Source organism: Pholis gunnellus, assembly GCF_910591455.1.
Source record: "Pholis gunnellus genome assembly, chromosome: 1".
Lineage (NCBI taxonomy): Eukaryota > Metazoa > Chordata > Actinopteri > Perciformes > Pholidae > Pholis > Pholis gunnellus.
The window spans coordinates 22,953,578-23,005,294 of NC_136528.1; the positions used below are offsets into that span (position 1 = coordinate 22,953,578).

At 38.1% G+C, this 51,717-nt stretch overlaps 2 protein-coding genes across 2 annotated transcripts; both read left to right on the forward strand.

The window, feature by feature from the left end:
• Positions 1–7,502: 7,502 nt before the first annotated feature.
• spi1b (Spi-1 proto-oncogene b) lies at positions 7,503–16,548 on the forward strand. Its single transcript, XM_079161934.1, has 5 exons — positions 7,503–7,853; positions 8,300–8,390; positions 9,612–9,808; positions 12,965–13,115; positions 15,559–16,548. Exons 1-5 carry the CDS (start codon positions 7,812–7,814, stop codon positions 15,867–15,869), a joined length of 792 nt encoding a protein of 263 aa, XP_079018060.1. The 5' UTR covers positions 7,503–7,811; the 3' UTR covers positions 15,870–16,548.
• A 1,829-nt stretch (positions 16,549–18,377) lies between these two features.
• Positions 18,378–50,629, forward strand: mybpc3 (myosin binding protein C3; the record flags this gene model as incomplete). The annotated part of the gene is made up of 31 exons (XM_079185364.1): positions 18,378–18,402; positions 23,014–23,270; positions 25,111–25,252; positions 25,792–25,869; positions 26,246–26,394; positions 26,928–27,045; positions 27,136–27,184; positions 27,870–27,908; positions 30,807–30,866; positions 31,691–31,717; positions 32,781–32,944; positions 33,057–33,210; positions 33,538–33,662; positions 33,757–33,862; positions 34,226–34,392; positions 35,874–36,039; positions 36,128–36,234; positions 36,343–36,372; positions 36,457–36,596; positions 38,724–38,883; positions 39,044–39,148; positions 39,250–39,438; positions 43,604–43,738; positions 44,363–44,530; positions 44,702–44,790; positions 45,571–45,766; positions 45,884–46,023; positions 47,384–47,543; positions 47,656–47,792; positions 48,333–48,519; positions 50,462–50,629. The coding sequence occupies 31 exons, from the start codon at positions 18,378–18,380 to the stop codon at positions 50,488–50,490; spliced, it is 3,798 nt and encodes a 1,265-aa protein (XP_079041490.1). The 3' UTR covers positions 50,491–50,629.
• Positions 50,630–51,717: the final 1,088 nt, after the last annotated feature.

Here is a 51,717-nt window from a genome sequence, read left to right on the forward strand (position 1 = left end):
ATGTAAAGATGTGACCGAATGCACTGAACTCAGCAGCGTCAGGAGTTCACACTAGATTCACTGCCTTAAAAACTTGGTTTGTGGGAAATGTTTGTCACCTTCTTGTTTTAATAAGGAAGAAGAAGAAGGAGAAGAAGAAGAAGCTCATGGTACCAAACTAAATTGGTAGAATTAAGGAAGTTTTTAGTTCCCCTGCTAATTCAGAGATATATAGAAAGCCTGCATTTTTCAACCACCTTTGGCAATTTGCTTCCAGTAGTTCAACAACTCCCCTGTGGACACCATTACTGCTCATCACTGGATGTTGTACAGACGGCGACGGTAAGACGGTTGTTGAGTGAGCTTGTGGGCGTTTCCTGACTTTCCTTATACAAGCACACTGACACGAGATGGTGTTTTAGTGTTACTTTGTGTATTGTAGGTATACAGTCTTGAGTTTTTCTGCCGATAAATCTGGTTTACAGTTTACTTACAGTATTTACTTTATCTCTAGTAATGTATTTGTTTGTTTGCTTTTGTTTTTAACTTGTAAGAATTCATGCAAGTCTTAAATTAGATTAGTTTATTACTAATAGTCTGCTTAACTCAACCATAGATATAAACAGATAGATAGAGATTCTGCTGGTATAAATTTGGTCCTCAGATTTTATATCTTTAAGGTTTGACCTGATGTAAAGGAATTTAAATCTTTACATTTTTTTCCCTGTGCAAGGCTGAAACATATTGTGTTTACTTAAAATGCACAGACAACAATAAATGTTTCAGTTATCTTTTGGTTGGTTACTGGTTGCTATACACAATTAACAAAGTAAGTTATTATCTGTATCTATGCATCTAATATTTTGTTACTTTTCGGATAAAAAAAAAACCTTTCCTTTTTAACTGAATTACTCAACTAGCTCAGAAGAAATGGTGAGCGAAGACGATTACGAAATTTCCATACTGCCACAGGAGTTACAGAGTGTGGACATCAACCTGCAGTCACTCTGGTCAAACTGATGTTCTGCAGAGGAGGAGTGCAACACATCCTGTTGCGACGTAGCCTGTATCCTGTTTTCCACAGTCAGTGGTCATGCGCGTCATTCCCCTCTGCGAGGCTGTGCTGGCACAATCTCGTGACCCTGCACTGTGAATCTTATGATACTGAATCGAGGGAGACTCCACATGTCTGAGAAAAACCCTGAATGTCAGCAGAAAAATATGTATAACAGCACAATAAATGTTGAGAAATGACTCTGGCTTTGGTCTGTCTTGCTAACAGTTAATAAGGAAGACCACAGTAAATAACCAACGTTTTCCATTTTATAATCCCTATGTTTTTGAAGTGTTAAGTAGCAGTGTGAGCAGTGCTTCCTTCTGAATTTGTGTAGCCTCTCAAAATAAGTGCATACAAAGATACTGATGAGAACATTGACACCTCCACATAGCAGGCCCACAGACTCGAGGGGCCACAGTACGTGACTGTGTATAGTAAGAGGTGACAATGTAACAGTTTGCGTGCCTGTGAGGGCTTCAGCCATCAAAGATAGTATCTTGTGACTGCTTTCTGACAGAAAACTGTGAAGTGCTTAGTTACACCCTGTGGTGGTACCAAACCAGAAAGCAGCACTCGGTCAGTGCTACTGCAGGCACACATGTATGGAACTTCACAGTGTGTCACACTTCAAAGCAAATATAATAACGCTGCCAACTTTATTTTAAACTGTATATCTAGTCAGACGTGTTGTTTATGAGAGTGGTCCATTCTGTAACTGCTGGTGGACACAATAACATGAACACCTGCTCAGCGTAAGGCAATCCATTGTCTTAGCACTTTATAGTTTTTCCGGCCATAGATAGTGTTTTTTATATTGGCTTGTTGTTTTGCATCGGTTAGCTTAGCTTAGCACAAAGATTGGAAATAGGGGAAACAGCTAGCCTGGATCTTTTCAAGATGTGTCTACCAACACCTTTAAAGCTCACTAACACGTTTTACATTATGTGCGCCAGGCCAAGAAATCATCTCACACTTAAACCACAACATGCTGTTTTTACAGTTTGATTATTTTACAAATGATGAACGACTTAGATATGACACGTTAGTAAATTAGCTTATAGCTGCTGGTTGACAGATTCTGTTAACTTTAAACAGAGCCAGGCAAGCTGTTTCTATTCTTTGTGCTAAGCTAACCTAATTATCTGCTGGCTGTAGCTTCATATTTATTGTAGAGAGATGAAAGTGGCATCGATCTCCTCATCTAGATCTGGGAAAGACCGACATTAGCTAGATTGCTGACTTTATGATTCTTGTGCTACATTATGCAGTACCTGACACTTGTTGCAATAGTTGCCACTGATCAGCAAACGTTTGCTTTTAGTAAAAGTATATATTATTAGCAAAATGTAGTAAAATTATCATAAAAGTAGTACTCAATGTAGAAAAGTGGCCCTGACTGATGCATGTGTAAGTAGCATTATAGTATTGTAGTAGTAGTCGAGGTAGAGCTAATTTGAAGTATTTCATATATTTCTGGGTTTAATCTATTTAATCACAATGCTTTGTATTTTATAAGCTCATCATGAGCCTTGTATGTTTTATGTCACGTCGTAGTCTGTTTAGAAACCTGTTACTATAAGTGAAGACTAAATCTCAATTTAAAAGTCTAAATATTTCACCTGAATTGTTGTGGAATGGAAGTATACAGAGGCATTACATGGAAATACCCAAATAAAGTACAAGTACCTAAACCTTACAGTATTTGAGTAAATGTACTAAGTTACATTCCACCACTGCTTAGTGCTTACATTATATCATGAGGCTTTTCTGTCAGCATAACACAGTTGAAAAGAAACAGAATTAGCTAAAACAGCATTTTATGAGTCACATGTTTTCAGGTCTATTGTTTTGAATTTCACAATGTTTAGCGAGCGTACTCATGTTACTGTGTCCACCACTGTATTATGAGTACACATGGGAAGCTGGATCCCTGTTACCTTGGTTTAAGGAGTCTGAACACCTGTACACCTGTAATATTATATGCAATCTAATGGATCTGCATATGTGAAGATTATACTGTTCCGTTTTTTCTGCCAGAAAGGTGTAAATTCAACTATGTGTATTACTGTGTAGTTATATTTAGTGGTCTTGGTCTTGTATGTTTGTAAATGGTATGGGCAAAACATTAGATACACCTCTTATAAAGAAGTCCAGATCAACATCAAACTACAACCTCTGTGATAAACATATAGTTAAATGAATACCTCTCTGACAGTAGCAATCAAAACTGAACAGTAGCATCTTTGTAAAGGTAGAAGCTATGGCTGACTTGTTGTATTGGAATGCATTAGATGTTATAGGAGTACTTAAAGCGCTCACTGAGTGTATGTTGGCAATACAGTTGATGTCACTACAGTTATACAGTCACTGTAAAATACTATGCACATGACCAATGGAAACATTTTGGAAAATAATGCACTGCACGCGATCTGTCTGTTTTTACGGTCTTTTTATGATGTTGTAATCTACTTGCAGAAAGTGAAAGAGACCAGTAAAAGACTTGACTAAACACACTCTGGCCTTAACATGAATCAATTACTTTTAACTACACAAGACAGTTTGTGACAGTACTTTCTAATTGATTTTTGGAAGTTTTGTGGAAATTATTTGGATGTAATAAAGCCCAAAGTATTATCTGCCTTCTTCTGTTTCCTTCAGTTTCTAATGTTTTACACAATAGCGTCAAATGTGTCACACAAATTCAGTTGTCAATTATGTCAGTATATGGTTTATGACACTAACATTCTTTAACAATGTCTCTTTATCTTCTTCTTGTAACCATCCAGTGCAACATTTAAAGGCTCTTTCGTACAGAGGATGACAACAAGGCAACCGACCGTATGGAGGTCTGGATAATCCTGACCATATATCACGTCAATGGATTCATTTAAAGGCAACCTTCAAGGAACTGAATCTGAAAGACAAGTTCCCAGTTCCTCATTTAATAATCTGTCACTGCATGTCCGGTATTCTGCATGTACCTCATCTCTCAGGCCACAAGGAAGACAAACAGACTGCAACTTGTTCATATCTGTGTATAAAACCAGACTTCACGGAATCAAAGAAGAGGACAAAACCAGAAATACCATTTTAAAAATAGTTATTTCAGATTTAAATGTCAATGTCTATAGCTCGGAGATAAATCTAACGCTAAATTACATCTGAACTGAACATCACTTGAATTAAATACAATTTAATTACACGCTAGCAGATGCAGCAGTGATTAAATCAATATTTTATTTTAACTTTAATCAATACCTTTACTGACCCACGCTGGGTAAAGAAAGGCATTTTCTCAACTGAATCATTTGAACCTTTTAAGCTGTTTTGAAATATTTATTGCATTTCTCAATTAACGTACTGCACACAAGCATATTATACAAAAGCAGCTCCTCAGTCCTACTGCCTAACAATCAAACCTGGACAACACAATTAGTGAAAAGTGAAAATCAGATCCAGTCTTGTTAAATAATAACTTCATTTATTTCTAATTTTGTTCAGTTTTCACAAAGTCCTTGTCTTGAAGACAGGTGCGTTGGATCAAAAAGCCTGACTGTGAAGGAACCCAAAAATCCAGCACACACTGGTGCCGATGCTGTTTACCTGTATAAATGTTACCTGATAAATGTTCATAACCTCTTCACTAAAATGAGTACAGGTGATCAACAGTGTATATGTTTCTTTTTTGTTTTGTCCTTTTCCAGATCAATCCGCACTTAAAGTAACGTGGATACATCTGAACAAAAAACAGTTGACATAACTCTTTGACTCACCGGATGGCTTTGCTTTGCTCTTTTACATAACGTGTTTCATATAAAATGATCAGTAGAACTGTACTTCAGCACAGTTTTGATGTACCTGTACTTAACTTTAGTGATTTGGTTCTGTGCAACTTTATATTTCTCCACCATTTTTAGCTCCACTACATACGATACAGTACTACAATAGATCTACTAAAACTTCAGTTTTAGATTTGAATCAATGTTAACACATAACTTATTATTCTAAACTTGACTTAGTATTTAACGTAATTAAGGTGGATTTTACTCAGTGAAACTTTAACAAAATTTAGGTTGAACGTAGAATGTGTTTTAAACGAGACATTTTCTTTCACGACATGAACAAAAAGTCACCAGAAAAAGAATTATCCTTTGGCTTTACTGAAAATAGTTGTGATGGAAATAGTGCGTGGCGTGCTACAGCTCACTCTGTGTATTAATACTCTCGGAAAATGCTACTGTAGGCTATATGTCATCAGTTTTGCTCAGCCAGCTGTGATTAAAATGGGGCCTTTTCGAGGTTGACCACAGTCTGTGGTTTTAACAGCTCCTCAAACAGAGACTCTGGCCATTATGGTCTTCCATCAGACAACAAGGAAAATACAACCGACAAGAAGACAGAAATATATCGAAAGCAACTATTTTACAGTTTTGTCAAGCAGCATGTAAGATTGAATGTGCATCAGAAGATTAATGTTGTCGATAGATCTGCACGCAGTACAACTATTGTGAATATTATGTCCGACGATAATCACTATATTTTGCAGCTTCTGATAAGTCCTTTCTGTGTGATTAATGTACCTGACTATGTTGCATAAAGTACAAAAGCAGTTTTCGAAACACGATTTGACCATGTTTTTAATGCGTAGTTGAGCTCTTCGTGCTCATGGGAATAAACACACTGACCTCGGTGAGAAGATAAACATAACCTCAGTATTTTAATCTCACAGAAAGTAATATTTTCAGCGCATTGCCTTATCACAATGCTGCAGTCTTCCTCTTAAACAGGCAGCGCTAACAATATACACACAGATTTGTGCTGCACTGTAACTGTTCTCATTAACTGTTATCTCTGCATCTGGAAAATATGCAGTATCTTTAGTTTTTACAGTTGTCAAAACCAACATATTTCATTTTTATTTTGCCTTAAGGCCTCATGAACATTTAAACCAAATGAGGGAAGACACCGCAGGCAAAAACATTGTTTTTCAATCACTGGTCAATTTAGAGCTTTTGTGCTATTTTTATTCCAAAACATGTCTTTTTACAGACTAGTGGAAAGAAAACATAAAAAATATTCAATTAGGTGTTTAATTAACGACACTTGCATCTATAGATTTCTCTGAAATTCACCAAAAGCAACCATTAGATAATGCCTCATTTGCATATTTAAACCTACAGTTTCAGAAAACCAATTCACCTGGACTTACTCACCTTAAACCTGATATAATGCATAACAATGCATTACTGAACCCAACAAACAGACTTATGCAGTTTCTTATTTGCAGAGGGACTCAATTCCCACCCAGGAGTTGTTACAGTATCTCCTCTGTGATAATGATAATCTCCATTTAGCTCCATTGTGGTTACAACAGAGATACTGCACCTTCATCTTATCTTCCAGCTGTGTGTGTGTGTGTGTGTGTGTGTGTGTGTTTCAAAATTCTTCCTCAACAAACTCCTGTTTACATCACCAAACAGCATGTTTCAGTCATTTCTCTACAGTGTAAGCTTTCAGTCCGTCAGTTTCAGGTCTGCAGTCAGAACCCGGACGTGTGACTGTTAGTGTGACACTCAAAACTAAAAATAATATCCATTATTATATATATATGATGTATATATATATATTATGTATATATAATATATATATATATATCCAGTACAACTTGTTGTTGAGCTGTAAATGCTAGCATATCTTTTAAACAAATGTTTGTTTGTTTTATATGATTTTCTAGAATCATCTTAAGCTTGATGGTGGTTTTTATTGGAGCTGTTTGTACGTAAACTGAAAGCTACTGCAAATCAGATACAATGTCATTGTATGCTTAAACATACATGTCTAATAAAGCTTATATTGATTGATTCCACTTTAAGGTACAGTACATCATATAGTCATAGTAAGTTATACATTAGTAAACATAATAAGTTTGTATAATCTTGAATTTGGTAACACTTTACTTGAAACCCCCAATTTAGCATTTGTGAGCCAGAAATAGTTGTTCACAAATATAAGGACATTTTTGTGTTCATTAATGTACAGTATTTGTCAAAATATATGATAACTTCCTCCAATGAAGACATATTTATATTACATATATTATCATTATCTGTATCAGCAAAAATATCAATAAGCACTTAAAGATGTCCTTATATCTGCTTAGAACTATAGTATGCAATAAACCGTTTATTAAAAGCTTATATGCTGCTTATAAATGACCTGAAGGGCAACAACCACTATTTGTTACAGTATGACTCTACTGCTGTTGAGACCAAAGCATGCCATAATTAGAATTAAAACAAACAAAGTCAAGCGAACTTAAAATGTTAAGAGACTCACTGTCAGAAGAAACTGACAGTGAGGACAACACTTGATGATGATTGGCTGCTAAGGGAGGGGACAGTATGTAGACCCTGATAAATGTGAAGTTTCATGGTCTCCCCTGACAAATCATCAATGGCCAGGAACCTTCAACAGACACACATATTGCTCCCACCCACACAAATTTTGCAGAAGTCAAAAGTTCCTTTTTCAATTTAGAGTCAAACAGCGGGCCTTGTTTATTTCATTTTATTTGACTCCAGCTGAAGGCCTCCGAGAGTAGCTCAGGCTATAACTGTATGCTATACAATAAGAGAGAGGGAGAGACATTTTTTGGTTTTCGTTGAGAGGAAATTTTGAAACATTGTGCAATGGTGCCGCAAAGGTTTTGAAAGGTTGTGAGAGCTTTTTATCCCGCAAAGCATCTGAGACTCGATCCGTTGGAGAAGAGGTCTCCATGTTGCATCCATACAGAATGGAGAGCTACCTCATCCCGCCTGTAAGTATCATTTATTTATTTTTTATCATTATCTAAACTCTGAGGACACTTTAAAGCTCAGAGGAGTTCCTTGAGTAGTTTGTTTTTTTGAATGCAGCGTTAAACAGAAACACATTTGATAGTTAAGAGGATGGACAACAAGTGTTATTTCAAATTAAATGACTTATTGTGAGTCTACTTCAATTTGAATACAGCACACAAGTTGTAAGTCTTTTATACTACGGGCGACATGAAAATGAAACTCAAAACTTCTTGAGAGTTTCAGAACAGTTGTGGCAAGAAAAAAGTCATAATGATAACACAGCTATTACGAAAGCTTTATCTGACTTACAAATTACAAATGGTGTGTTTTAATATGTAATGTGTGTTATTTGCATCAACATCCAGTTAAAGATTTTACTTTCAGGAATTTTTGTGACTGAAAATGTTTTTATTTGCTCTCTCAGCACTCAGAAGAAATGTACGATCCTGAGATCTACAGACATCAAATTGCAGAATATTATAATCCATATGTCCTAGATGCAGATATCCAGGCAGGTGAGTTTTACTCCAACATGTGTTTTGTCTCATGTCACTTGTTCTATTAAATTACTGTGATGTTTAAATTAAAAACATTTAAAAATGCAAATAGATGATGATGGTGGTGGGGGGAAAGATCAAATGACATGAATCTCGTTTCAAATTTCAATTAAAGAAAAATATATAATAGTAATTTTATTCTGCTAATCTTCAAATTAATCACCATAACTTTATGTGGTAACACTGTCTTTTTCTGGTGCATTATACGTAAAACGCCTGCAGTGTGCAGCTGGAGCGTACCACATCAGGGTGTATGGAACACAGGAAACAGATGCCATTTCTTTCGGCCGCTACAACTTACAGACATAGAACAAACTTTCGCCCCATGGGGTTTTGTGGATACAAGAGAGGGGCTTTACTTTCTCTTGTAATCAACAGTTTTGCATATTGCACCAAAAAACATTCTAAATTGGGGTGGGAAAAACTTTTCCTGACCTTACAGCAAAAAACGCCCCCAATGAGAATGTGCCAGTTGTCATTGTGATAAAAATATCTCGTATTTATATTTATATCCAAAATACTTAGAAAATACAAATAAGAACACTATATATACAAAAGAGTAATCTGACAGTGTTACAGTGGATGTGTGATATGGCTTTATTATATGGCTTGATCCATTACTTTTAATAAGAGTATACAGTAGTATAATGGTAGTGGCAATAGTTTTCATAGTAAATACTGGTTCACTTAATGTTTGGCTCTCCTCTATGTTCATAGTTACACTTGAACTTGAAAGCTTTCAGTATCTTGTTTTGTTAAATCCATTCTGGGAAAAAACACAAAACATGAAAGAAAGTGCAAATTTCAAGTTAACGGCTGTGGCAACAAACAGGAAAGGGCTTCCTGCTGAATTTTCTATTATTCTCCTCATTTCTTTGGTTTATGCAAACTCAAGCACAGTGAGCAAGTAGCTCGTCATCAAGTCTAGTTGCTTTTGACTTTGTGGTTTTAGATATCTAATGACAAAGATTGATTTCCATAGACAGTCTGGCTTCTTTCATGAGTCATCTCAAACTGTTTAAACATGTATTTCCGCTTCACTTTAAAGGCATGTTTATGACTTTTATATGAAGCTGTGTGTTCCAGTTAACCACTGAGGTTCATTTCTGTCTTGTTTTGGAGTTATACAGTCAACAAAACGCAGTGGCCATTATGCTGTTTCTCTCTCTCTCTCTTCAGATCACTGGGAGTACCACACTCACCCTCACGTACACCCTGTAGAGTTTGAGAACCTCCAAGAGGCTAACTTCACAGAGCTTCAGAGTGTGCAGACTCTGCATGCGCCCAGCCTGTTACGACACGACGTCATACGGTACGACGCGGAACACCTGCTGGATCCAAATCTTGGGGCACATCCTCACGTGTTACAGCAACCAGTAAGTCCATCTGTCATCCAACAAAACCATACATTAAAGGAATGAAAAGTACATCAGCACACATGTTGCACACAATAAATATACATTTAAATCTTATTACAATGAAGAAAACTAAAAATGTCTATTTTGTTGTGTTCAGTGACAAAGACTTTCCGTAACGCTAATGCCACTAAAATATAATTCCAAGGAACAGACAACTGTTGATTGTTTGGAAATGTCACACAGAGGCTTTATGACCTTCATACACACCTCTAAATCTCCAAATATGCTTCTAGCTCACTGCAGCCATCTTCAAACTCTACATAATTCACAGTTTAGTTTCAAATTAGAGAGAACATTCAGGGAGCTGGAGGCCTTTTAGGGTCCTGTGACAAAAATCAGGAAGTGAATCTTTGAGTTACAAAAAAAACCTTACATTTTGGGGTTTTTGCTTTTTTAAAATTTCAGTATAAAAAGAATAATTTCTTCGAATAGAGTCTGAACACTTAGTTAAGCTCACTCAGTGTCACAACTATACACACTCCACCCCTCCAGTTGTGACCCAGTGAACCGGAACAGAGATAGCAGCATTAAGTTGCAGTATCGCTTACCAAGTCAACATTTTTAAATTGTGTTGGGTCCATCATTACAAGCTCTTGTTGTGCAGACAAGAATTAAAATATTTATATGGCACAATTCAAACACTTAAGGCTATTATAAGGTGCTTTGTATGTATCTAAAAGAAAAGAAAAGAAATATAGACTTTAAAAGAGTGAATCTAAAAGAAAATGTAAAGTTAGGTACGTACCAAATTCACAGGCTTATTTTATTTGTTAAATAAAAATATTGTGCCAAATACATCTGGCTGAACGCATCTACAATTTTTCCATCTGAGGTCACTGTGAGGCCAAAGGTGGCAGAGATTTAAATATTTCCCACTGTGTGATGTAGCTCAGTAACGTGCTGGAACAAGCAGGTACAGTACATAAATCCAACACAAAGTATATTCTATATGACAAAAAAAGCTGATTTTTAGATATACTTGAATCTTTAGAAATACTGGGGCATCTTTGTGTTCACACACCTATTGTTCTTTCCAGGAATATATGATGATAATAACAACTAATTATTCATTTTGAAATAATATATTTTCAACCAAAATTGTATTTAATTTCATGTAATTTTATTTTATTCCGTGCATCTAGCACGGCTTTATTATATGGCTTGATTCATTACTTTTAAGAGTATACAGTAGTATAGTTGTAGTAGTTGCAATAGTTTGCATAGTAAATACTGGTTCACTTAATGTGTGGCTCTCCTCTATGTTCAGAGTTACACTTGAACTTGAAAGCTTTAATTATCTTGTTTGATTATTGAATCCATTCTGAGAAAAAGACAAAGGCAAATTTCAAGTTAACGGCTGTGGCAACAAACAGGAAAGGGCTTCATGCTGAGTTCTCTATTATTCTCCTCATTTCATTTGGTTTATGCAAACTCAAGCACAGTCAGCAAGTAGCTCGTCATCAAGTCGTTGCTTTGGTCTTAGTGGTTTTAGATATCTAATGACAAAGATTGATTTCCATAGACATAGAGTCCATGGAAATGTAATTATAATATTTTCTTTCCGTACATCTAGCACTGCTCACAGGTAAACCTGAATTTGATTGGATGGGTAGCATTGTAATAATGAAAAAAACATAATGTGAAAGGTATTCACAATCAAATAGAATAGTGAAAACACTGGAAGACTTTATATTCCAGTTTTCAGTGTTTCTTGAGCATGAGGCACAGATATATAACATACATACACAAGGACCTATCTACTAAAACACAAGACACAAGTTTATTTCAGCTACACAATTTGTGTTTTTGCTGTTTGTATCCATTACAAAGAAGCCACAAAGCATGTGTGCTTTTAGGTCACATGATGATGGTTCGCTAAAGCAGCGTCCACAGATTGCAGCTCATGCAGAGAGATGTCACCTCTTTCACTCACAGTGAGAATATTTTAGTGCAAACCTACATGTCTGAATATGTCTGATGTCTCGTATTTCTTTGAAAATGTGCGGTCGGGGATGAGTCGTAAATATTACTGGTGGATGTAGTATTCAGTCAATTTACTGAAGTAAAAGTATCAAAACCACACTGAAAATATTTTATTGTAAGTGAAATTTCTGCATTCAAAAGAAGACATTCTCCCTCCCAACTCATCAATTACCATCACTCAGTCTGTGGCCCTATGCTTCAAACTCTAACACTAGTTTGGTATGTGGCCATGTCAGTTTCCAGTCGTTACGTGCATAGTGTCTTTACAAAATTACGTCTGTCTTCACAGGAGGTTTAGGTAACAAAACCATCTAGTTAGGTTTAGGAAAGGTCTGTGTTGACGTTAACTTGACTGACTAAGCATCGGTATTTGACGTGTTGGGAGTGAGATTGATTTGGCTGACGCCGCACCGAACCACCTGTCCATCTGCCGCTGTATTTTACCCTCACTCGTGAACAAGACCCCGAGATACTTGAACTCCCTCTCTTGGGGCAGTGACTCACTCCCAACCCAGAGGGCACAATCCACCGTTTTCCGGTAGAAAAACATGACCTCAGACTTTGACTCTCATTCTGACCGTTTCGCACTTGTCTGCAAACCGCCACAGTGCATCATCTGCGAAGGGCAGAGACACAATTCTGAGGTCCCCAATTCGGACACTCTGACTATGGACAAACTTTGTGTAACACCCACTGGAAACGTGTGCAACTGTGTGCCGAGTATACGGACCGAGCTATCACTTTTAAAGTGAGCGAGTACGTAAATACCCAATTACAAGTCACGTTGAGTAAATATGCTCTCCGAATTTTTACATCACTAATTGAAACAATCTTTATCTACTCAGTCTCAGACTACCTGTGCATCCATACTGACAAGTGAATCTTTTACAGTCAAAATTGTTTATTTATTTTCCCAGTAGGATCCCAACATTTCCAAACATGTCACGCTGTAGTCCATAAAATTATGCTTATTTTTTGCATAATTGTGGAACCAAAGAAATACCGATGACATATGTAACATTCTCATACAGTTTGAAAAACTGTTATTCTTCTAAAACAGGAAGGCAACATGAAGCAAATTTGAATACAATCAATAAGTAGGTCTAATTAACTTTGACTCCTGGGTTTTAGGTGGCGTTCTTCCCTCGGGCATTGTATCCACCACATGTGTCCCAGCGCAGCTCTGATGATGAGGAGCATGGAGCACGAAGTCCCCCACTGGAGGTGTCTGATGAGGAGTGTCTGAGAGATCGGGTCTCTTATGTCACACCAGGAGAGCTGGGTAAGGATAAAGATGTACAGGCCATTTCATGTGTGCAGTTGGGGAACACTCCAGCTCTCTACTGAGCAGTTAACACGGATACTCTAAAACGAAACCAGCTGTGCTGGCCATGTGAGGATTCTCAATCATCCAGGTCATGATATATCTAGAAGTGCTAAGTCACTTGACTTGCTTTAGATAAGGGGTGTCAAATATACGGCCTGAGGGCCAGAACCGGCACGCCAAAGGGTCCAATCCAGCTCTCTGAATGACTTTGCAAAGTGTGAAAATTGTGGATACAATATTATAGATCCCGCGGGCTTACGTAAGGCTACGTGCCAAAACACTGTCAAGCATAGGCTACGGTTCATGTAGGAGCCACTGGTGGAAAATGTCAAAAAGGAGAAAAGTGGAGTGACAGAGTTTGGCCCAGTTGCTATTTCTTTCAGGACAACTGAGAGCAGAGAAGATAAATTAATTGATTCATATGCAATGGTTTGGCCCATGAACTAAAATGACTTTGAGACTCCTGCTTCAGATTCTTCAGTCTCAAGAATCTAAATCAGTGTTGAGATGGTGGAGGTCTGGCATTGAGTCACGTCAGCTTTGTATTCTGCTGACAATTTAAGATGCACTTTTAGGATGAGCTACTAGTTGCACAACTGCTTTTACACTGCTGGTTATGCATCTTTAACGGAAGTGGGCTCACAAAAAGACAGACTGGTTGTTTGTGTGTTATAAACTACAATGTTCTTGGTCTCCAAGGCTGGATTTTTATAATGTATTGTCAAAAAAATCCAGCAGGTGTACAAAATAATGGCTGGCTATCCCCAATAATTCCCATTTTGGCTTTCTGATGAGGCACCCCCTTGTCAAAGATTTTATTGAGTGATGTTTTGGTCTAAGCCCTTCTGCAGAAATGTGAACAGTCATCAGCACATTAACATAAAGCACTAATGGCTTATAGGTTGCTGGTCTGGGGAAATGAGGCTGTGTCTGTACTAGCTCATGTTTGTATACAACAAGAGCAGTAAAACACTGGTTTATATTTAACATGTTTTACTTGTGTAGTAGACCTGAGAGTAATCAACTGTGCATGTCCGTGATGAACAGCTGTTGTGTTCAGTATTTCTGGTTGAACATGAACACGAGGCAGGAGGAGTTCAGTGAGCAGCCAGTGTGCAGTCCACTTGGTTTAACACTGAATATTAAGTGGAGAACATTAGCTTTCTTTTAATTGTTGGAGGCACTTGATGACTGCTAATTACAAATATTGTGGGGGAACTGTTTCCATTTGTCACAAATTGGAGGGGACGTGTCCCGCTCAAATTACATGCTTGCTCTCCACTTCCTCTTTTGGCCAGTTTAGGACCAGCTGAGCGCTAGTCGTGTCTGGCAGTATCTGCACTGCCTGTTTGTTTTTATCCAAGTAGCTTTGTGAGCACTTTGGCGACAGTGATAGTGTGCCATCAGCTTTATTGTACCCTGCCCACACCAAGGCAGCCCTTTGTATTTTTGTTAATGCAATGCTATTTTTAACCTAATCATGGCCTCACAGAGTCGCTGTTTCAAACAAGGTTAACCAGAGAGACAACATGTATGGTCTAATAATTACCATGTATTGCAACTTACTAATGGCAACCATAAGGTGTCCTAAAGAGTACCCACCTTGACTGCACACCACAAATAAAACTGAAAGAGAACTGTGGTTACTGTCAATGACAGTTTGACTGTAAAGTTACTTTTCTGATAACTAGAATCAGACTTTGTCTTTAGCCTGTTTACAAAGTGGTTACAGGATTGTATTTGAAGACAGTTTGATGGTAATTTATTAAATGCAAGAATTTTGTAAGCACCAATATTAAAAAGATAATGATACGATTTTATGTTATGGGAAACATACAGTGTCCTTAATTTTGCTCTTAGGTTTTTCTTTGAAGTTCAGCACTCAAACATTGACTTTGATAATTGATTGTTAAATGACGTGAAAAATGTACACATCACCAAATGTCTTATCTTATTATATGTCAAAAAACATATGTCATCAACTAGGTTTTCCACGCAGCACCATGACAATGTGGAAAACACTAAAACAGTGACTCAAGGAGGATTACAGCTGCCAGTATTTCTTTAAATTGTTTGTAGTCATTGTTGTCTTGCAAAGTTACTTTGTATTAAAGATTAAGAAACAGGACCCAGAAAAACATATGTTGTGTCTCTGCTCTTATGTTATTGCTAATTAGCCTAATGTCTGAATTATCTTATACAATTCATATAACAGATATGGTTGACAGGTTGAAACTCAGAAGAAACAATTGACTCACCCCGTCTATGGTGTCACTGTGCCACAGCTAAATACAAATAGGGCTTTATGCTGTTTTTTTTTAACACTTTATTTTATATCTTATTTCTTCTACAGTAAGTCTTTCAGTTAGTAACGGTGCAACACTGATGTTTCCAACAGGCAATAAAAAGAAGATCCGATTGTACCAGTTCCTGTTGGACCTTTTGAGGAACGGCGATATGAAAGACAGTATCTGGTGGGTGGACAGAGACAAAGGGACATTCCAGTTTTCCTCCAAACACAAGGAGGCTCTCGCACACCGCTGGGGAATCCAGAAGGGAAACCGCAAAAAAATGACCTATCAGAAGATGGCTCGTGCCTTACGCAACTATGGCAAAACTGGAGAGGTGAAAAAAATAAAGAAGAAGCTGACGTACCAGTTCAGTGATGAGGTGCTGGGGAAGAGTCATCTGGAGAGAAAATACATGTAGGCAGGAGGGATCCTGAAATGTCAAGATTTACACATGAAAAGTGTTACATGCTTAGATGCTTAATCAAACTTGCTGTTCTGGAAATTGCATTTTGTGAATAGCACCATTACTGCTGTACAGTGGAACCAATAGGTTGGTAGTGTACAGTCAAAAGGCAAAAAGTGGAAAGAGAGAGGAGGAGAGGAGGGCGTTGCAGTTTCACTTTATGGATCCTAGACCCTGCGTCACTTTGATGCCCAGTATGCATTTTTAAATGTGGGTGCACACACATATCAGTGCATATTCTTTTTGGAAACTTCTGTTTATAGATTTTCAATGTTAAGGGACAAATCTTTTGTTTGACAACTAGTGAGAGTTGAAATATCCCGTAGACCCTGAGCCTTCTTTCTAATGTGTTTGACTCTTTGTGTGTTGAACAGGCTTAAGTTCTCTTGTGGGTAATAATATGTGTACTACTCCATGTATATAGAATTGCAAATTAATATTTAAAACAAGAAAACACAAATAAGTAATAAATGGGATAGACTAACCTTAAGATTAATCTATCCCATAAGGATGATTATAAGACCATTAGGACAATTTTAAGATCATTACTATGGTATACTTACATGACAAAGGTTTTGTACATGAAACTCTGTATGTTCTAATGAGGAAGTGCTTGTAAAAAATAAATTCTTCATAAACATATGTGTATGGTGTTTTTGAGAGATAACATTTCACAGCAGAGGTAAAACACAAAGAAGAAGAAGATGAGCTGTCACATTTTACTACAGCTGTAGAGATCACTGGTGACTATGTGGACATTGCATCCAAGTATGCAAAGCAGCTGTGCATCCAGTTGTTATCCCCTGCATTGACTAGTGTAGTTTTTCTTGAATGCCATGCAATAATATATTGTCTCTGTTTTTGTTTAGTTATCGTAGTTTTATTCATAATTTTTCTAAACAAAATAGTTTTTAGGAAACTGTCGGAACACTGCAGCGATGCTTATGAAATGCTTATCAATGTCACTACCTCACACCTCGCTTTGAACAGAAAAATAGGAACTTAACAATATTTATTCACCACATTTCAAAGCCACTTTTGCAGATTACATTTTGTTCAATAAATTACATTACAGTCATTTAGCAGACGCTTTTATCCAAAGCGACTTACAATAAGTGTATTCAACATAGGTATTCAAGAGAACTACTAGTCACCAGAAGTCATAAGTGCATCTACTTTTTTAAACAAGCATCTAAGAGCATAAACCAGAGCAAAAGTACAGTGCAGAAACAAATTAATACAATAAGTACAACAAACTAATACGAATACAACAAGTGCAACAAACTAGTAGGAATACAATAAGTAAATCATAATAAAACTGTTTTAAAGACATCAAAGAAAATTAAATAATATACAACACGATACAAAAACACTGTAATACAAGGAAGTCATTTGCTAAAATGTAATGTGCAGTGTGTAAATGTAAAAATACAACTGCACCTGGTGTCCCAAGGGCCAACAGCTCCCCTCAATGGTCAAGTTGTAATTAATGCCCAGAAGTAATACGTGAGAAGATGAAAAGAGATATAATATAATAGAAAACAATAAAATGCAATGCTGTACTACTTAACCAGTGCTGGATAATCTTATTATGGCAGGATCAGATGAGTTCTGAGTGTGTTAGGAAACTAAGTGAGAAAACAAAAACACATTAACAGAAGTAAGGGTCACAACAAGGACTCCATGATGAACCAACTTCAGCAACAGATGTGGTTCTCTGACTACAGCACTGATCATTTCTGTGGTCAACTTAAACCACATCTCACAATTCGATGACTGGTCCAGTTGCCATTTTAAATTGAGGCTGGAACACTAAAAAGCTTGTGAGAGGTCCTCTTGTCTCATTTATGGTAATATAAGTGGTTAAAGTAGATTTATATACTGTAGGTATACAGTAGTATGGTAATTTTTAAGCAAGATATAGCATAGTATCGTAAAACTGTGGAAAGATTCCTTTAAGAGGAATACACACTCATCTCTGCCAACAGATAAAACAAACCTATAGATCTCATACTCTCAACCATCTGCTCATATTCATTGTTACATTTACAGGGTGGCTTAATGCAGCGCAGATGTGGGGAGACTTTTTGTGGATTCAAGGCTCTAAATTTAACCACCGACATGCGTCCCTTCCCCTCCCTCTCAAGCCCTATCATTCAGCCGAGGTGTTGGAGGAAAGGATGGTTGAAATATAGCCCGAGGTCAGACGTGAGCGGGGGATGGGCTGGGGGCCGGGTTGCTGCTGGGATGGGATGGGGAGTACGGGGCGGGGGAGTTGTTGTTCCTTTGGACATTGTGTTGGGCCTTGGAGAAAAAAACATGGCATGAGAGGTGGGATGGTTCATGAAAGGAAAAATGGGGGGGCTTTTTGGCAGCAGCACCACTATTAAAGGCACAGGGTCGAGATAGACGGCTTATTTAGGAACAGTGAGTCACACTGTGGAGGAGAGAAGATCATTCAGGATGCCAGAGCCAGTCAAAAAAGCAGGTAAACGTGCTCATTCAGGTACTTTTGAAAGTTTTGTCACACTGTTTCCTTAACAAAGGAACATGGAAAAAACTTAAATTGCATTGTTTAATATTAGCTTAATCCTGTTGTCAGACCAAATGTCTAAAAAAGTCTACAATACATATGACCTGTTATAGAAAACTGAATGTATCAACATGTTGCAACTGAATGTCTAGATGTATGTTTTACTTCCTCTGTGCAATATTCTCCTGAAACACAAACTTCTTCTAAGAAACCAACTATGTGATATTACAATATGTGTGAGAAAATATTCTGCTGTGTTGGGTCACGCCACTCTTAAGCAACTGTAAACCACAACCAAACTCAAGTTCACTTGAGAACTGCACATTGTTTTCATGATAAACAGTGATGTACTGTTAGACTGTTACCACAGTGTTCTTTAAGTCACAATGTGTGCCATTTTGTCACATATATATTCTACATTTGTGTAAAAGTAGTATATCATTTGAACTTACAGGTTTATTAACAGACAATACAATCTGTAAAATAGAGAAATTTAATTTGTTTAATACATTTTTATAACAAGATAGAATAAAATTAAATTGTTTGACTCCACACAGGGACAGTGAAGTAACAGTAGTAGATAATAGATCAAATAATAGATTTGTTTATATGTGACTTTAAAACTGTGAAACTCTACTCTATTCAAACGAGCTATTATGCTATGTAGACTACTATAACTATGACGTGTATTGAGACAAAAATGAAATAGGGTGATTGGTAAAATGTCATGCAGATACTAGTGAATGTGATAACAATACGGTAGATCAGGTCAAGTAACTGTCTACACTTCCAACACATAATACCACGGCTTAATAAAGTAGCTTAGTACAAATGCTAAAGTAGCCAGTGGCTAAAATCACAACATACTACGTGCAATTATCCATGCTTAGTTCAAAGTGTTTGCCAGTGGCACGATAGTTACTCTAAGCCCTTTTTGGACGTGTCAGGAACTCAGTTACACATCATATGATTCAGGTGGAAACATTGTGTCACGTGAATTTGACACTGTCACATTTCTGTCACATCACTGCATTCATCAAATGGATCACTGATCCACAAATGTCCAACAAGATTCCAAGTTGACAAATTAGTTTCCACAGCCCCCCCCCCCCCCCCCATCACATATCAGATGACACATTGCAGCCCAAATGGCCAGCTTGTGTGTGCTAAGACTTTTAGTGCCGTGGATTTGTTCAGGAAAATAATAATTAGGATCGTCTTGCGCCTGCATGTGACATTATTATCAATCATGATCACTCTGCAATAAACAGGATGCTTTTCAGTGTTTTGAACTCAGAGTGTTGAAGTATTGCAATAACCATGGTTTGCTTTGTCTACCTTAAAGTAATAATGTATGTATGTATATTATGACATCTATAATTAATATTTTTTAAAGAGCAGTGTCTTAACGACAATGTGACAATGTGAAAGGGCTTACTTGTAATGATGAACCTAGAGATAATCATCACCTGAATCTGCTGATCGCCTCGGTGCCGTAAATTCAACCTCATTGTTTAGCTGTCCGACACGCAACTTTACAGTTCCTGACTGTACACTACCTGCTCAGCACCAGACGACGGTGAACACAGCCAGGTATTTTCCTCAGGAGACCAAAGAAGGACCTAAAAGAGAGTTAATGTTGGACTTAATTCATTCATAATTTTGCTCTTTTATTGCTAGCTGTGAAAAAGTAAACTGTTTGCTGACAAGTTCACCATTTCAACTTAAAAAGTGACGATATGTCAATGTTGTGTTCAAAACCTTTGCTGCCCCCAAGTGGCCAAAAAAATCAGTTATTGCAGGTTTGAGGCAAATTTTAATTAAAGGTGCATTCCTGCGTGCATTATACAAACAAAACGTGTAAACAGTGACCCATAGCACCACTAGTGGTAAAACTACCACAAGGTACTTTAAAACAAGCAACTGACTGAAGCAATCCACTGATGAATGATTATATTTAGATAAAACATGTAAAAACTGATACATGAAGACATACATATGAATGCAGTGAAAGTGAATTGAAAAAAAACATGATTTCATAAAAGAAAGTCTTGAAAACAACAGTAAATCATTAAAAGGTCAGACGTTTGAAGGTATAAGTGCAAACCAACCCAAAAGTCATCCCTGAATAGATAATATTATTGTTAACCTTGCAAGGTATCAACATAAAAAAGATGAACTCTTGATTATAAATGAAGAAAGAGCTTATTTGGAGCTCTGTACAACATTATCGTGTATTTAGACAAGCATAGAGACTTGAATCAACAGACTTCAGATATTATGTACATATCACTTAATGGCTACGATAAACTTTACTCTAACTCTCATGTTATTAAATATTCCTTTTACAAAACAAAGTTTTTGAAAGTATACCCACTAAATATTTTTGAACCTTAATTTACTATTTTATATTAACTAAAATAAAAGGAGAGTCCTTTTACTTTAGATGCGACAAGAGTATGTGAAAGGTAAAGCGGGCAGCATGAGTGATTGACGGCGTGACATGAGGTCGCTGGCTGCAGACAGACTGAGGGCACACCAATCATTCTGTGCCCCCAGAGTCACAAAAATAGAGTCCAGTTAATCCCTCGACTATGATACCTGCGCCCCTGTTGCAGCTGAAGTCTGCCAGCCTCATTTATTAGTCCAGTACATATGCATCCTATATATAAACGCATAAGGTCATCTTGCAACACATGGTTTTATTTTGCGCAGCACATTGAACTGTTCAAGGACTCTGGATATGTATCTGAATTAAGCCTCCATACATGTCATGATTCTAAACACCTGGCGTTACTGTTGGAGACATGTCTACTCTCATGTCAGTCACTATTTTTAGGTCCTTTTTAAAGATGACAAGTGTTGGAGGGTGACGTTGCTATGCATGTTTTAAAACTTTTCAAAAGATAAAAAGACCTCCCTGCACAGCAAGAAAGGCAACAGCTGGTGTTTTACACAATGAGTGTAACACCTACTATTAATAGACTGATCCTTGACACCATGTATTGATTTTTGTGATCCCATGCCTGTTACTGTTACGAATAAGTATAGATAGTTCTATAATTGTGTGCTGATGTTCAGTTTGTTATAGACGCAGATGTGTCCCAGTGGGGTTCAATTTCCTCAGACATTTGTCCAGTTTAGTTCCACTCAACACCACAATCAAAAGCAAGTTAATGTTTTGATTGAATGTTAATTAATGAAAGTAAATGGACTTTAATTCACCAGATGGATATAGTATGTGTACCATCCTGTGATGACCGACTTCTTCTGTGCTGCAATGTGACTCAGTACATTTACTGACGCACTATACATAAGTACGGTTATTGTACTTAACTTTCTTTTATGCTAATTTGTACTTCTACAACATTCTATGGGAAAATATTGTACTTTTGACTTTTTTCTGACAGCTGTAGTTACTTTGCGGATTAATATTTTACATACAAAACATATAATCAGTTTATATGGTATAATGCCTTGTTATAGATTGAACTACCATAACATATAAACATTACCTAAAATAAGTTCCACTCTTGCCATCAAAATGCTGCTTATGTATCAGTAATAATACAATATAATCAAATCTGCATAACGAGTATACTCTTGACTTAAAGCGGATGACACTTTCTACTTACTAATATAACATTTCAAATGAAGGACTTTTACTTTATTTTTAAATTGTTTTATTTCACTTTAGTGAAAGATGAGAACACAATAACAATGTGAATGTGCTCTTGAGGTCACATTACAAACACAAGGACACTCTACAAGGACACCACTACTGAGTTGGCATTTGAACGAACACTTTTACATTTTTCAGCAACCTGATTTATTGGTGTTTATGTTGAATAACCTTGTAGGTTTTCTGCCCTTGTAATGTCTGGTCTTTAGAACTATCTAATTTCTCTCGCTTAATATTTACATTTACTCTTTCATTCACTCTTACATTTACCCCACATTCACTATTCTCTTGTTAGTACAGAAACTATGAAAGTGAATACCAAGATTGCACAAATATGACTTATTATGGAGCCAGATGCTTTAAGACACTATGTGTTGACTGGGAAAGGGCACATGTATTAGTTTTCAGCTAGCCCCACCCAGTGTGCTGCAGACTGTACAGCACTGTACTTTTTCAGCTCATGAGCAGCTCCGCTCAGCTCATGAGCCTTCTTCTTCGTCTTGTACTAAAATATGAATGCCCCCCCCCCCCCTTCTCTCTCCTACTTGTTCACTCTCTGTTTCGCTGTAATTTGTCATAGAATATGTGTTGTTTGTTGATGAAAACTTCCAAGATTATAGCTTCAAAAACCAAAAACATCATAAACAGTATGTTGGGTCTTTAATTGAATTGAAAATGTTTTCAAGGTGCAAAGAGTAACCACAGTTTCCTGTTACTTGTTTTTTTTCTCACAATGTCACAAAATCCTTTTCAATGTCCACTTAACAATTATAGTATCAGTGTTTTCTCCTCGAAAGATTTGATTACACCCTTAAAGCAGATATGGTAAAACAAAGTTACACTTAAAAAGGCTTATTCATCTTGAACCCACATTCCCTCTTCAGTTTCAGCGTTTGCCAAGAAACCAAAGTCTCAGGAGGCAGAGGAGGGGTCCTCTGTGGTCTTTGAAGCAGAGACCGAGAAGCCTGATGCTAAAGTAAAATGGCAGTGCAACTCAAAGGACATCGCCAGTGGCGACAAATATTTGATCACAGCAGACGGAAACAAGCACTCCCTCGCTTTAAAAGCTATTACCAAGGAAGATGCCAATGTCTATGGAGTGATCGCGGGGGGGTCAAAGGTCAAGTTTGACCTGAAGGTTGTATCAAAGCCAGGTGGGAGACTTTGATGCTGCAGCTGTGTGTTTGAGGTCTCTGCTGGCTCACCTACAGGCTGTGTCGTCACAGAGCACAAAGCAAAATATAGCACTCAATGCAGAAAACCACTGAGGCAGTAAATACTTGATGCTCTGCATGCACTTAATGTTTCTGCACATGAACTCACATTCTGCACACTCTGATAGCTGCTCAGCAACAAGCCTCTGAAACATTTGTGTATGGTCTATCTTTAAGAAGTATTTGCTCAAATAGGAATAGTTCGACATTTTGGGAAATACTCGTGTTAGCTTTGTTGCAGAGAGTTAGATGAGAAAATTGATATGACTCACATACTTGTGCTGTTAAAGGGATAGTTTGAGTGTTTAGAAGTGGAGTTATTTGAGGTACTTACCCATAGTGAGTGTTTTACCCACAGAAGATGACAATCGGCACGCCCTGAGTTTGGAGAAGCAGACAGGAGTACAAACGGAACACTTGAAAGGATTTCTTTAGGTTGGCCTTTCTTTTAAGTGGTTGAAATATGTTTCGCAGCTGCCCCCGTCCACAGCAGTCCGTAGCTTTGCTCCTGTGTTTGTACTGCCGAGTGCTTCTTCAAACTGTGGATGTACCGACTGCAGTCTACCAGATGTAATACACTGCCTATGGATAAGTACCTCATACAACCCCATTTGAAAAGACCCAAACTATCCCTTTAATGTAAGGGTGAAGCTAGGTGGCAGACAGCTAGCTAGCTTAGCATTAAGACAAAAGAAAGAAAACAGCTAGCCTGGCTCTGTTCTAAGGTAACAAAATCCACATACCAGCACTTCCAAAGATCACTAATTAGCATGTTATATCGCAAAGTGTAAAACAAGAAAGCTTTTTGGGGCTTGACGTGTTATACTAAACAAACGAGATACAACATGTACTTAAAATGTCAAACTATTCCTCCAAGGGTCTGGATATTTCCATTCACTGGCTTAATCACAATCATTTTGTCCAGCACTTTATCACATCTACCGAGCACTGTTCTGCATGCTGCAATGACTGTGTGCTAAGTGTGTCAAACATCAACGTTTGTGCCATTAGTCTGTCATTGTGACCCGCTGAGGTCGTTTGTTTGGATTTGATAAGGTGGAAACAAATCTTGAAGAAAGGCAGCAGACTAATGGCCCACTGTGCTACAAGAGACGTCCCACAGCTGTCTGTAGCCCACATCATAGCCACCCTTACTCTGTCTGCACGGAGACCTTGACCCTCACACCAGCACATTATTTCCTCATGAGTAACCACCACTTGACTGGTGCTCAAGATAGGCATGAGAGGCAGCTGATAACACATGGAAAATCGTTCAGCCATTCAAAGATGATAAGACGTAAGAAATATTTGGGCGATAGATGTTCAGCAGAGATTTTTTTTCACACGTCATAAAAGAGTTTAAAAGTATCAAATAGATTCAACTGATTATTGACCTTGGTACACAACATATTGTCATGTTAAGTGCTTCTCAAAGTTTCACTGAACATTTTGCTGGTTACACACATTTTCTATGATTACAAATGAAGTTTGACAGATTGGTTATTGGCCTTTTTGGAGCTGACTACTTGTTGATAGAGGTGCAATGTACGGATCCGATATTTGTCATTGTACCTCTAACTTGTGACTTGTCATCTTTTTGGTAACACAGAAGCTCCAGTTGAGGCCCCTGCTGATGCACCTGGGGAGACTGTTGTCGAACCAGAACAGGCTCCTGCTCCACCTGCAGTCGAACTAGAACAGGCTCCTGCTCCACCTGCAGTCGAACCAGAACAGGCTCCTGCTCCACCTGCAGTCGAACCAGAACAGGTTCCTGCTCCACCTGCAGTCGAACCAGAACAGGCTCCTGCTCCACCTGCAGTCGAACCAGAACAGGCTCCTGCTCCACCTGCAGCAGCACCCACTGAGGACCAGACCGCTGCCCCAGCAGATGAAGCTCCTCAAGCTGAGGGTGAGTTACTTAACCCCTTTCCTTTGTTCAGTCACTGATGTACGCCATGTTGCTCATCATGATATCTTAATCATTGACTTAAGCTTTTCCTGGAAATGTCAAACGTGACAAGCACATTGCAGTCTGTTTGATATGACACATACATGTACATTACAGGACATGTTTATTTTGGCAAGGCTTTGGGCTTAGCTGCCTTCAAGTTTATGTCTCATATTCTATGTTTTGAACCAGATGCATACAGTAGCATATATTTGCTTGGTTTTCTTTTTGATTGTGTCTCGTGAGCATGTGTAAGCCTGAGAACCTTTGGGTGCTAAATGAAAGTATTTAAACTAAAAAAATACTTTTATTCAAGTGTCATACACTCAATTTGCCGACCTTGAATACTATTGCAAATAATGCAATTTAAAATGAAAGGTTTTGCATCCTGTAATTCCATGCAACACATTTGTATATTTGAAATTAACATTGTTTGATTTTGATCCCTCAACTTCATGTTGTGGTATTCTGCTCTGACCTTGTAGTTGTTCTTTATTTAGAGGGACAGCCTCCCGACACTAGACAGGCCCTGATTGGACTCTTCACAGAAAAACCCCAGAGTGGGGAGGTCACTGTAGGTGAGTGGCTTCAAGTACAGGAAGTATGTGTGTCACATTTTGTTGATAAAACTGTCTTAACAAGGTTTAATATTTACACTTTTATTATTACATTGTTTCAGTTCAAACTCTGAGCTAGACAAGGTATTGTGAAATGTGAAAAGAAGGAAAATTGATGGAAATACAATTTAAGTTATATACAGCTATACATGTTAATGGTGCTTTTAATTCTTTTTTTAAATTTTTTTTATTTGCCAAACTTATATGTACGTCCTAGATCCAAGTGAGAGAATATATGGGTATTTATGTGCATATAGATAACATGACATGCTGCATTGGATATAGGAATCTGAAGGATAATGTGCTCAGCCACATGGTAAATTCATCTTTTGTGCAGGTGAAAACATTACGTTTGTGGCTAAAGTGAATGCTGAGTCGTTGCTGAAGAAACCCACCATCAAATGGTTCAAAGGGAAGTGGATGGACCTTGCCAGCAAGACTGGAACACACCTGCAGCTTAAGGAGACGTATGACCGCAGCAGTAAGGTACTGTAGACTAATGCTGCAGACACCAAAACAAAAACATAGACATCATATTTTGAGATCTTGAGACACACAAAATATTCTATTTTCTTACTTTGTTTAAAGAGCAAACAAGCAACTGCCCATTATACGTATGTATTTCGACAACATAATTAGTCAAAAAACTGCAATATGTAGAATTTTTTCTTTCAGGAAACAAAGGTGTTTTGCAAGTATTGCCCTTCTCACCCTTAGTTTTGCAAGCTCTTGCCTCAGTCCCTGATCCTTATGACATGATGAATCGCAGGCACGCTACCTCAGATGTTATGTTATGGGGAGGCTGAAAGACATGTTAACCCAACAAATTGTGTTTAAGAATTTCAGAACAAGACGCCAAAACAAACTTTTACAATCAGTGGCACACTCTATAAAGATGCCAAATCTGAAACTCACTCATGTTACACACATGAAGCATACGTACAACAAGGTTTTGAATCAAAGAAGTTGCTCCTGTCGTGTAATCCTTCTCACGTGTCTCCTCATGCATGTGGTTGCAGGTCTATACGTTTGAGATGCAAGTCATTGAGGCCAAGGGAAACTTTGCTGGAGCTTACAGATGTGAGGTTGCATCCAGGGACAAGTTTGACAGCTGCAATTTTGACTTGGTTATACATGGTGAGTGAGCCTGTTGTTAGTTTGTTTCTGACACATTAGAATTGTTTCAAATATAATTTCAGTCAATAAAATGATTCTCTTGAATTACAGAGGCTCGTGCTGCTGAAGGTTTGGACATAAGAGCAGCTTTTAGGCGCACGTAAGTTTTTTAAGTCTTTGTAAAAAGAGTGTTTGGTCACATTGAAATCTATTATATGCTGATTGATTAGTTTACTTTTTTCTTTATTAGTTTCACGTTAAGGTTTTGGCTGCTGGTCCCCAGACAAGTTTCATTAATAGTGTCACATAGCTTCTGTCTTGAGTCTTAAGCAAAACGTTGTACCTTAGGTACTGAAAAACTTGATCAGTTACAAACAAAAGTCATTTTAACTAATCATTTTATATGTGTTGATTCATGCCCTCAGTGAAATTATGTACCTAAAATAAATGCTATTCTGCCTTATATTTATTGTGTTTAAAAACTAAAAACAAACAGCTCATATTTAGTCATCTTTAAAGTGTTAAGATCAAAACTGTTTTTTATGATAAAAAGCTTTATATAACAAACTCTGATGAGGAATCTATGACTATATATAAAGATACAACATTTGACCATGTTCTACTCCAGTGCTCAATTAATATCTGTTTCTTTTTCAAATGAGATAGTGATCATGTGATAAAAAACAAACCAAATTCATGTACAGTAAAACATAGCAGCAACATTATCCATATTCTGCTATTTAATACTGTAAGATGTTAATTTTGGCAACTTCAGTTCAGTGACCCTCAGTAGAATATTACCATGTTTTGTGTGACAAGTGACTGTGTAAATGCTAACCTATTAGGAACGATGGCGGTAAGAAGAGAAGTGGAGCACAATCAAGGTAGTAAAGGGGGTTTGTTGCAACAATGGTGGCTCGTATTCAAACTCTGGCTCGTATTCAAACTCTGAGGATTCTGAATGTTGAAGCACAGAGAAACCAGGACCAGGATAAGAGGCTCTGTCTCTCTCCTGTGGACTGTTTCTTCTCTGAATCAAGTCAAACAGAACCAGTGTTGTGGATGATGCAGCCTCCAATCTGCTGTATTTTGAGAGATGGACCACAGAACGAAGACCAGAGAGAGCTGAGAGGACTGAAATAAAAAAAAATCTTTGATGTAGGCGCTAACTATAGTAGCTGTCATTGTGTTAACCTTTGACTCAGGCAGATTTTGATGCGTTGAGATTTGGTTATTAAACCTCTGCGTAACAAGCACTGGTTGCAGCCATCCGCTCTCTCTGATCTACTCCTGGGCCTCGATCAAAACAGCAGAGCCAGCTGCACAAACAGCTACCCGGCAGAGTGAGCTTTGACGGTGGTTTGATCGTACTGAAAGGGCAGGATGTGCTAAGACACACAGGCTTTTCAGTAAATGAGCTCTTCCACAGGGTTGCCACATAGAGGAAGTGCAGCTATGGTGTGTTGTAACTTCACCACATAAACCAGAGACTCAGCTTCTAATCCTGCTGTCGGATCAGAGACAGGAGACAAGCACACAGTCAAATATCTGCCCTTGTCTTTATCTTTCATCCCACTGGTTAGAGTCGAGCAGATTCTATGGAGGCTGTTGTTTTCTTTAACCTTGAGTGTTTTGTAACGTTCTTGCGTGGATGGATGCTGCTGCTGCTGCTGCTTAACGGAATAATTGGACATTTTGGGAAATATGAATTTGCTTGCTAACATTTTCTTTCTGAGAGTTAAGAAGAGAAAATTGAGACCACTGTGTGTTAAGTTTGAAGCTTGAGCCAGGAAGTGATTAATTTAACGTAGCAGGACTGGAGGCAGGGGTGAACAACTAGCCTGGCTAGTTAACGGATAACCCACGGTAAGGTAATGGTTGCAAACATCCCCCTTCCATCAAACCCCTTTCTCTCTCTTCCCCCTTGTTTCCTGTCTGCCTCTTCACTGTAAACGCTCCAATAAGGACAAAATTGCAAATAAAACTAGCTTAATGGCCAACGGAAATCCCATTTAGTCACCCTTAAGTCAAAAATAATGTATTTTTGAATTGATAGTACTTTTCTAAAATTATTATTAGAAGAAAGAAGAAAATGATCTTTGGGGGAAATATCATAAATGCTCCTTTTCCGCTCAGCAGCTGGAGGGGCGTGTTGGTGACATTTAAACAGGCCGGCTGTTCTCATACCCTGTTAGTAGCTATACCTATAAGAAAATGCTCTATAGTTAATATGTAACACACTTAATCAATTCATAAGTATTCCACATTTGGATTACTTATGGTTAGTCACGACGGGTGACACAGGACATAGAGACACAAAGTCTACAGTCACAAAGATCTGTTGGTCGAGAAACACCAGACTTTCACCAAAGAGACTACGGTTTGTGTCTTATGCAGAACCAGAAGTCTACGTTGACTTATTTGTCATGTCATTTTCATACTTTAGCAAAGCCACTACCGTTCTTATTTTCCAAAACCTACCCAAGTAGTTTTGTTATCTAAACACAGCAGGAGCTTTCACAAGCACACTGATCACTTGTGCTTTTAGACATTTATAGGAAAATTCACACAAAAACAACAAAATAACATTAGTAAGACATCACGCTACTGCTGCTATTTAGCCTACAAACTGACGTTAACTGTGGAAGTGTGTAGCTGCCTCGCCACGAAAATGGATCAGTATCAAGTTATAACATGAAAAGTTTATTGTAATAATAAGATATTTTTCGCGTTATAACAAGGTGTTTTAACGTTATTACACACTTAGCACATCTTAACAAGAAATATTTCTTGTTATAAAAATATACTATTTAGCTTGTTATAACGTGAAACATTATGGGGTGTAATAATATTACAGAATGAAGGTTACTGCTTTATGCAAATAGGGTTTAACACGAAGCAGTTTGATTGGCCTGTATGTAAATAGCTTCTACCACCTGTAGAAGGAGAACGCATGGCTCTAAGACATCCATGATCTAAACAAATTCATGCAAAAAACGGGTGCCATCATGAAATCAAAACATGAAAAATATAAATGTAATTATTTGTTTCTCGATGGGAGACATATTTACAGAGCAGATAGGTATGATGTATCATGCAATTTAAGTTCAGTTGGAAAAAACTAGGCCAGTACCTCTAAAGCTCACCAATTAACCGATTGTATCGCAACAAAAATGTAAAAAATAGAATGAAATGTCTGTTTAAAAGGAGTTTGCTACACGGTGTAACGTGTGATAACGTGCTAGGCTGTTGTTGGGGCTCCCCATAAAACCAGAACATTTTTGAATGGATTTGACAAATTAGTTATAATGTCCTGGTCGCAGATATTTTAACTTTGGTTAGAGCCAAGCTGGCTGTTTCACCCTCTTCCAGTCTTTATGTGATTCTAATACTCTCTCAGCTCTGGTTCTATAGCTGACACACAAACATAAGAGTGTAATAAATTAATAGTGTATTTCCCAAAGTGCCTAGAGCTGTTCCTTTAAACATGGCAACACTTGTCTCTCCAGCAAAACGTCTGCCTGTATATGCACTTGTTTTATCCATCAATGCACTGATCTCCTTTTCAGTTTACAGAATGACCAATCCAAATTGTCTTTTTCAACCCAAGCCTGATTTTATTATTTGGATATTTGCATTGTACAATATCATTCTGCATTGTTTTTACATATCGGAGCATGAGTTAACAGGAAATGATTCATATTGTATCAAAGTCTAGAAACGTGGATTTGTTTTATACTGTGCTGTTGATGTTTCGCTGCTGTTGGCTGATATTTCTGCAGTAGTAAAGATGGAAATGAAGACTCAGGAGAGCTGGACTTCAGTACCTTATTAAGAAAGAGGTAAGCAGTTTCAAAATAGTGACAGCAATTTATACTTTCAGAATAAGGTAACAGTAGATACTCAGCTTTTTCTAATCTATTTCTGTCTCATTCTTTCTCATTGGTCCTGCATCTTCAGAGAGTAAGCCACTTTTGCACGTTAGCTGGAATGATAGCCTGATAACTTAACTGCATGCAAAAACGCCCGAGGACGTCACCCTAACACATCAAGTTAGGGTGACTTGATGTGTCCATTGTCTCAGGAATTTAACTTGAAAAGGAGGTTTTGTACTTTGCAAAAGCTTCTTCAAATAAATCTCTGCCAGTGAAAATACAATTAAATTCACTTGCAGCAATAAAGGTCCTGATTTTCCACTTCCACTATCTAGTCACCCTATCTTATCTCACTTCCACTATCACACTTATCCCATTCTTAATCCTGTGATCGCTAATATTGCACTCTTTTTCTTTTCCTTTCTACTACAATAACTCACAGAGCAACACTTCTCTTTACTTTACATGTTGGTTTTCTCTGACATTATGAACAGTCTTTTTCTCACACTTTGCAGTCTTCACTCAGAAACACAAGTCACCTTCACAACACGTCAAAAATCTCGAAACACTAAATGTCCTTTGTGCTCAAAAAAAGTTGGACACCACATCCAACCCGAAACACAGAATTACATGAGTTAGTCCTTATTTATTCATGCATGCTTACCTGCAGGTTAACAACTCCTATAATGCATGTTTCTAATATGCGGATAGTGTTACTGTTGATATGCTGTGTTTTAACGTGTCTGGTTTGTTTTGCCATATTTGACTCTTGGGTTCTTCCTTTGAATGAGCAGCAGTTTCTTAAATTCCTCAAATCGGTAAGAAACTGCTGAGTATCGTAGGAAAATGTTGTTTTGCATACATTCATCTGTCAGTTATTTAACGTTATGTATTCATTTACTAATTTGTTATGCTATGTTGTACCCTAAGTGTTGATTAAATAGTATAAACCAATAATAGTTTGTTAACCATATTTGTAATGTTTGTTATTGAGTTGAACAAGGTGCTCACAATAGTTAGAAACAGCATTTTACTCACTTGGTCAATCGGGACAAAAGCCAGCAACTTGCAGCAAGCCAAATATCAGCAACAAATACGCAACAGGAAAATATTTACACAAATTAAACACAGACAGCTTGAACACAAGAAAAGAAGCCGCAGGCACACGGCTGCTCACGAAGGCTGCCAGGTGATTGGCTGAGCTAGAAAAGTTGCTGAGGGCATCTAGTGGACAGGTGCGGTAAAGACACGCAGACTAATGAGAGGTAGAGAGAAGGGGAGGACAGCGCAGATTGTGTTCCTACTTTCATTAGTTGTTCTTTCACGTTTTTTCTGTCCATATTTTACACTAAATGGAGATTTTACTTGCTAGTAAAATTCAAATACCTCATCGTTTTAGCAAGTATAATATCACAAATATTAGCAGTACAACCCCCATGAAGGAAGAAGGTAGGCAGCTTTCAGCTGGGCCATACAGATATCATAAATAGAAAATTTGCTTAAATTAATTAACAAGAGGGCTTTGAATATACATTGATTTTACCCCTAATCCAAGCATACTGTATAATTGCTTGGATTTGAAATTATTTGTTTGTTGGCAATGCAAGAATTTATCATTTTTAAATAGAAAACACTTGTTATCTTCATTACACCATTTTATATGCTATAAAGAAGTAAACAATGTGTGAAGTTGACTAAAATGATTCATTAATAGTTAAAAGTGAATTAATCCTGAATAAAGTAAGTTATCATGAGTAGTAATCTGTTTCTGAGGTATTACCATCATGTCAGTAGTACTGTGCTTCTGTTATAGCCTACTTCCTTCATAACATTCATTTTAAACTCTGTGTTTTTAACATCCTCCTCTGGTTGTTGTCTTAGAGCCGTGCAGGTGAGCACAGAGCCGGACACGGATGTCTGGAACGTTCTCAGTCATGCTCCTGCTTCAGAATATGAGAAGATTGCTTTTCAGCACGGCATTACCGACCTGAGAGGCATGCTCAAGAGGCTGAAGAAGATGAAGAAAGAAGAGAAGAAAAGTGAAGGTGTGTGCAGAGGTCTTAGGTTGTACTTGGTCTAATTCCGACCCAATGTAAAGTTAGAACCTAATTCTAACTTTGTATTTGTATGTTCTCTTTGTACTTCTCTGAAACTTAGCTTTCCTCAAAAAGTTGGATCCAGCTTACCAAGTGTCAAAGGGACATAAAATAAAACTGGCCATTGAGGTGGCCAGTCCAGATGCTGCGGTGAAATGGTTTAAGAACGGACAAGAAATTCAACCATCAGCAAGGTTAGAATTCAGAGAGGAGATGTGAACTATTCACCTCAACTAAAGCATCATGACGCATTCACATAATATAGTAGCAATCCGAAATGATGTTGGTGAACATAACATTTTTTTTCTCTCTCCTTTGCTTCTGCTTTCATCAATATGTGGATACACACGTCCTTCATTACATCCATAGCAAGTAAGTGTCAAAGGGCAATAAAAAACGTGTTCATATTCTTTTGGATTTTACAAAACAACTACATATGAGCTCTTTCCCCAACTAGTTTGCCATTTCATCAACTTCAAGTTTTCAAGTTATAGCTCTCAACCAAAGTACAATGTTTAAAAGTCTTCCTGGTCTTTATGAAGGTACATCTTTGAGAGTGTTGGCAACATGCGCTACCTCACCATCAACCACTGCACCTTGGCAGATGATGCCGCATATTCCTGTGTGGCGGGAGAGGAGAAATGCACCACTGAGCTCTTTGTTAAAGGTATTCAAGGTTTAGAGGAAATGTACAACATAATGAATACAGAAGAGGTTCGAGATTTGCAGTTCAAGCTCTCATTCTTCTCTGATTCCTGCAGAGCCTCCCATTGTGATTGTGAAGAATCTGGAGGATCAGATGGTCATGAAGGGTGAGAGGGTGGAGTTAGAGTGTGAAGTCTCGGAGGAAGGAGCCAATGTTAAATGGTTAGATATTCTTCTTTACACACACAAATCTGAGTCACATGTTCATGCTGTTGGATCATAAATCTTAAAGGTAAACCTGTAGAATGTCTTTGAATCAAAGCAACATTTCAGTGTTACACAGTGTTCTTTTTATGATATGTTGGCTGAGCTCCAAGGTCCATGTATACTTTTCTGAGCTAAAATTAATCTAACACCTAAATGTGGACCGAAAAACAAGAGGCCATTCATTGTATGGGCAAGAGATGAGATGTGGTTGAAAGCGTCAAAATGAAAGGTTGAGTGTTAACCAGCTGTTAACGATAAGTTTTTTTATGATACTTTTCATCATGACTAATAATCACAATATCTTGTGTTGCTGTGCAGGGAAAAAGATGGTGTGGAATTGACAAGAGACGAATCTTTCAAGTATCGCTTCAAGAAAGACGGCTGCAAACATGTCCTGATCATTAATGAGGCCACGAAAGAAGACTGCGGCCACTACAAGGTTAAAACGAACGGTGGCGAGTCTATGGCTGAACTCATGGTGCAGGGTGAGTGTCAGTCATGTGAGCTGTGTCCAGTATGAGCCACTTTTGTCAGTGATGAACGCTCCAAGTGTACATTCTCATACCCTACCAACAGTCACGCCACTCCCGGCATGCTGTCTATCTTTGGGGTATAGTGACTCTTGCCATTTGCCCGCATTATTCTGCAAAGGTTACTGCCAAGAAGTCCACACGCAAGCTAAAGTTAGAAGACGTAAAACATATTTCACCTGAAGGGCACAAGTTTGCACAAGTTAGCCCGTTTCTCTCTCTGGTCTTTGTTTTTTGTGTGTTGTTGTTTGATTGTGTTGATTTAATGTCCCACCTTTTTAAAAGGCAAAATAGAAGCTTTATAACCATGTGGAATCAGGCAAAATAAAGCCTCACAAAAAAACACTCAAAACTATGTTGACCTTTGTAATGCAACACTTTTAAAGTTTCTCAATATCATCGTGGGAATTTTTCGTTGTCTTTATTGTATATAAAATAGAAGTTATGGTTTTAAAGTATGTTTTGTTGCTAGATGATAGAATTGCCTCTAGTACCAAGTCACAACAGCCGGGTGATGCTGATGAAAGCTCTGCACTGGGCCCCTCAGATATTTGTAAGTCTGATTCTGAATCAGATTTTGTTGGTTTTTTTTAAATATGATGACTTTTAGTGTATTGAAGACATGGCATGTTCTGCACGTGAAGGTTACAGGTGGATAAATATGCTTAATTTCAATCCGCAGGTGATCTAAAAATGATGGATGGGGACGGTTCAAACTCATCCGTACACGGACGTAGGCAAAATATAAACCCTAGCTAGTTTCAACCTCTTTTTTTTTTTTAACCACCCGGTAACCATTTCATCTTAGTACCATTAGCTCACAGAGCAGAACTATTCATGAAAAAAAATATATACTCTCACTTTTGCATATATATTCAAGTGTGATATACAGTATGTGTGTGTGTGTTTGTGTGTGTGTGGATGTACTCCCATCATAGTACTATAACCACCTTATTTGCAGTTCCTGGCAGCGAGGAACTCCTTTATAACCTTTACAAGGAGCGTGGTGTGACAAAATAGAGATGAATTGTTATCTCGCACAGATAACAATTTCTTAGGGATACCCTTAATGACTCCCATGTACATTATTTCTCGTGGTTTACAGTAATAGCCTGAAGCTCCTTCATCTGGTCTTCATATCCTCCCACTACATTGTCTGTCCTAAATCCAATTAACTAGTCTCCTTGTGCCTGTTGATAAGATGCAACACACAAAGGCTGCACACATAATGAACACCCTACGCTCGAAGATATTATTACTATATTATCCTCACATAGAATAGCTGCATCATATTTTTGTGTTATAATATCATCATGCATCATCATCTTATTGGATCTTATTTCACCGTCTCGTACAGTAGCACTTCCTCTGAAGTCTGAAAGCCTCAATATTTACATGATCTGAACTCTGAGCTTTTGTTTTCTCTGATTGGGTAGAAAAAGACCTGGAGGTCTACCAGAGCATTGCAGACCTCACAGTGAAGGCAGAGGATCAGGCGGTGTTCAAGTGTGAGGTGTCGGATGAGAATGTGAAAGGAACCTGGTACAAGAATGGTGTAGAAGTCAAGCCGGATGCCAGAATAAATATCACACATATTGGCAGGTGAGGACGCTTTAACACATGCGTTAAATATGCTGTACATATCCCATGACAACATGAACTGAAAGGACTTTTTTTTTTACCATTTTAGGAACCACAAACTGACCATAGATGAGGTCAAACCAGAGGACGAGGGAGACTACACCTTTGTGCCAGATGGCCATGCTTTCAACCTTTCTGCTAAACTCAATTTCCTGGGTAATATTAATGCTTTTTGCTTTTATCATTTTAACATTATTCGTAGTTTCACAAGCTAAATTTGACTTAAATTGATTTCTAACACAATTTTTTTCCTTTGTGTCCTAGAGGTGAAGATTGATTACGTGCCACGCCAAGGTACCACAAACGTATTCTCTTGTAGGAAGCCAGATGAAACGCAAGGGTCTGTTCATTTTAACCATTACTCTCTTCCTCTACAAGATCCTCCGAAGATCCACCTGGACTGTATGGGTCGCACCACTGAGTCAACCATCGTGGTGGTGGCTGGCAACAAGCTGCGTTTGGATGTCCCCATCACTGGAGACCCTGCTCCCACAGTGATCTGGACCAAAGGAGGGAAGGTAAAATAGACGTGTCATATTAATCAGCTACACACCGATCGTCTGACATCTAATGTCGGTCCAGATCACAGTGAGTATGATCTGAAATCTGAGGCTTTCTGTGAAAGCAAAGCCTAATTCACAATCAAAATTAAACTTTGAAGCTGTACTAATGCTGCAATGTAAAATTCAAAAACAATTTTGTTATATTTAAACAACATGTAGTGCAGTTTTAATACAATACGAGTGGAGGAGATTACGCTCTTTTTACTACTATTTGGAGCCGCACAGGTTAGCTCTAGATTAGCGATGCACCAATCTTACTTTTTCCGTCCCGATATCTAGGCTTTATGTATCGGCTGATGTGGAAGAGGTTGGGATCATTCTTTTATGTAAAAGGCAACATCAGGCTGGACTTGAACATTACTTACATAACTTTGTAAAAAAAAAATCTAACAAATAAGGTATATATTCACTGATTCATTATTTATTATTCAAATTATAAATTGTACACCAGCAAGTTGGTAAAGAATCTTCATAATTAACAGGAATTGCAAATTGATTGGAAACCTTTTAATTGCAGCAAAAACAATTTAAAAACTCAAATAGGAAGTAAAATTCCAGTACATAATGTAATATATAGTACATAACATAGAATTGAATTGAACATATCGGCCCCATTGTCGTAGATACCCGATCCAGCTATTTGAGTCAGCATTGGCCTGAATTCTGACATCACTCTGATATCAGTAGACTCACTGATGCTATGATAACTAATGCATTCCTCCCTGCTAATAAATGTGTCTGGAGTACTGAGATGTTTGAACCAAGCTGAAGTAGTGCAAAGCTAATAACAGCTGAATTCAACGATGCCACCCTGCTTGCTGTTTCTTTGAGTTGAGGAGAAAGAGAGGTGTTCATGCCCTCTCTGTTCTCCTCGACTTTTACCGCTTTGCTCTGCTCAAATGTAGGCTAGTTCTGTAAAACCTGACGGAGAAGAGAAAGAAGGGCCGGCATCCTCTTGGACCTTGAAGGATGGGGAAGTAAGCGTGCATGTCCTGTATGAGTATACAACTGTTTGTGGTAGATTGAAATCCAAGTTAGTCGACAGTATCTCTAACCCATGTGTGTCTTTGGACAATAAGCTTACAACCTCTTTGTCTCTAAAGAAAACAATAGGCTCACCTGTAGTGTATTGGTTGTACAAATACAGCCAGTAGAGAAGTTGCAGTCTATGTGCATTTCACTCTATGTAAACTTGCAAATGTGTTTTACCACTACCAGTTCAAGACAACAACAAATTGATCCTGCAGCTACTTGACTAATCAGGTTGTGTGTTATATTGATTAACTGCTTTACAACCCTGAAGAAAGAACAGGCTGCAGCAGTAACAATCACAGTCAGATACAGACAAATACATGAAAAACAACTTCTCTAGTGGCTATCGATGCACATATGTGTTTCACTTTAATGTCTCCCCTTTACATAGCATTAAGAGCATGGTAAAAAATACTGCATGTGGTCAGAATCCGTCCACATCAATAAGGTAAGAGCATGTCCTGAATCGTCCTAAAGACAGACACAGGTCAGAGGAAACTGGGCAGTAAGTATGTTTTTGTATGGCAACTTTATAAAAGGACTCTGTGAAATAATCCTTGGATTACATACTAAAGTACATAATTATACAATCAAATAAAGTAAAATGATAAATATTCTGAAGTTGTGCAAAATTACTTTACATTTTGGGATGGTAAAATCAAATAAAAGACACTTTCGTAGCCGAGAAAAGAACTTTGAGTGAACAATATTGAGTTCAAACTACAAGAAATCAGTACATGGACACAACTGCCCTTTTAAACAACTCATTAGACTTTCATTTCAGAAGCTGGTCCTGCATTTGCATGGTGACGTCTGGAGTTGTGTGTTCATATTGTTGGCTTTTAAAAGCATGATTTGCCCAAATACTTCAATGAACTTTGAGATGGGAAGTGTTGTGTTTATTATCTCTCCAAATTCTGACATGATGTTTATGTAATACGTGGATTGTACCATGCAGCATCTTTACCTACAAAATTTGCGACAGAACTGTCAATCAGTTTAGAGTCAGACATAATCCACTTCTGCTCTGGTTCTCATTGTGTGCAGAAGGTTGTCACAGAGGGAGACAGTAGGCTCCATATTGAAACCACCAAGGGACACTGTATCTTCACCATCGAGGGGGCTGAGAGGCAGGACGAGGGGATCTATTCTGTTGTGGTTCGAAACCCCGCTGGGGAGGACACTGCAGATATCAATGTGAAAGTTGTCGGTAAGACCGAGCTCCAACATTAATTAAAAAAAAACAAAAGTTAGGTTTTTATTGTCATCACAGTGTAGACAAATACACTCTAAATCTGTTTGGTAAATCAGTTCATCACCTGTATGTGTAAATATACAGGGGTTTTGAACACGAGTCATGTTTCCCCCAGATGTTCCAGATCCTCCTCAGGCTCCCAGAATCCTCAGTGTGGGAGAGGACTCCTGTGTGGTCCAGTGGGATCCCCCTCTGTTTGATGGTGGACAGCCAGTTATTGGTAAAACCTATGAAAATGCTTAATTTGTTCAAATGATTTGGAAGTCTTCTCCTCCTTTATTGTTCTGACTAGCCTAGTCGATGACAACATTTATTCCTAAGGCTACGTGATGGAGAGAAAGAAGAAGAAGAGCTACAGGTGGATGAGACTGAACTTTGACCCTTATTGTGAAACAACCTATGAAGCCAAGCGGATGATTGAAGGAATGGAGTACGAGATGCGAGTCTATGCTGTCAACGGCATCGGCATGTCTCGTCACAGTCCAGCCTCACAGCCTTTTGTGCCAGTCGGTGAGTCTTCACCAACAGCATTCAATGAATCATTTTCAGACATTTGCTCCGCTGTATGTTCAACGAAATGAGCTGTTATTTTCAAAACTATTCTATGACAGAGATCATGCATTTAGAGATCAAATGAAAGCAAAAAAAAGGTACATTTTGTTACACTCTACACACTACAGTAACATGAGGACGATGACTGATCTGAATGAGTGACGGTAGAGGGTGATGAAGATGACGTGTCAGTCTTTTGATGAGTCCAGGGTTGTTTCATGCCCGGTTTGCTCAGACTAAGGTTTCACTCTGGTCACGGGGCCTGGTTGATTTGTGGTCAAGACAGGACGGGGTCATGTTTGTTGTAATCAGAGAAGCCTGTGGATTGTCTGTGTAACAAAAATATGTGTTGCACATAGGATCACATGCGACTCACAGGTCCTTTCTGAGCAATGTCACTCATGACGGTGCATATGTCTGTTACATCACCACATGGACAAGATGATGAGGAAATATTACACCCAAGTCTCACAATGTCGCTTGTTTAATAAGGGTTTCTGTGGCTCAGATGGGCAGGGTTGATGATTTGATCCTTGGCTCCTCCTGTCCGCAATGTCGAAGTGTCCTTGAGCTAGATACTGAACCTCTATTGTTCCTGATGATTAAAAGAGCACCAATTTACCATTGCACTCATACAGCATAACATTGTTGGACTCTCAAATCAACAGTTTTTAAAAAGGATCGATCATAACTAGAGATATTGCCTTTTTTTATTTGATGCATTCTTCTTTGTGGTCAAAACCTGCCACCTACATTTAAAAAAAAGCAACTTGATTGTCTACAGTTTGGTCGGAGATTCAGTTGTGTTCTGGTAGTAGCAGCTCATGTAGCAGATGAAGAGCGGGCGCCAGAGGTCTGATAAGCTACATTTCTTGCATGCATGGGTGAATGAACCTTTCCTCTCTGCCATAGCGTTCTTACATCCATGTAAAGGCTGAACCGCACTGAATAATTATAGCATTACCCAAATCACATGACCATTTGCTAATAATTTTTCTGAAATGTGATCAAATGAAATCAAAGCACACCCGCAGAGTCTTGATGAAGCAGATTAAGTGAGTTTTTAAATGTTAAACTCCTAATAGATAATCCCTCAAGATATTTGATACATTTTAATTGTTGCTTGTTTAGTCATGAATATTTATTGTTTAAGAGAGTTACTTAAGATTTGAAGCCAAGTTTTCAAGGGCTTTAGGTCCTTTTCAATGAAGAGTTTATGTTTTTGTCATGCAGCTATTGATCACACACTCAGGCTCTATTGTACATCTCTGAGGAGATGACTTTCTTGTTTAGGATTCTCTTATGTATATTCCTCGTATAAATTCAAAGACAGTATGCTATGCAGCAGGCAACAGTAACATACAACAACATGGACATTCTTCATGTTGCGACTGAATATACAAACATGAGGGGAACAAAGTAGGATGTAAGAGTCAGACTGCCATATTGTTTCACTTCCTTGCATATCAAGTGCAATGTACTACGTTACTATCCTGACAGTATCTTGTAAGGCAGAGGCTCAGGTTTGGATTGTCTTGATTTGTTGATTTAAGAGGGAACATCATTGTATCCAGATGGCCACTTGTCTGTAAGACAGCCGATTAGGAAACTATCCATGGCATTCCTCTCTATAAATAATGGCCTGGCAGCGAGCGCCTCTGCTTGGACCAGCTGCTTAACACAGAGGGGTTCACGCTACTGTAGAGGCTGCTGCATTGTTGTCACTACAGCAAAGAGAAGGAGAGACAGTACGCGCGTGAGAGAGAATGCGACCATAGGTTAGAGCAAGGCATCTGGCAGACGAGGCGGACACGCACAATCGTCAGCTTGAATCAGCTGCAGGACTGCTAAACACTGAGAAAGGATGACAAAACCTAAACTTCCAAAGACAGCTGAGAAGAAGCCAGTGGAAGAAGAGAAACCTGTAGAAGAAGAAATAGATGCTCCAGTGGAGGCACCAGCAGAGGTGGAAGACATAAAGCCTGAGACAGAGAATCCTCCACCTGCTGTGGTAGAACAGGAACCAGAAGCCAGCAGCGAACCACCACCAGCAGCCTCCCCTGCAGAGGCCGATCCTAGTAGGGAAGATGGAGCTCCAGCTGACAATGAGACACCACCAGCAGAGGGTGTAACCCCAGCAGAAAGTAGTCCCCCAGCAGAGGTGACCCCTGTGGAGCCCGTTCCTGCTGCTGAACCAGAGACAGAGCCGGAACCTGTTGGTAGTAGGCATTATTCATTTTAAGATGGTGCATTTCATGCAGGTATTTAGAATTAGAAATCAAACTTAATTTTGTTTGTATGTGTATGACAGTAATGGGAAATTTGGCGGCATATTCCAGCAGCTCATTTTTTTCATTGGAGTACATGTTTGATAGTGTTAATATCATGCTGCTGATGATTTGCTTTTAAAACACATCTGAATGAGATTCTCACTCTGCACGCTGCACCTTTTGTCCAGACGACCCTGAGCTACTTTAGAAACAATCCCCGCTGCTGTGACGTCATACACACAAGGAAGCCCTTGACCTCTGACATGTGCTCCCATCATTCGCCTGCACTGAATACTTAGCCTCTGCCCGTTGACATGGAGTCCTGGCCTTAATGACGACAAGACCGCAACTAAAATTCATTATCTTTCAGTCAGATCACAAGTTGTCAACAAGTTGTCGCAAACAACATGGAAATATATGGTTGACTAAAAATGACCTCGGACAGATAAAAAGATGTTCCAGTCTGTTGTTATTTGGAGTATTCTTTACTCGTAGTGTTTGTTACTTACCCCAAATCATCATACTTCCAATATTAGTAGCTGATATTGCATATTTGGGATGTCTTGGCGGTGAATTTTTAGACAAAAGTGTGTGAATCTACTCGTTGGTGGAGGTCACTGCTCCAGATGCTAAAATAGCCATTTAATTTACTGTGTTTGACATGATGAATCAGTAGTAATATTTGTTTCATCAGGCTTTATTCTGTGAAATTTAAAACAGCTAGATTAATTTCTCTTCAGTCTCACAAAAAAATGTAATGGGCATTTAGTATTCTATGATCATTATTTATCTCTATGAGCAGTCCATTATTCATCCTTTCTCACGCTCCATAAATCATCGTAACCTCTACAGTTTTACAACAGACAAAAGTAGGCTTGTAAATGAGAGACTAGACCCTAAATCTCAATGCTAAACACTGTAAAAAATAATATTGCTTTGTCAATTTCTTTTTTTCTTGAAAACAGAGCCTTTTAGTCTCTGCAGCTAAAACTTGTTGTGTCTCTGGCTGTTTGCTTTTGGCACTTCTGTGGTGAAAGCAATGCGTGGGACGTAGCTGATAAACCAAAGTCTTTTAATGTAAATTTCAATCATGTCATTTCACCCCTGCGGGACAGAAAGTACAGCAGGCACTTAGACTTCAGACCTGCTGTGAACTCCAGGTCAGTCAGACAGCTCATCTTTCCCCCGATGGCGTACACAAGCTTACAGGCTATTGGACTGTTTTTATAACGGAAACACAACCACAAATATCTGATACTGAAATTGATATTGTTTTTGCTGTTATATGAATTTGGATCATGGCCAGGATCAGGGTCTGTTGTTAGATTATTATGTACTCAAATACATCCATCTATTTTCTTTCGTTTATGTGTAGCAAATTAAATATTAAGTGGATTAAGTTTCGCACACAATCAGGCACCAGAGGTTCACATTTCTAATGCATGACATATATACAGTAGCTATGCCAATGATTTCCTTAACCATATAGGACAAACAGCTATAGTATCTCACAACCATTATTAAGATTAGACAGAAACAGTCAACACCAGCTCCATATAACCACATACACAAACTCATTCCCCTTTAATTGGCTCAAAGATCAAAAATATCAACTAACTTGCTGCCTTGGCAGCATTCTGTTGCCCATAGGTAAGTAAAAGTTCAATTGAACGTCGGGAACCACCACAAATGTACGGTCATTCCTCATCCTTAAAACAACTTGATGTAGTTTTTTTAATGAGCTAATTCCTGATCAGGTTCATCCACTTGTTTAGTAATTAATTCTGTATTTATTTCTCTAATGCTCTCACTGACTAACAGAGCCATTTATCTGCCCTCTACCTCACTCTCAGCCCCCACAAGTGAGCCCATCGGACTCAGCCTTGACGACGTCAGTGACACTTCCATCTCGCTGAAGTGGCGGCCGCCTGAGAGGATTGGCTCAGCTGAACTCGAGGGTTATGGAGTTGAGTACTGCAAGGAGGGAAGTAAGTGCTGGACACAACCACCTGCATTTTGTAAACAGCATATATCAACAGAGTTTATATACATCAATCAGTTAATCACAGTGAAGGGCAGCAACTGTGATCTCCAAATGTCCAAACAGCTCACACAGGACTTTTAGATTACCACAAACTGTTGTCAGGAGAAGAATGACAAAATCTCTGACAGAAGGCACCCCGCTAGCCAAATGGTTATGGTTTATATCATACAAATGCAACAAACCCTGTTGCATATGTCACTCCTCTCTCTCACACGTTGTGTCATGCCTGCCTCTATACTATCAGCTATCCAAGGAAATGCACCCAGAAAAAATATTTAAAATAAAAAAGAAATCTGTGACAGCAGTTCATCAAATTATAGTATATGGATCCATTTACCTATCATACAATTGGCCAATTTGAGTTATTTTCTTGTTAGATGCAAAAGGTAACATATAAACAAGTCAGTTTAGATGTATGCATGAACCCCTTTTCTTGTAAGTCTTTGCTCAAGGGATGCCTCTTGGCTGTCAGCTTGATGAATATATGATCAAATTAATCTTGGTAATGATTGGAATTACGTTACTTCCTGTCATGAACTGTTTTTTCCCTCTTGTTGTGTGTTTCCAGCGGATGAATGGATACCAGCCATGCAGGGTCTGACTGACCGGACATCAATGGTCATCAAAAATCTCACCACCGGAGACAAACTGCAGTTCCGTGTGCGGGCCTACAACATGGCAGGACCCAGTGCTCCCACCACTCTGGCTCAACATGTCACCATCAGAGAGATAATGCGTGAGTATTTATAGATTTGATGACTTTTGTCGACTCTCTGCTCCTTTAGTTTCAACCAATATATATCATACAGTCAAATATGTCCTTCGGTTTAAATTCACCCTTGAGTCATGAGTTTCCTCCATTTTTCATTTCCCGTCATTCTTCTTCTTGTGTTTTTTTCTTTCACAGAACGCCCTAAAATTTGGCTCCCTAGAAATCTCCGCCAGACTCTCGTCAAGATAGTTGGAGAAACTGTCAACCTCGTGATTAAATTCCAGGTGCAGTTTACCTTCTTAAATCTTCATTCATTCACCAAATTAACCATTAACTTGGGTAAATCTGGAAGATGCAGAAAAGAAATCATAATTCATCATGATTAAACAATTGGGATCATAGTAAAGGTGTTTCATTAATATATTAACTGAAATGATGTTGATACACATATGTTTGATGTGTGTATTTAATTTGGCTTTGTATGTATATGTGCTGTTGGATTTTTGTCTTCAAAATCTTCAAAAGAGGACAGTAAGATTGTCTTTGTAATGTTATGGTGTACAACGCTGCTGAAGAGAGATGCAGCATGAGACTGATTACACATCATAAAACAAAAAATGGGTGTAACTGTAGCGGTTGTTGATTTGGATAAAATCTTTGAATCTAATTTTATTTTTCTACACTGTCATTTAATGTATTGTCATATCTGTATCTACACGAAAAATCAAAAGGCACCTTCAGTGTTGTTAGATGCTTACCAGAAGTGGGGTAAAAAATGTATAGTTTGTTCTGAAGGTGACAGAGACATGTTTTTACCTAGCATGCTAACATGCTAACATAGTCTCGCTTGCTTTCATATTAATATGAATCACTCAATAATTAAGTATTTGGCCAGGGAAAATCCTGACCTGTTGGTGGCACAATATGGAAATGTTTCTATGACAATGGTTCCTTTAGAAATCCCCACCTGAAATCTTCTGTAATTTGTGACCTGACACATAGCATGTTGAAGTGAAATAGCATGTTGAAGTGAAACCCTTCCATTGTCTTTTCTGGTCGTGCAGGGTAAGCCCAGGCCGAAGGTCACATGGAGCAAAGACGGGGAGCCTCTGAGCCCCACATTAGCTAGTGTGAGGAACAGCGATACGGATACAATTATCTTCATTCGCAAGACAGAGAGAAAACACTCAGGGAAGTATAATGTCCAGGTGCAGATTGAGAATATTGAAGACACAGCAAGTATCGAACTGCAGGTTGTTGGTAAGCAGGACTGATCACAGAGCTGGTGGAGAGTATATTAACTAAAGTATTATTATTAGGAATGAATACAATGTCTGTTGTGGACAGTTACTCACAATCCATATTGCTCCTCCGTAGATCTCCCAGGGCCCCCTGAGGCACTGAAGATCATGGATGTCTGGGGCTTTAATGTGGCACTTGAGTGGAAGCCGCCAAAGGACAACGGCAACTGTGAAATAACTGGTTACAGCATTCAGAAAGCTGAGAAGAAGACCATGGTGAGACTCTACACGCTTAGGTGCTGGCAGCAGAGCCTACATTTATATTACATTTGAATGAAACTGAATACAAGCTTCTGATGTCGATTGTAGGCAGTCAAATTATTTTACAACTATTAGCCAGAAGAAACCCTCAAGAATGAATGTTCATACGACATTAGAGATCTTTACGAATGGAAAATGTTGAACCTGAGTTGAAAAGGTTGGAATTAAAACCTACCTGAACCCCATTAATCCTTTTGTTTTGTTTTTAAATAGAGACAAAATGAAAATGTTAATAAATTACATTTCTTTCAAAAAGCAAATTACCTTTATTTATTATAAATTTACCAATGCGACAATACCAAACCCAATTATTGAAAATAATTTGTATCTGGCCTAACGCCAGTCAGCTCATGGTCACTAGGAACCAGGTGGAAAAACATAACATCTGAAGGTATTCTCAGAAGAAGGCAGCGGTTGTCTTTCTTGCTCACTAAAACTGGTACATTGCAGGCCTTTAGTTTTACCAGCTAAGGTCAAACTAAAGGCCTGCAATGTACCGGTTTTAGTGCAGTGAAGCCACATTTCACTCTTTCTATTGACATGAATGAGTGTGCATGTACGTGTGAGGATGAATGCTTCATGGACACAGAGGGATATTTTAGCCTCCCTCGTGACACATAAACTGTAATCAGCAAATACTGAGAATCTGTGGGCCAGGAGTGTTGCATTATGGGCCTGTTGGCAAGACCTCCAACTGGCACCGTCCTCCACCTCGAGCTGCCAGGAACGATGTCGGCCAGGAATGTCCTAATCTTATCCTCTTAGCCTTGACCTGGTCCGGATTGTCTGCACCGTGACGCAGGGCCCTTGTTCTCCTGCCTGGCTCGGCTGATGGTTCATGTTTCACTGCAGTCATTATTAGATAAAATTAATGACAGTTGTATCTCTTTAGAGTATGCTTGGAGACACCGATTATCATGCTATTAATAACAATGAACTGTGTACCTGTTAGATTAAATTCAAATCAAATTAAATCTGCCCATATCCTATTTCATTCTTGTACCTAAATAAATGCATATAAACTCTGCACAATTACACAGCTCCTTTAGTTTCAGGTAGATTATAAAGGTATTTTGAAATCTATTTTTAGCTAATATTATTGGTCACAGTAAACAAACTCATTCAGTTTCGACTACTTACATTTGTGTTGTAAAGGGCTGCAAACGCATCAATCCAAAATCACCCATTAGTGTTTACTTGGGTTGAGATCTGGTGACTGTGAAGGCAAAACCATATGATCATACAAATCAACAGAAACACTATACTGAATTGGAAAATACTGATTCTGAACCATGTTTTTGTGATTCATGTGAAGGAGTGGTTTACAGTCTATGAGCAGTACAGGCGAACCAACTGCGTCACATCTGACCTCATCATGGGGAATGAGTATATCTTCCGAGTCTTTGCCATCAACCAGGTGGGCCTCAGCCCAGAGCCCTGCACCACAACAGACAGCGCTTACATCCAAAAAACAGGTGGGCTGTGGCTGCACATAAATAACTGGTACAAAGCAGTTATGGTTCTGTTTTAATGTCACGAAGAGAACAATACCCAATTACCCAATTGGCTGTCTGTCTCTCTTCCCAGGTATCGAGTACAAGCCGCCCGCCTACAAGGATCATGACTTCTCAAAGGCTCCCAAGTTCACACATCCGTTGGTGAACCGTTCCATCATAGCAGGTTACAGCACGACCCTCAGCTGCTCAGTCAGCGGCATGCCAAAGGTCAGTAGGGTCATCACATGTTATGCAAAAGATGCTTGTGACCAAATTCAATCAGATGTAATCACACCCAGAAAAAGACACCCTGTCATATTTTAATGTAACAAAAAAAAGGAAGACAATTTAAATCTTTAATTCGGACAAAACAATTCCTACTCGAGGTCCACTTTCTAGCTTTTTCCAAAGCTTTCAACCCGAACACTGTAGATGTTAGCAGTTAATTTAGAGCACTTTTAGGAAAAGCTAAGTGAAAATATTTCAGCATGAAAGTTCACTCCTGACTTAGAAAACAGCAAAACAATCCAAACTTAAGATCCACTCACCTGTTTTTTAACAATACAGTTCAGAGTCAAGAATTAACTTTCATGCCTCAATGTTTTTATCATTCAGAAATACGGAATACAACAGGAATAAAAGCAAGGGAAAATGAATCCCAAACCAACAGAAATGTACCCATAATCCTCTGACACTACACTTGAGCAGTATTGCAGATTGTGAAAAGTATTACCTGACATACTTTAATACTTTGTCCTACCTTATTAGCCCAAAGTGACCTGGTACAAAAACAAGATGGACATCTCAAATGAGGCCAAGTTCCGGATGCTCAGTAAACAAGGTGTTCTGACACTGGAGATCCGTAAGCCCTGTTCTTTTGATGGAGGAATGTATATGTGCAAAGCAGTCAACATCAACGGAGAAGACATAGTGGAGTGTAAAGTGGAGGTTCGCCGTAAGTATCCTGCTGGGAGGTACAAAGACAGCAACGCATGTGTCCTCTTTTTCTTAGTCCTAGAAATAACTATATATTTATGATTATAAGAAAAATAGAAATGTCCCCCAAATAGTTGCAGAATTTACAGCAAACCCAAATAAATAAAAAAAAAAAAAATCAAAATATTCCCATATACAGCCAAAAAGTAGCGAGAGAAAGATTCATTTGAATGTCTGTATTCTAGTCCATCAATTACGACGCAATATGAGGGCAACTAAAATAATCCGAATTTTTTAGAAATAAGTGATAATAATACAAAATAATGAGTCATATTTTAAGAAAATAGGATAGCTTGTTTCAAGTCATATGTGGATGTTTAAGCATTTTCTACAGTTATTTAAATAGTTTGGATTGCAGTGTGGCATCTTCCTTTGACCAGTATCTCTGTATCTCTGTGTCTCTTTGTGGCTGGGAGCTGCTATTTATTAGAGGTGGTTAAGTTCATATTTGTGTGGACAATAAGATACACAATGGTGAGATTTATGCCTGATCAAAGGTGTTTTCGGTTTTCCACTTCTGATGAGAAGCAGCACACAGCCACTTCCCTAAACTTTTCTTATACAGAGATTCCTTAACGGGGTGCTGTGTCTGTCAAATGGTCAGAAGGGGATACAGAGCCATAAAGTAATGCACAGCAGACTATAGAGTGGGTTGATTTTTATGATATATTACTGCATTCAATTATGACATATTTCTGATAATATTACAACTTCTTTCTCAAAATAGTATTCTTCACAGAGAACGCAGATAAGTGTTATGTATTTTGAATGAGCTAAAAGTTTTTTATTCTAGAAGAAATCTTTCTGAAAAACAAATGAGCCATTAAGGTGCAGGGGATAGTATATGAATTACAATTCATTTCTCAAAGTATAGTAGGCTACGTCATAGAAAGGTCAAACTGGCTAATGGCTTTAAAAAAAATACTTTACAAATATCACAAAGTAGTAGGATGTATGCCATAAAAAGTCATAAAATAGTATTGTAAAGTGTGCTGTAAAAAACTCAGCATAGTATGTCATAAAATGTCACAGTATACTATTCCTTAAAAAATGTGAGTATTTTATCCCCTACAGTTACAGTATAGTGTGCCATAAAATGCCAAAAAATGTCATAGTATAGTATGTCATGGAAAAGAGAGAGTGTAGTATGCCATGACAATTTCATAAAAAGTAGTTGTTTATTCCATTAAAAAAGTTAAAGCATATTTTGACGTAACAAAGTCATGTGATATCATGTGATTAAATACTGTTGTGGAATATTTCTATGTAGATGCGGGATAAGAGTTGATTAAATAGACAGAGTCTGATAAATGCTCAAAGTATTGTGTCAATTTAATGCTTGCAAGCAGGAGAGTGGACACACAGACACGTATCTCAGTGAACTGTGCAAACCACTGTCAAAGAAATACAAGGCACATCATGTTTTATGCATACAAAAGGTCACGCCTTTAGTGACCTCACAAAAAGGGAGTATAGGGTCTCTGGACATGGGTTGATTTGTTTCTGCTCCTTATCTGTTATCTCCAGGTGCGATCAACTGGGGGTCAGTTCATGCAGAAACAGGAAACAGTGGTTCCCTGTTTCTCCTTTTAGTGTGCATGTAAACATCAACACTGGAAAACCGGACCTAGGTTTTATGACCTGATTCACCTCTGTAGGAATGCAGTGTTTATCTGCATCTTGTACCTTCCCCTCAGTAGAACACCCATCTTCCAAAACATCCCAATATACTAGAATATATTTTACCATTACAATACGTCTTCATATATACAGTAGATTCTTTTTTACACTAAATAATGAGCTTGTATTTGTTTTTGAAAATGTTGCGAGCAATTTCACTCTGTGCCATTAACTTATGAAGGCATATGTATCTTGACTTCTGTTTTGTTCCTGGCCTACAGCTCAAATACCAAAAGAAGAAAATAAATAAAGAGGTTCGGGCTGCTGACTGAAGAGATTCTAAATTTGTCTCCCGCATGTTGACTTTTGTGTCACGAGAAACTCTTCACCTGCACTACAAGCTGAAATCATCTTGCATATCACCATACTTGCTGTTGTGTTACTATCATGTGTAATTCTGGATTACTTAAATTAATGGGCATAATAGTCAAAGAAGGTGGAAATATTTATGAAATTAATTTATAATTTCCCATCTTGCGTCTCACTCATTTCAGCTGGTCTAAAGAAATGTATTGCAGTGTTTGGATTTGTTTGTGTGCTTGGAAAGGTCAATATGAATGCAATAAAAACACAAGTGAGTGATATCATTCCGTCATACTTTCAAGTAGTGGAATTATTCTACGGTGTAGTAAGTAATGGTGGACAAGTGGAGACAAGTTCTGGAAATTGCCATCATGATAGCTGTAGCAGCCATGATGTAGTAAAACAAAAAGTCATAGCAATAAAATGCAATAAAACAGTCAAATTATTGTATGCCATAAAAAATTCAAAGTATAGTATGTCATGACAAAAGTCATAGTATTTTACGCCATAAAAAGTCATAATATAGTGTGCAAAAGACGTCAAAGAAAATTCATAATAAAGTAGGCCGTATAAACAAACATCTTATAGCACATAGTAAAAGAAAAACGTATAGTATGTCGAAAGAAGTCCTATTAGAGTCTGAGTATACTGTGTCGAAATAAGTTAAAGTATAGTATGCCATAAAATGTCATAACATCATAGTATAGTATGTACAAAAGGTCACAATGTCATATTACAGTATGTCGAAATAAGTTTTAAAAAAATTATAGTATAGCATGACGCGAAAACACAGAGAAGTTTATGTTGAAAAAGTCACAGTATACAATATCTAAACAAGTCATAGTATCGTATGTCGAAAAGTAACAAAAAAGTAAAGTCTTAGCATCTTATGTGTTTTTGCGACATGCAAAAACACATAAGCAAAAAATGCATAACATAGAATGTCCAAAAATAGTAATTAAAAAGTCATCAAAAGGCATAATATATTATGTGGAAAAACGTCATCATATACTACGTTGAAAAAAGTAAATATAAAGTCACACTATAGAAAAAGTGATAAAACATCATAGCATGAAGTAAAGTATAGCAGCCGAAAAAAAGTAATTAAAAAGCCGTGACACAGGAAATAATCTATGTTTTCATGCTTATATTCTAGGTTTATGATTCCTGATTG

Excerpts from the sequence above, each read along its gene's own strand:
- spi1b (XM_079161934.1), top strand. The coding sequence starts at position 7,812 with ATGTTGCATCCATACAGAATGGAGAGCTACCTCATCCCGCCT. Across the intron at positions 8,391-9,611 it reads AGATGCAGATATCCAGGCAG|ATCACTGGGAGTACCACACT; the intron begins GTGAGTTTTACT and ends CTCTCTCTTCAG. Across the intron at positions 13,116-15,558 it reads TGTCACACCAGGAGAGCTGG|GCAATAAAAAGAAGATCCGA; the intron begins GTAAGGATAAAG and ends TGTTTCCAACAG.